Source organism: Hippoglossus hippoglossus, chromosome 16, assembly GCF_009819705.1.
Source record: "Hippoglossus hippoglossus isolate fHipHip1 chromosome 16, fHipHip1.pri, whole genome shotgun sequence".
NCBI lineage: Eukaryota > Metazoa > Chordata > Actinopteri > Pleuronectiformes > Pleuronectidae > Hippoglossus > Hippoglossus hippoglossus.
Window position 1 is genome coordinate 9,594,367 of NC_047166.1, and position 68,518 is coordinate 9,662,884.

General features: G+C 44.6%; 9 protein-coding genes and 1 long non-coding RNA gene across 10 annotated transcripts in view; 7 read left to right on the forward strand and 3 right to left on the reverse strand.

Moving 5' to 3' along the window:
• Positions 1-442: 442 nt before the first annotated feature.
• LOC117776844 (cytochrome c oxidase subunit 6B1) lies at positions 443-2,895 on the reverse strand. The gene is made up of 4 exons (XM_034611190.1): positions 2,772-2,895; positions 2,207-2,347; positions 1,666-1,766; positions 443-990 (listed from the first exon to the last, which is right to left on the reverse strand). Exons 2-4 carry the CDS (start codon positions 2,310-2,312, stop codon positions 937-939), a joined length of 261 nt encoding a protein of 86 aa, XP_034467081.1. The 5' UTR covers positions 2,313-2,347; positions 2,772-2,895; the 3' UTR covers positions 443-936.
• A 1,380-nt stretch (positions 2,896-4,275) lies between these two features.
• rasip1 (Ras interacting protein 1) lies at positions 4,276-13,138 on the forward strand. The gene is made up of 16 exons (XM_034611028.1): positions 4,276-4,561; positions 5,255-5,376; positions 5,693-6,144; positions 6,318-6,578; positions 6,663-6,904; positions 6,995-7,159; positions 7,702-7,906; positions 8,072-8,370; positions 8,452-8,613; positions 9,702-9,742; positions 10,047-10,201; positions 10,334-10,446; positions 10,947-11,241; positions 12,134-12,297; positions 12,384-12,525; positions 12,621-13,138. The coding sequence occupies exons 2-16, from the start codon at positions 5,255-5,257 to the stop codon at positions 12,797-12,799; spliced, it is 2,997 nt and encodes a 998-aa protein (XP_034466919.1). The 5' UTR covers positions 4,276-4,561; the 3' UTR covers positions 12,800-13,138.
• A 12,575-nt stretch (positions 13,139-25,713) lies between these two features.
• il11a (interleukin 11a) lies at positions 25,714-32,137 on the forward strand. The gene is made up of 5 exons (XM_034611181.1): positions 25,714-26,295; positions 27,054-27,211; positions 30,070-30,165; positions 30,309-30,470; positions 30,575-32,137. Exons 1-5 carry the CDS (start codon positions 26,289-26,291, stop codon positions 30,752-30,754), a joined length of 603 nt encoding a protein of 200 aa, XP_034467072.1. The 5' UTR covers positions 25,714-26,288; the 3' UTR covers positions 30,755-32,137.
• Positions 32,138-32,818: 681 nt separating this feature from the next.
• Positions 32,819-41,008, forward strand: znf628 (zinc finger protein 628). Its single transcript, XM_034611012.1, has 9 exons — positions 32,819-33,014; positions 33,410-33,958; positions 34,849-34,921; positions 35,011-35,943; positions 36,666-36,836; positions 36,937-37,270; positions 37,550-37,704; positions 38,229-38,471; positions 38,601-41,008. The coding sequence occupies exons 2-9, from the start codon at positions 33,573-33,575 to the stop codon at positions 40,635-40,637; spliced, it is 4,332 nt and encodes a 1,443-aa protein (XP_034466903.1). The 5' UTR covers positions 32,819-33,014; positions 33,410-33,572; the 3' UTR covers positions 40,638-41,008.
• A 998-nt stretch (positions 41,009-42,006) lies between these two features.
• On the forward strand, positions 42,007-44,481 carry nat14 (N-acetyltransferase 14 (GCN5-related, putative)). Its single transcript, XM_034611387.1, has 4 exons — positions 42,007-42,190; positions 42,643-42,797; positions 43,134-43,439; positions 43,547-44,481. Exons 1-4 carry the CDS (start codon positions 42,007-42,009, stop codon positions 44,006-44,008), a joined length of 1,107 nt encoding a protein of 368 aa, XP_034467278.1. The 3' UTR covers positions 44,009-44,481.
• A 6-nt stretch (positions 44,482-44,487) lies between these two features.
• On the forward strand, positions 44,488-49,135 carry aicda (activation-induced cytidine deaminase). Its single transcript, XM_034611389.1, has 5 exons — positions 44,488-47,373; positions 48,057-48,222; positions 48,353-48,635; positions 48,747-48,862; positions 48,954-49,135. The coding sequence occupies exons 1-5, from the start codon at positions 47,129-47,131 to the stop codon at positions 49,002-49,004; spliced, it is 861 nt and encodes a 286-aa protein (XP_034467280.1). The 5' UTR covers positions 44,488-47,128; the 3' UTR covers positions 49,005-49,135.
• A 723-nt stretch (positions 49,136-49,858) lies between these two features.
• Positions 49,859-55,507, forward strand: LOC117776957 (adaptin ear-binding coat-associated protein 1-like). The gene is made up of 7 exons (XM_034611390.1): positions 49,859-50,084; positions 51,145-51,245; positions 51,662-51,766; positions 51,996-52,077; positions 52,196-52,304; positions 52,555-52,702; positions 53,883-55,507. The coding sequence occupies exons 1-7, from the start codon at positions 49,984-49,986 to the stop codon at positions 54,002-54,004; spliced, it is 768 nt and encodes a 255-aa protein (XP_034467281.1). The 5' UTR covers positions 49,859-49,983; the 3' UTR covers positions 54,005-55,507.
• A 653-nt stretch (positions 55,508-56,160) lies between these two features.
• On the reverse strand, positions 56,161-59,411 carry mfap5 (microfibril associated protein 5). The gene is made up of 7 exons (XM_034611391.1): positions 59,291-59,411; positions 58,254-58,329; positions 58,109-58,141; positions 57,941-57,976; positions 57,728-57,815; positions 56,821-56,894; positions 56,161-56,728 (listed from the first exon to the last, which is right to left on the reverse strand). The coding sequence occupies exons 2-7, from the start codon at positions 58,294-58,296 to the stop codon at positions 56,550-56,552; spliced, it is 453 nt and encodes a 150-aa protein (XP_034467282.1). The 5' UTR covers positions 58,297-58,329; positions 59,291-59,411; the 3' UTR covers positions 56,161-56,549.
• A 4,488-nt stretch (positions 59,412-63,899) lies between these two features.
• sbk3 (SH3 domain binding kinase family, member 3) overlaps positions 63,900-68,518 on the reverse strand; it is a 5,545-nt gene continuing 926 nt past the window's right edge. Inside the window, exons 2-4 of the mRNA XM_034610906.1 lie at positions 66,865-67,012; positions 66,248-66,450; positions 63,900-65,073 (exon numbers count right to left, since the gene is read on the reverse strand). Of these exons, the coding sequence (XP_034466797.1) occupies positions 64,291-65,073; positions 66,248-66,450; positions 66,865-67,012 (1,134 nt within the window). The 3' untranslated portion in view covers positions 63,900-64,290. The remainder of the gene's footprint in view (positions 65,074-66,247; positions 66,451-66,864; positions 67,013-68,518) is intronic.
• LOC117776715 overlaps positions 66,812-68,518 on the forward strand; it is a 23,443-nt gene continuing 21,736 nt past the window's right edge. Inside the window, exon 1 of the long non-coding RNA XR_004616484.1 lies at positions 66,812-66,822. This is a non-coding gene — a long non-coding RNA (uncharacterized LOC117776715). The remainder of the gene's footprint in view (positions 66,823-68,518) is intronic.

Genomic DNA, 68,518 nt, shown 5'->3' on the forward strand with positions numbered 1-68,518 from the left:
ACAAAACAGGCATGTGAAGTTACCTTAGGTGACTTTGGTGTCGGGTGTTACTTCTAGGCTACTGTTTACTGTCATCTGTGGTTTGATGCAGGAAGTATGAGAGTGAAAAGTAAAGACAGCTGAAGGCTCAGATGAGTGATCCAGGAGGGCTACAGTTCAACTTAGGACATAACTGCAATATTTAATTATATAACAAATTCAGGAGCTATATATACACACACACACACATCTGTAAACTATGGGAAATTAATGTTATAAAAGTAGTAAAAAGTCAGATATTTCAGGCCTCTCTTTCAACCTGCAGACACCCAACTGACATACCTGCTCATTCACAGAAATATTTCCAACCGGTGAAGCTGCCACAGAGAGAAGTCTATTGGATTTTTGTCATTATTTCTTAATCATTAGTAATGGCAAAGGATGAGACCGTACAGCTCACTGATTCATGTTATAGTGTTATCAAGAGTTTATTGGACAGTCCCAGGGTGAGTTGACAGATGAACTTAATTCATGGTGTGATATTGCCCTGAGACATTTCCACTTCACCTGGCCCTAAACAGTACATAACAATATTAACGTCACTGGTGGACATCCCGGCCTATTTCTTGACATAAGTCACAAATTTAAGGACAATTTTTGGTTTACAGAAAAGATCAATAATTAAATTCAGTACAACGAAACATTCAAATTTGATGAACATCATCTTTTTAATTAAATCAGTGTAATATTTATTGATGTTATCGACGCTGGAGTAGGGATTGAAAACAAACGTCAGACCTTGGACTTGCAGGGTAAAAACTTGTGCGTGTTTATAGTTTAAGTTACATCAATGACGTTGATAACCGGTTGAATATATCATTACACTCCAGAGGTAAAAGTGTAGGTAACAGAATGTCCTGCAGGTGACTGTCCTGATCCATCAACAGTTTGGAGAGTTCAGATCTTCCCAGGGAAAGATCCATTTTCTATCTGGTCGTCCCATCTAGCAACCTGAAGGAGACGAGAGGAAAATATCAGCCGCATGACAGGAAATCTCCAGCTACAGCAGAAGCGTTGAATTATATTCACAGTGGTTTCAGGTCATTACAGCCTTTCAATAATGGAGATCTGAGCATGGAAGGTTATTCTTGCCCCCAGGAACAGTATGTGAGACAAAATTGTGTCACAGCTGTTGCACGTGATGGAACAGCGAGAAGTTTTCAGTGCAGCGGTGACACTATTTGGTCTCAGTGAAGATGTGATCAGGAACATTTATCAGTGTATTTATCTCAGGGTCCTTTATCACAGGCAAGTTAATGTACATCTCAAATGACCAAGACCCGACCTTGGGAGAGCAATAAGTAACACAAAAACTAGATATACAATACAATTATAAACAGGGCACTGAACAGCAAGAAGCCAAACAGTACAAAGGACAATGTGGGCTACATAAGATGGGATTGGCTATCCAGTGCCAGCACTCAGTGTGTGCAGAGGAAAGTGTTATATTCCCTGGAAGGTCACCTGTTCCACCCAATGCAATGCTGACATATTTAACACATCAAAACATTTTAACAACGCTGTAATAGTTACAGGGAGACCTAATTTTTCTAAAAGCAGTTTCAGAAGTTTTTTTTTTTACACTAGATTGGCTTTTTAAGACAGAACTATCTGAGGTAATCTTACCCAGCTCATGGGACAGATGCTCTTGTAAACCCTCATGTACCACTGACAGGGAGTCAGATCCTGGCCTTTGGCATCCAGGGCCTTGTTGCACCTGTGGTAGTCTGGAGGAAAACAAAAAGCATGCAACAGTATGAATCCCATGATGTTCACACTAATAAAACAATGGCTTTATTACAACAAATGGTGCTGATATCTAAGGACAGCAGCATAGGAACACTAAGTCCTGCCAGAAAAAGTGCAACTCAGATTTGTGAACTTGATTGGCAAGATCTATTTGGATGAGATCAAACCTCTATTTGGAAGTTGTCTTAAATGATCTGACCTTGTGAGGACAACTGGGATGTAATGTGGAGATCATGTTTCAAAATGTTAACAATGATTTCAACATCAAATAGCACCAAAATAACACCAAATGACTATTATGAACATTAAAGATGTTGCAAAGGTTTATATTTATGTAGGTCAGAGCAGAGCAGGTCAAACAAAGCCCAGTTTTCAACACATTATATCTGATGTTGTATTAAAAGTGTGTGGTCCTCACCCACGTAGTTCTGGAAGCAGTTGCGGGTCTGGTTGGTGTTGGGGAATCTTGCGTCAAAGGGAGCGGTCCTGTAGTTCTTCAGCTTCTCTTCGATGGTCTCAGACATTTTTAAATCAGCCTCACACACACGTCTATACGAGACTGTGAAGAAATGAACAGGGTCAATCAACGAGGAGCTGCTTAGTAGACTGTAAACGTCAAGTGTAACACAAGGCTCCACGTTAGCTAGCTAAGCTACATTCAGCGTTGTTAGCATCAAATGTATCACTGTTTTTTAACGCAACTCATTATTGACTTGACAACGTGGCTACGTATAAATCTGTGCTGACGGAATCACACTTTTAAACAGCAATACAGCCATGTTGTTAGCTTTGATTACAGGTTAGCTATTAGCTCCAAGCTAACATGCTAACACAGCTTGAGTCCCTTTTTGGCTACCATGCTAAAAACCGCCGGGATATTCTAACATTTTCTTGGATTACAACACAGGCGAGTTTACATGAAAGCAGAGTTAATGGTCGCCAGCACAATACGAGCAGAGGTGTGGGAGCAGCGGGCAGCTAACCTTGGGACGCTGGTAGCCGTGTCCTCTTCGGGATTGTCCTTCTTCGCGCAGAGGATGCTGGGATATCTTCTGCGTGACGTTTCGTTGACCGGAAACACGGACGGTCCGTCGTTTAACCTCTGTTTTCTTATTGATAACACAAATGATAAATGATGACTCTTAGAAATATTTTAATTAATGCATAAAAATAAAAATATTCACTTATGATGATGAGCAATTGGTAGGTTATTAAAATATCTTATCCTTTAGTATTTTCTCCTTAATACTATTTTACTGAGGTTCAATAGTAGTTTCCCTCCTCAGCATCACATTGTGGACAGTAACAATTTGTTTTCTCTTGACCAAACAAATAAAATAACAAATAACTATCATCTTTATTATGACACAATATCAATAATCATCTCAATATAATTTCTATTAATAGCATCAGGCTTACAGCAAAAGTCCAATATACATCAATGTCAGAGGATGTTTCTGCTTCAGGAGACTTCATTTGTTCTTTCATACTTCCACTATCACATATAGACAATCACGTGTAGGATTGTTCAGCCTTGGCTGAGGTATTACTTCTATTGTTATTATGTTAACTAATGTTTATTGTACTAATCTTAATTTCACTTAATCAAACATTTATTGTTAACATTTTACAACACCACAGAGTAGACCTGCATTCTGTATTTGACTTTTGAGGCTATGTTACATTATTACATAACAGCATCTATTAGGTTTGCTGGATATATCAGTCAGTCTGTTGTTACTGGGGGATTAATTGCTCAAAAAATATAATTGATACACCTAATTTAATGCACTTATATAGTTCTGACAATGAGCACTAACGATAATGTAGGGCTAATGTTATTTTTAACATTTGAATGGACTGTTTATTTCTCTTTCAGGAAACAGCCCACCGAAAATTTGAAATAGTGGAGGAGCCTTTAAAATGAGACAAACCTATTGGTGTGTTATGACACACTCAGTCTAGCAATGTGAGAATCGACTCACCTAACTGGGACACGGTGACAGTCCCCTTTCTCTTTCCATCACCATTTTCCTGTTGAAGTCCAGGTCAAAGATCGCAGGTGCGTCCTCGAGTTTCCTGTCTCGCTGTGTGCACTTCCTTCATCCTCTTTCCAGCAAAACTTCTCGCTGGGCAGTTTAATGTGTGATGTCTGATGCACTGTGACTGTAAAACACAACACAGCACTGGATTTAAATGTTCTCGATTGATGTAATTAAACTTTATTATGATGAAAATGTGATGCCACATTTCTGTTTATCCACCCAGGCCACAAACAGATATACAGATTGCTTTGTGGTGTTCAGTACTGTATATAATATTCCCAACATGGTCAAATATGTGTGTAAATTTACCCTTCACTTGCTTTCCACCAATGTCTCCCTCTCTTTCTCTCTCTCGCTCTCTCTCTCTCTCGCTCAGCCAGGATATAGGTGTTGTCCACTGCAAAGGAAGGAAATTCTGTCACTTAGAACAATGGGCCTGTTTCTCTATCTATAGACCCAGGGAGCCTGAGAGCCAGGGAGAGCGAGAGCAACACAACTTGTCCCGTTGGAAAGAAAAGAAAAAGGGAATTTACTCAAGAGAAATGGACAATTAGAAACAGGCATGTGTGTGTAGATGGGTGAGACGGGTTTCGGCCTTTGAAAAATGGACTTTCATCGAGAGGAGAAGGAAACACATCAGGGTACTGGATTACTGTGAGCTGCGTATTAGCATTCAGGTAACGAAGACTAATCATAACACGCCATAGAGGGATCAGAAGTATCTGTGGGTAAGTGAAATTTATAGCCTCATACCTATAAGCACTTGAATTTCCTATTTGTATCATTTTAATTTCATGGTTTATCAAATTATGTTTCGGAACAACATTGAGGACAGGATGCACAATAAGAATCATACACTTTCCCGTGTTGAGATTTTAGGTGTGGACTAGTACGTCAAGATATGAATGGCTTTTCAGTCTTGTCAGAGATTAAGTTAGAAAAGGTGATATTTTACGAAAGGAATACAACGATTCCCTTTAGATTCCACTTTTTAAAGGCAAAAACAAAGTGTGATCCTCAGGTATTGGTTGTAATAAATGTAGAAGGAACTGTGAGAAAGGGAACGGCACTGACCTGTGCAGTGGGTTTTTCCCTGTCACTGCGACAGCTGGACTCAAGTCCCACTAAACATGCTTCCTGTTTGAGAACGGGGGGAATACACACTTTTTTCAGCGGCTGATTGGGCGGGAGGTCGGGCTGATTTGTTTACTGTTTGTTTTCGTGTGGACAACCTGCTGTAGGCATCCTGTTGATATTATTGATGGTGACTTCATTCTATTGTTTTATTGTTTCGATGCTGGCATTGCTGCAACACATTCCTGAGAGGCAGATTCGAGGAACACAACATTCACTGTATATGTTGACATACCGCAGGTGATTGAATTGAAAAACCAAATTGCTCCTTCATCTCTATGTGTCAGATGGAGGGGCCTGGCAGTCCTCGCTTCAGAAAGCTCCATTTCCCAGTGGGTCTGTGGATCAACTCGCCCAGGAAACACTTCGCCAAGCTAGGTGGTCGCTGGCCCAGCGCTATCTCTGTCAAGTCAGTCTGAAGTTCTCACATTTGTGTTCCTGTTTTCTTCTACATCTCACATACTCGGTGTCAGGTTAAGCGACTCTCATGCCAGCTATTGTTTAGTTAGAATTCGGTGCCTGATACGTATTGTTGAATGAACAGTTTATGCTCTGATGCCATCTTATCTTACTTCCACTGTCATTAGTATCCTTTCAACCTTGTAACCTTTCCCTGTTTTATTTTAGTCCTTGTTGTTTGTCAGTCATAATTCACAGCTGACTGGTCCCTTCCTTTCTCCTTCCTCTCCCCTGCATCTGTCTTCCCCCTCCTCTGTTGTTACCAGGTCGACCACCAGCTCTGACGCAGCCTCCCTCCACGAGGCCACCTCTGCCCCTTCCTCTTCCCTTTCTAACTCCACCCTCTCGCTGGCTTCCCCTACCCCATCCCCGTCTCCCTCCCCGGCCTTCCTCAGGCCGCGGCCTGCTGGGACCCAGTCTCGCACAAAACGCCTTTCCCATCTCTTTCTGCGGGGGCGCTCCAACAGCGACCGGGACCGAGCAGTGGGGGAGAGGGAGAGAGAGGTCTGGGCACATTCGGCTGCCCCGTCCTCCCACCACTACTTGCCCCCTGCTTCCTCCTCTGCCCCTGGTCTGATCAAGATTTATGGGGATGCCCTGTCCAGTGGAGCCAACTATCGCTCCCTGCTGGCCAACATCCACTCTACAGCCAGGCAACTCATAGCCCAGGTCATCACTCGCTACACTGAGAGAGAGAGGGAGGAAACAGATGATGCAGGTATGACAAGGATGTTTCTTCTCATTTGGACCTCTGCTGTAATCCATTCTTTAGACCTGTTTGATGAAGAATCTTAGAGCCAATTGAAAATGACTTATTCTAATCATAAACAGGAGTGTTACAGAAAAATAATTACCCTTCCCCTCTTCCTCACTTCCTGCATTACCTTCTAGTTCTCCAGAAACACATCCCCGAGGACTTCCTATTGAGTGATGTCATTGGAAAGCCCATCCAGCAGCCAGATGGAGCTATCAAATGGGAGACAGAGTGCCGGAGAAATGTTGCCCCATGGGAATGTCCCTTGTTGTTAGTGGACATGTGGCGACCTAAGGACGGATTTGAGCGGCGCTTTGAAATCCAGAGGAGGGAAGACTATGAGAGGGAAGAGAAGGAGAGAGAAAAGGAACGGGAGAGGGAGGGAGAGAACTACCAAGGTATGTGCAAGACTCAACACACAGGTATGTGACTCTTCATGGGGTCAAACTTACCAAAGCGCTGCTTGTGTGCCTGGACAACAGGTGTGCGCTGGCGGCGGACCAGGATGTCATCAGGAGGCGGGCCGGAGGAGAGTGAGCGTGGTCACCGCGGAAGGAACTCGGAGCTCAGGAGAAGCATCAGCGACATGAACCTGAGTCTGCGGCGACGCCAGGGCAACCATGTCAGCAATGAGCCACGTGGCTCTGGCAACCAGCCTAATAACAATGGTGCAGTGCAGGACAGGAAGAACATTGTTAGCATGATCAACCCACAGCCGGGAGAGGTAAAGACGATGATGTGGTAAGGAAGCTCTGAATTAATAGAGTATTCCACCCCCCCCTTCTAATCATCACCTCTTAACCTGCTATTTCAGAATAGGGCGTCAAAAGTTCAAGCAAAGGTTGGATGGACGAACCAGACAGTGGAGGATGAGAAAGATTACTCCAGTTCCGACCTGGAAGTGATGTCACAGAGTTTGATCCTTCCACCCACAGACCAGCCCTACTTCCTGTTGCTGCAGGGTTATGATCAGTGCAAGGTAAGACATGCCGACAGATGATATCACACACACAAATACTCAACAAACAACCCCCACGCACACGTACACTATGTAAACACATGAACACAGGGGGAAACACACTGATGTGCACATATTGCAAGGTGCACCCTCTAAGTGGCACAGATGCAAACAGAGAGGCATGTTGTGGAGGATTTGTGAGGAGATACACGCGTGCACACGAAGTGAACATGACATCATACCTGCATGTCTGTAATCGCAGCATACCATCAGGGTTTCCATCTCTCTACGAGCCTCTCCCATTCAGCAGCCAGCACAAAACAGCCTCAGATCAACACAATGCCCCAACAACCTCTCCATCGAAGGCACAAATAGCCCCTGTGTGCATCACTCCATCTCACACAATGACCTCACACAGGTTTCCATTGTAGCAACCTGTGACACACTTCATTCCTTATCAACATCATTAACATCTGATGGAAGATTGATATAAGTCGTACCACTGCAAAGATAACAGACCTCCCTGACTTTCTGCTACTCTCCACTGTGTGTGTTTTGTTAAGGATTTTGTTTTGTACATCATGGCGGGACATACGCATGTGTTTGGAAGAAAGCCCACAATGAGAGAGAGAGAGAAGGATAGAGAGAGGGAGAGGAAAGGGAAGAGGCCTCTGAAGGTGGACACATTCCTCTCTGCTCCTGACCTTTTGGCTAGACATTTACTAGTGAGGAGAGACTCAGCTGTTCCTGAGACGCCCACCGGACAAGGTACTAACAATGTCAGCTCAGAGGTCTCCTCGGACTTTGTGTCTGACAAAATTCCAAACCAAGCAGTTATACTATTCTTCCACATGATGTGTGAAACTGAAAATGAAGATCATTTCTAGCAGTGATTGATGTAGTCGATCCTGAATTTTTCCCATTTTATTCCAGCTTTGATGCGGCCCTTCAGGGGAGGTGCAGTTACACACAACGGAGTGGCCCTTTATAGGGAGGCCGTCCTAAAGCCTGGGGATGTGATTGGTCTTGGGAACCACTTCCTCTTCCTGTACCGTGACCCCCGTGTCACCCCAGCTCCGCCGCTGGCACTGACCCTGCCGTGGCAGGCGGACGCCTCCACCACCTGCTGCCCCTCAGGGCTGGTGGACAGACAGGAAGCGCTGCGGCAGTACCTGGGATCAACTGAGGCAGTGTTGAAATTTCATCCCCGTCATATAGACACCTTGTTACAGGTGAGACGAGCAGAAAATGAACTAATATAAACTAATGACTTGATGACATACTCCATGTTTATCCCTCCCATTCTCTTCCAGGAGATAATCTCCAAAAACTCGTCTCCAGACTCTGGTGGTGGGCCACTGGCTCCTGCTTTCCTCCTGTCAATCATGATAGATCACGCCTCTAAACACCTGGATCCTGCTCTCACGCCACAGATATTACTCAAGTCAGCCAATCTAATTAAAGAAATTGTCTGGGTAAGTTCAATGAAACCATCCAACCATGAAGTGTAATGATTCCGGTCATAGACCTTTGTTTTATGTCATGTCCGCTCGCTCTCTCTCATTTCCTGTCATCTCTCTATGGTTAGCTCTGTAATAAAGGCATAAAAAATATTTTATTATAATAAGAGTCGACAGCCCTACAGCTCTCTGAGGCTCTTTTCATTTACTACTTAGACACAGCTAAATGAGGTAAATGCTAACACAAGCATGCTATAATCCTCACATTGTTAATGTAAGCATGCTATCATGATTAACACAATTAACACCAACGACCACAAGTATTTGGTCATAAACCAAAGTTTGTCAAACTTTGACCTGATGATGGTGTTATAGTATAGGTGTTAGTCAAATGATCACAGAGGTATATTTGAAGTTGTCAAGATGCTCCATTTTCCACCTAGCAAAGCCATGCCAGTTGAATGTGAGGGGAAAACAATGTCTGTACTTAATTTCACAGCAGTTCAATGGTTGTGGAAATATTTAACTATAAGCCAAAAATGTCAACCTGCTGCTGGCGCTAGAGGAAAATTCAGGGGATGACCACAGTCAGTAGGATTGAATATCTGTACCAAGTGTCACACAGTTCATCCAATAGTTTTTTGTAAATAATTCAGTCTGGGACGATCAGACAGACTTTAAACATCCAAAGAGTCGTGTCGTTAAAATGACCAAGAGTCAGTATATAGAAAATGACATGTTTGTAAATTGATAAAAACAACAAAAAAGTTCAAGACTAGACAAGAACAAGTGAACCGTGAACCTTTTCTGGATAGTATTGCGTGGCCCTAACCACATTTAAACAAGCTTGGCAGGAAACATCAGGTAGGCAGATTGAGATTGCCACATTCAGTCAGACAGAAAAACCAGCAGACAGACATATGCCCTTCATTGTGGCCTGCAAGGTTGTGGACATGAGCGAGGATGAACTGATGTCACTTCCCTCCTGCTGGAAAATGTGCTGTAATTGTCCTGGCTGCAGGGCGAGACACTGCTCCCCCTGCTCCACCCCCACACTAAGCCCAAACGTCTCTCCTCTCTTCTGTCTCCAACTCTCTTTACAGGATAACATTAAGGAATTCGGGGATAAGCATCCCACGCAAAAGTAAGAGCATTTTTGTTCTACGTCATGTTTCCTCTGTTTAGAGATCTCCCGCGGAGTGATTCATGATGCATTTGTCCTTGTGCTGTTATGTCTTTGGTGAATTTTTGTGGTATGCTGAAAGCATTGCAACAAAGTAATGTTGAAAAATGGCTCAAACACTGTTGAGTAATAATAACTTGAGTCTATTTTTACTCGCAGTATGGCACTTTTCTCTTTTAAAACCATAACAAAACACAGACAGGAGAATGCTCACAATCATTTCAGAGCTAACAAAACTTTGACACGACATAAATGTTATGTCCAGTTCCACAGAGCAAGAGGGTGAGATCAGCACACCCAATGTTCAGAAACTCTCGTCTGACCTTCGACCCCTGATGTTCTGGATGTCAAACGCCACGGAGCTCCTTAACTTCTTCCAGGTCAGAGTTGAAACCATGGAGAAAGAGTGGGAGTTTGAAGGTGAGAGTGATTGCAAAAAACAACAGAAATAGACTTTTGTCAAATAAACCACTTTGGTGATGTCAGACATAAATCAAATCTGACGCAAAGTCTTAAATTGTTGTGATTATCTTTATGATGGTTTCCTTAAAGCCCCTGGGGACCCAGTTTTGACAGCTGACATGGACACCTGCTCAGAAGCCCTGGCACAGCTGGATGATGTCATTATGCACACTTTCCAGCAGTGTGTGTATCACCTCACCAAGGTACAACCAGACAAAAGCCCAAATACAAACTAATTCTATCCAGTGTATCACATTATCCCTAGATACTACAACCATTAGCTTTCATCGAGAGACAGCTACATATTTGTAATTTGCTACGTTTTTTCCTTTGCCGTCAAACCACCTGGTATAGATTGGTGTAGATTTGGATCATGCCTATAGTCATGATAGAGGCTGATATGTTCAAACTGATAATGCTAACACGCTGATTTACAGCATACTGCCGGTATAATGTTCACCATCTTAACATACGAGCATTTGCAAAATACCAGTACACAAAGTACAGCTGAGGTCAAATATTTCCATCTTGACCAAAAATGTGAATCGACTGGCACTGCCAACTGCTAGCGTGGTTCAAACTTAAAAAACAACTCTCTATCCTAACTCCATCTGTCTCTTTCCCGATCCATCATTCATACAACGTAATATTTACCATATTATTACTTTATTAACTCAAGTTTCTGTCCTTTCTGTCCACAAAGACCCTGTACTCATTGCTTCCAGCTCTCCTGGACACCAACCCATTCTCTCGTGAGTACAAGGAGAAAGAGAAGGATGGAGCTGTGGGAGCAGAGGGAGAAGACAAAACAAACGAGGAAGGAGAGGTGGATGACGTGTCTGCCTTACCACTCAAGGTTGCCGGGCTGGTGGAGGTGTATCGCTGTTCCCTCATGCTGTCGAGGGAAGCGTGTCTGTCCCCTCCTCTGACCTCCCAAACCTTTGGCTACCTCTTCTTCTTCACCAACACCTCCCTGCTCAACACGCTGCTGGAGAGAGGTGACAAGACACATCTTAAAGCCAAGCTATGTCACCATGTCACATCTAAATAAGAGATAAAAGTAAATAATACCATGACAACAGCAAAAACTTTATTTATACAGCACCTTTGCAAGGTGTTTTACAAGTTAAAAATTAAGAATTGAGGGCAAACAATACGGAACCATATGGCACTCAGTAGGGCGCATAACTCCGCCAAGGTCCAACAACCAACTATCACACACACTTATAGATATCCATTTTTTTATAGAGATTCATGAATTACTTCCAGCGAAAACTGTGAAAATGCCCAATTTTGTCCAAAGAAAACAAATTCCTGGACCTGATGGTGGAACGGATCTTCATCAAAATTTTGTGGCTTCTTCACTGACTCATACTGCATACTTTACCAAGTTCTGTGGAAATCGTTAAAGTTGTTTGTGTGTTGCCTTGCACACAAACCAACCAATAAGCAAACAGACATAACCTCGCTGGTAACGATGATTAAAAGCAAATTGCTAACCAAATGCTAACAGTAACAGTGATTTGTAATCTGTATTTCTGTCAAAATATTGATCTAATATCATCTGTACAATCTGTATTTCAGTCAAACAGCAATGTCTGTTTTCAGTTTGCTAAGGTCACATCAGACCAAATAAAGTTGTGGTTGCAAAATCCCTGAATGCTTTGATATATACAGGGGTCTTTTTTTTATTTTTAATGAGTTAACGTTTTCCTTACGAGTTATTTCTTCTCTTCATACAGACTCAATGTGATAAGATGATTTAAACTGTTTGCTTAGATAACACAACAATCTAACGCAAATATTTTTTAAACAAAGTTTTTCTTTCAATTCATGATTTTCACAAATTTTCTTCGCTGTTCCCTCCACTTTTTAATTTTGTTTTTCCAGATGGCCTGTTCTCCTGGTCCAGAGCGGTCCAGATCAGGACAAACTTGGACCTAGTTCTGGATTGGCTACAGGGGGCGGGATTAGGAGACATTGCCTCGGAGTTTATGAAGAAACTGTCAATCACCGTCAACTTCCTGTGTATTCCCAAGACTCGACTGATCCAGGTAATACACTTAGTGTTCAATGAGCCTCCACAGCCCTCTGATAGAAAATCAACTAACATGTGTTCCATTAACCTCTCATCTTCCAGTCGTCCTGGACCAGTCTAATGGAGGACTATGTCTTGTTAAGCCCCGCCCAGCTGCACCACCTGCTCACTCATTACAGGCTGGGGCCTACAAGAGCCCCTCCAGCGTCCTGGGCCCCTCCGCCAGGCACAGAGCTGAGTGGAGGTAGGACAAACAGTAATAATAATATGACATGAATAATAAAATCATCGAGATTTTCTGCCAAGTCAGTCGTTTGTAAACCTTTCCTCATCTTTTAGACATCTTTGAGAGCTTCCTGGACCATCCTCCTCTCATCCTGCCAAACGAGACTCCACGCCTCGACCTGTCCCAGCCAATCCCAAGCCCTGAGCTCCAAAAGGAAGTGACACGTCTCCGCACCTTCTTGTGGGGACTCGACCAGGATGAGCTCCCAGCCAATCAGAGGACTCGGCTTTGAGGAAGCCCTTATTTGTCTCATAGAAGTAGAAAGGGAAATCACCAGAAAAGGCAAACTGCAGACCACATTAAATCCAAATCTGGATATGCTCTCCTCATTTTGGTGCCCTGGCTGTTTTTTTTCATGACATTGCCATATCAGTTCATTTATTCACTCAAATATTTAGAGGTATGACACATGTATTGGCTTTGGTATGTCTTTATAGAACTTATTTTAAAGCAGGGATTACACCCTGTATCTGTTGGGCTGCGTAGTGTTATGCTTTACGTGACTGTTTGTCTTGGCTTCCATGTATGTTTTCAAAGTCCATGTTTTTAAATAAAAAGCTGAATTCTAGTCGAAAAGACCTACAGTTTCCATATAATCTTTGACAAGTTCGTTGCCCTCAGCAGGGCCCCTGGGGTTTGGCACTCATCTCAAGCTTCAACACCAAAGAAACATTCCACAAGGTGGCGATGCAGGACTCATTCCTCTTTGACGTGAAATGATGAGTCTGCAGGTAGAACGGCTTGAATGAGGAGGCGATCATGCAACTACACTATCAACTGTTCCGAAGACACATTCTCATTTCCTGTAAGACTGGTAGCATTTTACCCAGGGTCATGACTCAAGCAAGTAAATGAGACCATGACGACCACACACAAAGGTCACCTTTACCTTGGTAATCTCTCGTAAAGGTCAAAGCTGGTGACTTAAGAGCTGGGGGGGATTTTAATTTCCCTTTGGTTATTGTGACACACTCAAGCGGTCTGTTGCTGTGGGTATCCCATTTCACTTATGTGGTATAATGCCCCGGCTCTTTAAAAAAAGTCCAACTCATTTAGCATAAACTAGTAAGTGGTTGTCATAAACAGAAGGCAGACAGGTGATATCATTATTTGGAGTGAGTAACAGCTCAACTAGAACTGTCACAATTTTGTAATATCCAGTCAATTTCACTGTCTAGTCAGCCAGACGTCTGCATCACCGCTTTCTTTGTTTTGAGAGTGAATCTCTGTGGTGTCTCAGCAAACGCAAGTTATGATGCTCCCCCTTTGGCGAACGGCCAAATGGCTTCCTTTCTTCCGGTCAGCTTCTCAGATGAATTCCTTTACGGTAAAAAGCTCAAAAAAACAAAACACACACACGCACACGCACACACATCAATCCCGTGAGAGACCCCGGCTTACATCATCACTGTTGCCTCAAGTCCTGTCTTCCCAACTTCTCACTGTGCTGACATTCAAAAAAGCACAGCATTGAGAAAGAGCAGTTATAGATTGTGAATCACGAGAAGAGGCTCCCTGTGGTCACATTTATCAATTAAGTGATTGTAATCACTCTCATTTGAAATTCAATGCGGTGCATGAGTGAGAGTGAGACTGTGTTTGTGTGCTAATTTCAACTTTCCCGTAATGTGATACAGATGTAGCCTGTAGCTTTATAATTAAACACAGATGGGGCTCAGACTGGTATAGGTCCGTGCCGATTGTGTGACATTACAGTAGTGTGTGATACAATACGGTGACCAATGTCTGAGAGCTATTAAGTAACATGTAAGATTTAGTAATCATATGACACACACATGGTTTTCTGTGATCTCAATCACTGACACAGACCGAATGTCACACACACTTTCACCCAGCATTGCGTAGTCATACACACACACACACACACACACACACACACCAAACACTTTTCTCTGTCTCACTCACACACACACACACACACACACACACACACACACACACACACCAAATAGACTTCTGTACCCAGGTGCAGAGTCCCACACCTGTTGTAGCGGCTCTCTGTAATTAGCCCGACACAATTATCACTGGTGGACGGAGGGAGGAGGCCGGGGACAATGGGCCAGTTATTCTCTCCCTATCATCTCCTTCTCTCTCCCTGCTGTCGAGTAATGAAAGATTCTTCCCTTCTTCAAAGAGACGGAGTTTCCTACAAAACAGCTGAGTCAGAGGAGAAAAGAGAGGAGGATGAAAAGAAAAGGGGAACAGTAGGGAGGCAGAGCGCGGTAATGCAATGCTGCCGGTGTGAGGCCCAGTGGACCACAGTGATTGTGCTCATTGTTGCTGCACACAGGAGCCATTTTCAGGAACCAGAAAAAAGGCCCGTGGCTCTCACACTTACAGCACTAACAGCTACAACCTGGCGCTGCCCCAGTATCTATTTGTGATCTGGTAACACTTTACCTGAGCCCTGCGTCATCAAGCCCGCAGTATAAGGAGGTTTTTCAAAACATACGTAAGGGGAAAGGACAGAATAGGATGACTGTGTGGCCACTGATGGAGGCTGTGAGACACGTTTTATCGGGAACTTGGAGGGGAAAGTGTGAGGGTTAAGTGCAACGTAGTCATCGCACCAGATATATGCAGAATCTGTTTTCCTGTACAAGTTGGGACAGGAATTGTATTTATCCAGATCACCCATGTGCAAAAGAAGTAATATTAGTTATATGACTGTGACTCAGTAGAAACAAAGACAGATTTCTCATGTTGGTTCCCAGACTGAAAATATGTAAGAACCTGGCCGTATGAGGCACAGTCATCAGAGAGCCCGAGGAACCGCGTCAGAGGGAACAACTCTGCGTGGCTCCAGGCTAAAGCCTGTGTTCAGGCCAAGGAGGAAACAAGGGAGCAAGGGATTCTCTGTTAGGTCACAGACAAAAAGTCAGACTGGGGGTGTAGGAATCTGTGTGAGGTTTGAGACAACTGGAGAGAAGGTCAGAGGTGCCGGGAGGGAAATCAGTGAGATGCAGACAGACGGCAGACTGTGGCCGAGGCTGGAGATGGGGACTCTCGGGGATGAAATGGACAGCAGGGCCTCAGTGAGGTGACTAAAAGGCCAAGAGAAAAACGTTGGTCTTCCTCAAGGGACAGATCTGTTTTCCCCCCAATTACGTCACCCAAATGTGAAATACACACATAAACAAACAAACTTTTCCCTCTCTTTTTTTGGTGCACACATGCATGCCCCTACACACAAATGCACACAGGCACACGCGGGGATATAAAGAACCCCTGTGAGGTCAGATCCTCTGGGCTGAGGGTGTCCAGTGTTAGTGGACCAGCCAGCTAAGCCTCACAGTCTCACTGGCAGCTACAACCACCACCACCAACCGCTGTACCCTGCCTTGCCCTGCCCTGCCCTGCCCTGCCCCGGCTCCCTCTCCACTGGTGGCTGTCTGTCCTGCTAATGCTGAGCAGCAGTGCGTTTATGTGGGTGCCTTTCAATTTAGGACATGACCAGTGCCACCAACATGGGGCTGGTGGTCTTTTCCTCTTTTACAAAATGTCCTCATCCACCTTTCCTTTTTCCTTTCCGTCTCTTTTCTCCTGTTTTCCTGTCTCTCTCGCTTTCTCGTTCTTGCTCAGTACGTTTCTCTCGGGCCGGGGGGCCTGTGGGCCTGTGGGTAGGGGCCTTATTCCATCAGCCTGGGGCTTCTGTCAGAGGCTTGTTCCATTTTGCGTCATGGTGTTGACTGAGCAGACCCCACACTTAACTCCCATAGAGCAATGGGGTTGGGCGGCAGGGCGGCCAGCTCAGGCTAACGCGGCCCGTGTTCAGCGTGGTAATCTGATGGCCGTGTTTATTTTATGTAGCTCTCCTTTGATGGAGCAGAAAAAGTCTTTGGGCTTTTTGTTTCAGCACTTTCACTGCCAGGTCAGAGGTGCTCGCCGTGGTTACGCTCAGGAAGAATAATATTTGCCCTTATATTCGCTCCAAACAGGCTTTTTTCCATATTAGTGTCAGGGATACTCTCTGAGTTTCTGCCTTCCACTGATTCGGCACATTGAAGGTGAAGGGTGGCGGGGGACAGCACCTCAAAGGCATTGCTCCCTCAAGGATAATGGGGGTGTTCCACAGGTTATCCCAGAGGCCTGTTCCTATACCCTGAGTGAACCCCCCGTCACTCTCAATGACGATCTGAGAGAGGACCCTGCAGCTAAATACAGTACATAAGACCCATTAGTGAAGGGAAACACACACATAAACACATAAAAAACACTCTCCCTCCTGCCCGGGTGCCCCAGGCTCCACCTCAGCTGTCAGTGTTCCAAACTTCCCAGGGGTTCTTTTTTAATGGAGTTACCAAGAAGAAAGTTACCTCTCCTTCTTGTCTGCCTGTGCGTTTTCACTGGCTCGCTTCAGAACTCACACACCCACCTTTTTCTGCCTTGTGTCAGCTGTTTCAGATGGGTCAAAAAGCCAGGGAACCGCACAAAGGGCGTTTTCACACCTGAAAGTCCGGATAAAGGATTCGAAACAGGGTTGATGTTTTTGTTCCATTGTGCGTATTTGATCCGGTTAGTTTTGGTTTCACTGCAATTTTGCGAGTGCACAGCAGAACTTTCTCTATACACACCTACATCCTGTCGTCACCACCTACGTGTGCCGCGTCTCCCCGGACTTGACATTGATTGGTTTACAGGGCGGGCGTCCTTTCTCATCTCTCCTCAACTTCCTGTAACTCGTCCAAAGGTTCACACCGTCCAAAAAAGTGTTGGAACTTATGTCTGTGGCACCTTTAGCATCTTCTAGGGTTGGTTTCTTCGAGTGTGAGAGCACCCTGAATAATTATTTGAGGTTTTGACCTTAACACACAAGTGAGAGGTTGTTTGGTTCATGTTCCCTGGATCAAATCCTGACCCCAATTGGTTCTGCAGAACCACACCATAAAGTACAAATCGGGTCTCATATATTGCCCCTCATCAGACTGCACTTACTGTATCTCTATTAAGCTTTACAATGTTGATCTGACCCGGCAAAGTGCTCTGATTCGATCTGCGTGGCGACTTACAAGACTCGCTTTGTCATGCAAGAATGCTTTTTACTTTGAAGATTAATTAGTACGTGGCTTTTGAGAGAAAGAAGCCCAGATTGTGGCGGGGAATATTGTTTATCTATCTCCATTTTGTTATTGTAATTGGCTGAAGTCTACGCTGTCATATTACAGGAATGAATCATTGTCATACAAGATAAGACACCCTGGGGAGTTATATGGATAATGTTTCATTTCCTTCCAGGTTGTTCGTTATTTATGATCTGAATTCAGAAAAGACTGGGTCCTGGCCAGATAGGAACGCATAAACAGAAACTAGATCACCGGGCTCAACCGGCCTCTGTATCTCTTATCTTTCCGTTGCAGATGAATACAAGACCATGCACAGCAAACATTGTTTATACTTCCTGCCCTCCTTCATATATCCCATTATCCCCTTTCTGTTCTAACACATTAGACATGTTTCTGACCTCCCCCGTGACTGTGAGGTATGTGCTTACTCACAGATGAAGGAGCCTACACTCTGATGTAATCCAAGAGAAACAGGCAACCGAGAAGGGGGGGGGGGGGGGGACAACCCTGGCGGTAGGTAATCCAATCCCCACTGGTGCAATTTAGCAGCTCAAAACAATTCTGGCCGCCCTGAAAATCAGCATCAGCAGCCAGACAAGAGGGGATGTAGACTTGTTAGTGGACACTCATGTAACGTGATGTAAGTCTGTAGTAGGGAAGCTAATCTGGATTAGGGTTTGGCAAAGTTGTGTTCGCTGATCAAACTGAACTTGAAAGCCTCTGCAGATGTCACCGTGTTAGACACTGTCGAAAAGCCGGGTCGGTGATTCATTAATAGGGGCCGTCAGTCAAACCTGGGGACTCACCAGTCAGAAATCTGCCTGCGAGGTGTGTCTCTGTCGTCCTCTTCCCACTCACTGTCACCGAATCAGGGGCTGATTAACAGGGGTTAACCGTTCCTGTGGCGAGCCCCTATCGCTGTGCTCTCTTCCTGTCCCACTCTTGTCCCTTGCTCTCGTCCAACACCCTTTATATGGGTGATAGTCTGTTTTACGTCTTCGCAGTTGCTATCTTTGCTTCGGTCATTCTCTTCCATGGCATCACTTTGTTTTTTCCTCATCCCACCTTTATCGCAGGACATTAGCTCTTTTCTCCCTGACCCTCTCACCTATCTCTATCCAGTCATCCCATCCCAATCCTTACCCTTCCTTTCTTTTCATCATGTGTCACCTCTCCATCCTTGTCATCACTCTCAGCTCCCTAGGACAGCCACTGTCAGTGTTTATTGTCTTAATGTCCAACATAGACCTGCGTCTGTCCAGGCATCCTGTCCCATCCCTCCCCGTCCCACTCTTTGTCGTCATCCCTTTCATTTCTCCCTGGTGATTGTCCATGTGCCTGTTGTTTCTGGGCTTTTAGTCCAGTCGCCTGCGGGGAATTTCCTTCTTATCGCTCACTGGGCCATACCGTGCATTCCTGGCATGCTTCCTGGCACTACCAGGGGTCCAGCCAGATGTGAGGGCGTCTGTAATACAAGGCAGACGCAGAGGCCGACGACACCATTCATTCATCCACTGTTGACCCCTGTGATGATGATGGACAATGTGATTGATGAAAAGAAAGACGATGAGGAGCCAGGGAGGGAAGGGAGGAGACATAAAAAGACAGTGGCGGCGGGGGTGTAATAGTTAGGCGTGTGAACTCAGTGCCAAAAATAGAAAATTCGGGATAGCTTTCATTTCTAAGTCCTTGACTCACAGACTGTTATTGATGGAAGATGACATGTAAGCATTTAAATACCTCCCAACAGAGCAATTTATGGCTAATTGGGAACAGCAGAGGGTCAGAGTGCACATAAACATTGGGAACAAGAATAGAGAGATTAAAATAACTTCCATATCATTCCTCTTAGTCACAGCCTTCCAATGATAAAGGTGGTAGTTTAACCAAAGCTTTTGTGAGTTCCCACAATGAACAAAGGTCAAAAAAATAAAACTGAAGAGACCATGGGGCTGTGACGGGTCGTGCAGATCAACAACAATGATGCCCATCAGACTTGGAGATAATGATAATGGCGGTTGAGAAGAATGCAACAACATAACTTCCATATCTTACTTTCACTATTCCAGAGATAAGATGTCCAAGAAGTATGAGGGATAGATAATTCCGTTTATGTAAACATTCACTGTAAATGTTTTCTTTCCGCACGAGAGCGCAAAAAGAACAAACTGCATTACGATGACAGCAGCAGAAATTTGAATCTAAAAAAGCGAGACAGTGTATCTTCTGTGCCGTGTTTGCACCGCTTTAAGTCAAAGTGACTTCAAACCAAAGCTGACATTTCAGTGAACTTGAGGTCCACCCCCCCTCCCTGTGCGGTCAAAGCACAGCCTACTGAATGTGGAGAGAAGTCTTTTTTGATTTCCAAACATTTTCTAATGCACTCTGCTTCCCAACTGTTGCGCTGAGCTCCCTGATCCCCCGTCAGTGCGCGTCTTCAAAACATAAACAGTGACAACATGCGGATATGAAATTTCCTTTCCTGTGTTTGCTCTTATTTATGATGAAATTTACACACTGTTGCTGACGCAAAGGAAGTGGTTGGCAAAACAACAGTAGAATCATTACAGCTGGCTGTGTGCTGTGTTATAAGTTGTGTTATCTGCTATCATTGTTGTGGGAGGTTGATTTATGATTGTCAGCGTGTAATGAGCGTTAATATAATGAATAGCCTGGAATGAAGGGGCCTGAAGTGCGTCAGCATTCAAAGAAACAGCCAGGCCTTGTCAGGTTAAAGGGGCTAGTGGGTTATAAATTGTTTTAAATGCTGGGGGGGAACTGTCTCACAGACGTAAGCATATGTGTGTTTGTGCAAGTTTGTTTGTGTGTATGTGTGTCCATCCGACTGCAAAAGGGCATCGTCCCCCCCCCTCCATGTGACTGAGGTCACGTCACGTTGACAAAGTCAGTCTGTAGGGCAAACTGCGACGTCACACCAGTCCTCTTCCTTTTGTCTTCCCGCTCCCCTCACTCTTTCCCGTCGTGTCTCCAGGCCCCCTTACACACACACACACTCACTCACACACACACACACCCTCCTTCCCGTTTCCCCTGACTGTTTGTCAGCATCTCTCAGCTTCCGTAGAATAACATGACAACGGACTCAGTGTGTGGCTGACGCAGACGCACGGAGAGTAGTGGTCAGATCTAATACAGTGTGCATCACTCAGGCAAACACGTAGTAACTCACCACAAAAAATGGTGTGAGACAAAGAAAGAACGACAATGCACAAGTAATGTCTCCGAGGGAACTATTCTGCATGCTGAGGAATGCACCAAATATAGGTTCTGCACTTTCACTCTCCTCTTTTTATTCTTTTTTGAACAGAAGTTTTATATAGAGGGTCAGTGGAGCAGAGATGTTGCAGCCAAGTGATACAAGTGGTTCACACTTTGCACATCATGTTCGATTACACATGCTCTGATTGTTTAAAGCTTGTACTGTTTATATTTCATTGATCCCTCTGCACACCAGACAGCGGCAGAGAAAACAGAGAGAGAGACCGGCAGGAGACAGGGGTGTGAAGTGGAAGCGAGCGAGCGGGTGAGGGAGTGCGTGAAAGAGCAAGGGGAAGCACTTTGAAAGGAGGATGAGGAGAGGAGAGGGAGAGAGGGATGCAGACAGGACACGCAATGACAGGGGAGGAAAGAATGTTTAGGGCGACTGAGAATGGCAGAGAGAGGAGCGGGAGGGAGCTCTGAGACAGGCCCGGGCTCTCGCATTAACACCAGTCTGAGATGGAGGGAGCAAGCATGGGTAGATGGAAAGTGTGTTTGCACAGTAAAAAGTTCCTTTTGCGTGGGTAGCTTGCTTCCCGCTGTACTCCCCCCCTGACCGACACCCCCCCCCCCCTTTCCTCTTCTCCTTCTCACACACTGTCTGTGAACTATTGCTTCAACAAGTTCATTCAGAGATTTCCTCACTGGCAGACACAAAGCTGCTTGGACGCAGTGAGAGTGTCGAGGGGAACGTGAGCAGGTGAGCAAACGCCGAGTCAGAGAGGGGAGATGCTTCTGGGACTCGCAGTCACTGTTGCACGTGCACACACGCACGCACACACATACGCTGCGTTCTGTCACATACTGTGGACCCTGGCCTCAAAACTAAATAAGCCTCGTAAAATGTGTGTTTAATAGAGAGCTGATTCAAACGTTTTGCTCCCCTCGTTTCTGCTGGGAGAGCCTCGTGCTCTCCCTTTCATCCCTGCATCCTGCCCTTTGCATGGCTCTGTGAGCTGAGCCAGTGGAGGAAACCTGCAATAATGATGCTAGTTAATGTCCTCCTTTAATGGTCTAATAAAAAAGGCAAAGCAACAGATGCACAACAGCCATATCTGTCTGAAGTGGGCCGCTTCCATGGAAAAGGAAGCGAGCAATTGACACGCATAATTTGCAAATCATGTCCATGGGGAGTTTTCTCAAGTAAAGACTCTCTGGTGGGAGCGGAGATGGAGATGAAGAGGAGGGGGGGGTGAAGTTAGTGAAGTTGGGGGGGGGGGGGGGGGGGGGGGGGGACTCGAGAGGAGGGTCTGTTGTCATAAATCCATTTAAAGAGGACAAAGGCGGATTAACAGTGATCTCTGACACTGAGGAAGAGAAAGTCAGAAACGTCACTTTATTGTCCAATGACTGCCGCCCCCCTCCTGTGTCACTATTTCTCCATTCCCCCCCCCCCCCACTGAACTATTAACGTACTCACTCTCTGACGCAGGTTGAAGTATAAGGGGGGTAAACTGAGGGGAAAAAGTGGGATGAGCGGACGATGGCGGTGGGCAGAGAGTTGGGGTTAAGTTACCATGACAAACCCCACAGATAGCATACCCCACTAGAGTCACGCACTTGGCAGGAAAGGGGAGAGAATGAATGGGAGACAGAATGACGAAGTACGGAGGAAGAGGAGGGGAAGAGGTCGTGGGGAAACTTGAAAGTGTCATGTTATAGGAGAGTAAATATTAACAGTAATTGGTCGGACCTTTGGTTTTTCCTGTTGAGCGTAATCTCCTCGTTTGTTTACTTGGGACCTGCTGGAATTCCCTGGAGGAAATGAGGGTGCAACATAAAATGATGAATTCATTACCACTCCTTGTCCCATAATCCTTTTTACCATCGCAGCGGTGTTGCGTCACGGCCAACACGCGCACTGTTTACATATGACACTCTGAGGTAAGCAGAACATGAGACGTAACCCTAAAATCCACATGACTGCTTTATCATCCACCTGGACATGGAAATGAACCCACAGTAATAAACATTTATGGGAAAACCAACACGATCAGAATGGGCTGATTTGGTATTTGTTCTCCCGATCAGACCGCGACCTTAATCACACTAAAGAAACACTGAACAAAAAATCCCCGACATAAAAAACACAATTCTTGCTCAATCACTTCCTGTCAGTTAAATAAACCATGAAGACTATTAAGCTAATACTCGAAGTTTTTAAAGTGACTTTGGCGAATGGTGAATGAATCGAGCGATTGTGCGGATTAACGGCCCGGCACAAGGTGAGCGACAGAGTGTGAAGGCATTCAAATGATTTGAAGGCTACGTAATAATGTGTGAATACATGCCATGGCGCACAGGAAACCCAGTGTAAAGCATGACTGAATTGAGTGAAGCTTGTGTGAGTAAAGTTTGTCTGGCAGCGAGGCCCGGCTGGCAGGCCCTGTCACAGGTTCCCCTTCCTCTTCTGATGTCTTTGGAGGTCGTCGTCTGAGTGTCTCACTCTGTTTCTCCTCCTAGATTGGTGATGTAATGGGAAGCATATGAAGGCCACACACAAACACACACAGACAGACGCACACACAAACACTGATGCTCATGCACGTTACGCAGACACCGCACTTATACCACCACATACCCATAATTACACACATATACTGTATGCGCACCCATTTACACAAACCCTGGATTCCCCTTTTCCAACAGGCATGTGCCAATGTGTGCTCCCTCTCAAACACACAAAAACAAAAGTCTAAACAAAGATACATAACTTCTTCTACTTTGCACACTAACATCTACGCAAGTGCACGCACACTCCCACACACACCCAACCCGGGTCACAAGTGTGTGAGTGATCAGCGCTGGCGGACGGCCTGTAACACAGGCTGTGTGCCTCAGAACCACCCAGGAGACCCCCATCATGAGAGGCAGCCCAGAGAGGGAATGAGGGAGAGTGACTAACTTCACTCTTTCTTTTCTTCTCTCCCCAGCTGTGTCTTCAAACGGCCCTTTGATGTGGGAAATTAAAAAGAGCGAGTGTGTCAATATCTCCCTATACGTCCAACCACAATCATCTATTTCCTCTCCTTCTTCTTCTTCTCTGGCTCACCTCCTGTCCTTGCTTTTCTTCTCCACTGTTGAACCCAGAAAACAGAGCATGACCCTCTTCCACCACAACAACGCTGCCACCCACTCGCTGCCACCAGGCCTGCATCATTTGGAGGGTGTTTGTTTGTCCGTGTAGGCCCACCGCTGGACTGGCAACTCTGTGTGTGTATATGCGTATGAGTGTGCGCATATACAAGGCCCACCACTAATTATTTTCTAACCACACCATGAGTGTGTGTCTGTGAATGAGGGTCCCCTAATCTCACACTCAGACTCCAAAATGCTTTCTTCCTTTTCCCTGGTCTCTCTCTCTCTCCCTTTGTGTGTGTGTGTGTGTGTGTGTGTGTGTGTGTGTGTGTGTGTGTGTGTGTGTGTGTGTGTGCGTGTGTGTGCCTGCGTGTTTGAGACTATGTATACAGTATGATGATCTAACTGTCCCACTGTGACGACTTGAAACTCATTTTTGCCCTTCGCAACAGTAGGCCATGCTTTACTGCACCTGACTGAGTGCTTCCACGGTGCCATGTGTGTGTGTGTGTGTGTGTGTGTGTGTGTGTGTGTGTGTGTGTGTGTGTGTGAGAGAGAGAAACACAGAGAGTGTGACAAATCCTGCTACAGTGTGTGTGTGTGTGATTCTGCATGTAGCGTGTGTGTGTTTCTGTGCTAGTGTTTCTCTGTGTGTGTTTTGGTTTGTTGGAGCATCAAGTCTTCCCAACCCTGTATGTGTGTGTGTGTGTGTGTGTGTGTGTGTGTGTGTGTGTGTGTGTGTGTGTGTGTGTGTGGGTGTGTGTGTGTGTGTGTGTGGGTGTGTGTGTGTGTGTGTGTGTGTGTGTGTGTGGGTGTGTACATCCATTGACTTACAGTATTTTGTATGTGTGTATCTAATGTTTTGACCCCATCACCTATACCCCACCACTCCAACCGCTCAGTGTGTGTCTGTAAGTAAATGTCCTGTAGTGTACAAAGTGTGTGTGTGTTTGTGTGTGTGTGTACAAGTATATATGTGTGTGTACAGTATGTGTGTGTGTGTGTGTCTCTGCTCACTGTTTCTATGCAACACTTTCAGAGGCCCCTTCTGGTCTGGACAACACCTCTCCCCTGCTCCTATCCGTCTCTCACTCCTCACTCTTTCCTTCACCCTGTAGAGGGAGAGAAGGAGTGAAGAAAAAAAGGGAGAGAGAGCGAGAAGAAGGGTGGGGGGGCAGTGGAAATAACAGGCTGCTGTCTCAGGAGGGGCTCTGAAAGAAAAAAGAGAGCAAGGGGTGAGAGAAATATGGGAGAGAAAAGGTGTTTGCGACGCGTATGAGCCATGATTGTGTAGAAAAAAAATCTGGAAAATAAAAATTTGAACAACGACATTGTTTTCAGTGACATCTCCCTTTGAAGAAAGAGCAACACAAACAAAAGACAGGCAAGGTAAAAGTAGAGCCCTGAAAGATACATGGTTACAGAGATGTGCTGATACACATGAAAACAATGGGCTTTTTTAAAACGTCTGCAGGGATAGATAGACACACACAGAGAGAGAGGTAGGAAGAGATTTGGAGATGGAGAGATAAAAAAAAAGGGAGGTATAGATGGGGCTGATTGGCGCAGGTAGCGGATGCGACGGAGGAAGTGCTGGAGATAGGGACCAGGAGAAAGTGATAGAGGAAAGGAAAGAAGAAAAAAAAAAAAAAACAAACGAGAACATTTTTTAGACAGGCAGCAGGGAGGGGAGGAGAGAGAGAAAGAGAGAGAGGAGAGAGCGAGAGAGAGGAGAGGAGAGGAGAGGGGAGCGCGCGCGTGTGCGTGTGTGTGTGTGTGTTTTTATGAATGAAGTGAGTCACTGCCGATGTGTCATAGGCCCGACGTCTTTATAAAGGAAGTTTTAAACAAGCCTAAACACTTCACTGCGCGCAAAAAATTGGACTTACCACACTCGCATCCTCTCTCTCTCTCCTCTGCACTCCTGTTGCCTCTCTCTCTCCCTCTCTCTCCACGCTGTCTGTAAGTGTCTCTCAGCCTCCTCCATAAAGACCACAGGGGCTCATCTCAAAACTCTGCTTTTTAGAGACAGAAAGTTGACTTTGGACATTTCTCTCTCTCCGGTGGGAGCTCCAGCCATCACTGTGCTCTCTCTCTCTCTCCCTCTCACTCCCTCTCATTCATTCTGTCCTGACAACTGTCTGAAGAAGAAGAGGAAGAAGAAGAAGAAGAAGAAACCGGAGCACGTGACAACATCCGGAGCTCAATTTATTTATCATATTTCTATTTATTTATTTATCCACGCCTGTCTGCTGGTTTTGAAAACCATTGGAGACCAATATGAAATGTAAGTGATTTTTTATTATTTTATTTTATTTTATTCTCCAATGTGTCCAGTTATGTCTTTAATATGATTAGATAGTGGTTTTATGATATTCATGTAACTTTTAGTGGCAGCTATGCTATCTTACCTGTACAAGCACTTATCATTTATTAATTTCTAAACAAGTGATGACTTTGCTGATAATGCTGATGATCCTTGGAGCGCGGGCAGCTTTATTCCCCACAAGCTGTTAAAGTTGCACAGGGACAGGGCGCTCGGATGCTCCTGCTGTGTTATTTTGGCTGCGATTCTTGTGGTTCACCTGTAATTATCGAGCATTCATCATTTCAACACCGCTGTGGTTCCCTTTTAATACTTTACCTTGTATTTGAACTTGAAAGGGGGCAGAATGAATGAGCTTACTGTTAAGAGTTGACTCGGCCTGGTCTATATAATTTATACCACCAACTCGCGCACACCTATCCAGTTGCAGGTGTGACAATCCGCAGCATTCATCGCATTGCTTATGGTGAAGGAGCGATGGTGATATTCAGTGTCAGGGACCGGCTTTTAATGATTTAATTATTTGCATTCAGCCTGTGAAAACATGACTCTGACACTGAAGCTCTTCAGGACTCCTCTGCCAAGTCTGGAGCTATTGTTTATATTATGGTGCAATATCTTCCCCCTAGAACTGACAGCCGTGGCCTGAGGTCATTATCATTATGGCGAGATGACAGCGCCTTTCCACTAATTGCTTCCGTTTTGCTCTGCTCCTACAGTGCTGCTCGACTCCTCCTCATCTCTCCTCTTCTCGCTGCTATTGGCCCAGCTGCCTGTGTTTACGTCTGCCTTTCCAGCACCACATCGGCGGCCCACTGACATGGATAAGCTGTCCAATCAGACCAAAAACCTAATGAAGCTCACCCAGGAACTGCTGGTAAGTGAAGATGATGCTGTCCTAATGATAACCAGCCTCAGCATCCGATTGGTCGAGAGACTAATGAGGCCCACAGGTCATTCTGTGCTAATTGAATTGTTAATGTGAGGGCGGGAGAGGATGCTGGTCATGGCACCACAGCCTGCCATGACAGATCTCTCCCTAATTGGATTTTGGTGGTGATGCTACTTTGCAGTTTAGTTAACCCCCAAACTACTTTAACTTTGCATCATGCAATGTAGTGGAAACTCTGTTTTGCTAAATTACACAAGGTTTGCTCAGGACTTCAGTCAGACTTAAGCTGCTTTCATTAATGACACAGTGGCAGGAGTCCATCTGCATGCTTGGATCAGGGCAGCAAAAGCCCCAGGGCTGATTTTGACAGAGTGATCTCACTTTTAATCCACACTGGACTCCAAAAGGGAGGGGAAGTCTGCTCAGCAACCTCCTGGTCTGTTCGGTCACCTGACTGACGGCAGTAGCATGAAGATTGGCCAATCAAGACTCACGGAATTAAGTAGAATTAACACCAATTTAAAGTGATGGTTGAGACATGACATGGTTAAAACAAAGTTCTAGGAATCAGTTCAATATCTCCAATGAATACAAACGTACAATTACATACATGTATCTATATTCAACTAAGGCTGAACTTCTGAGCATGTCATCTGCAAAGTGACAGCAGAGTGTACGACATGCCTGTTTACATAGAAACATGTTTGTGTTCTGTTGGTAGACTGCGGCAGTGTGGAGAGTGTTGAAGTAGTTTCTTTTCCTATGAAATGTGAATCACTTTCATGTACCGTGCGGACAATTCTGGACTGGAAATCTTAATTTGTGGACAGGGAGGCGATTGGGTATAAGAAAATCAGATTTGAGAACTCAGCCAAGATTTGGCTCCAGCTGGTGATTGTATATCAACACTGTTTTGACAGGTGAAAGAAAAAGCAGGATCATATCTCCGGATCTCTGGCTACACATGACTGATCTGGATTCTATTCTTGTTATATGCAAATCTTTTATCTCATTTGTTCAGGGGATTAAATCAAATTAAATATAGCCGTATACTCTCTCTAGTTTTAACAAGCAGATACTGTTCAGAAAGTGTTTTATAACAATGCCACAGCTCGTTGTGTAGCAGTCGTCTAACCTGGGGTCCAGATATGATGAACCAGCTTTAACTAAGGGTGTTGGGGACAGAAGCAGACAGTGTTCAGTAATGTGGAAGATTCATTTCCAATTCATTTTTCCTTATTGTGTGGAATTTCACTAAAAGGAGGACAGAGTTTGGAAAGATAAATAGGATGGGGATCCATGGAAAGTCCCTGCAAAAAAGCTACGAAACTGATGCTTTAAAGGAAGAAAAGTGCGTTTGTGTTTACACATGGGTCTATATAAGTTTTCCGAAGCGCCTGTGTATCTGTGTGAGTGAGTCTGTGTGTATTTGCATGCATACTGTATGAGTGCAAATGTGTCTCCATACGTTTGTGTGTATGCATTTTTGTGGCCGAGTGTGTGTGCGCACTGAGGGTTCTGTAAATAGCCACGGTTGTGTAGGTGCAGTGTTTAGTGTTTTGCTTTCGGTCACCACAGCAAAGTGACTTGATAAAAATCAAAAAAAGATTTATCACATTCCAGTATTTGCATTCAGGAAGAAAGAAGCTGGATGCTGACTTCTGTCAGGTGAGGTCATAATCTGCGATGGAGAGAGCAAGAAAAGGGAGGATAAGAGGGAGAATTAAAGGCTGAGAAAGATGGAGCAGAAACCACAAGAGATGAAGAGATCAGAGAGATGACAAGCCAGTGGTGTATGTGTGTGCATGCGTGCACTCGTGCATGTGATGTTGCATGTGCTTGTGCACCTGGTGTGTGACAGAGAGAGAGAGAGAGAAAGAGAGAGAGAGAGAGAGAGAGAGAGAGAGAGAGAGAGAGAGAGAGAGAGAGAGAGAGAGAGAGAGGGAGAGAGGGGAGCAGGGGAGAAGAAGCAAGGGATGGAAGAGGACAAAGGCAACAGAGACAAAACATTTGACCACAAACATAAGTGAGCTCTTACGAAAGGCTGATGGAGCGACATGAGAGACAAAGCAACACATTCATCTCTAAAAACATCAGCACAAACAACTGTGGAGCAAGGAAAAACAGCACAACAGGTTAAGGAAGCATTAAGCACACACGACCTGTTTATACAAATCATTTCTCAGCACTCGTCACCATCCTGATGTTGTTTTGTTCCTCTGCTGGTTGGAAATGACGCATGCCCATCGGTCATCGGCATCTCTGTTTATCTCCACTCATTAGTGAATCAGGCAAACATCTTTAAAGCCAAATTGTACGACCGATGAGCCTAACTGCCTAAGTGAAGTAGAATTACATAGCCCTGGACTCTCAGGTTGTTTATCCCCCCCTGCTGGCCACGACGGGGCCTACTTCTACTGTCTGGACGTAGTTTACGGCACAACTCAATCTGGGCAGCAGCACTGCGTCATTCCATCTTTTTATAGCTGTGACCCTGGAGTTTCCCTACAGTCCTGTGTTGTCTGTCCCACTTGGAGCTTTCTTAGTCACTGCATATGTTGTTATCCTCGCTCCCTGTAGAAAACATCCTGTGGGTTCAGGTCATTTTCTCTTATTGTTGACATTTGGGGAGGCTGAATGTGGGTGAACTCACACTGACCCGATCAACCACACTCCCAGCAGGGAAAGCTACTGTCTCTAAGCACAGAAAACAGTCCAATCCAATCCAATCGAGGTGCCACACTAATACTTTCCTCATGCTGCCGTGACTTGTCTCAGGATGAGTTAAATTGTGCTGCTGCAAATTACTAATGAGCTGCTCTGTGTCTCGTTTTCTCTTTCAGAGGGAGCATGCGTTTGACTCAGAAGTGGAGCCCCACAGGTTCAGGTCTCTGCCAGAAATGAGCAACAGATCAGCCAATGACCTCAACAATCTTGAGGTAATGCCCCAATAATGTGTGTGTGTGTGTGTGTGTGTGTGTGTGTGTGCGTGTGTCTGAAGGAAGAGCTGCTGGTCTGTTTCTCTCCAAACATCTTGCCACACCCTTGCTAAGTCTCTAAAGTATGTCTGTGTTGTTTCCAGCTGAAGCCCACACTCTCTCAGCTGCACGCTGACCTGAAGCTGTACGAGCACCACTTTGAGTGGCTGAACAAGGTTTCAAAGAAGCACCATCACCCTGCTGTGCCCAAGCTGGTGGAGATGATCAGAGAAATGAAATCTCTCATCAACCAGCTGCACCGCCAGGTAAAGAGCCCTATGACGCAATGTTAAAGAAAGTTTGGAGGAGCTTGCTCTCGCTTTTAAATTCCCCTGCGATAAATTAATCATGCCTGTCTTCTTGTCCACAGATGCTGAGAGTTGAAGCACCGAGGCTGACTCCAGCGACCCCCTCTCTCCCCCCTCACCTCCCCTATCAGTTCGATGTGCTACAGTCCAGCCACGAGCTCCTCCAACACTTCAAGCTCTTCTGTGATTGGGCGTACAGAGCGTTCATCAGCCTCAAGCCCAAAGTTACTGCAGTCCAATGATGATCTGAGAACTACTTGGCTGCAGAGCCATGAGGATACATGGAGTCCTTCCTCAGCCAAAAGGGGAAAAAGGACCATGTCAGTGCGCACTGCAGTCAACAGCGTCCCTCAAGAGGCCAAAACGTCAACCAGTGACATGAGTGTTGAAGAATGTGTCTTTCTACCAGAGCCAATGAGGATGCGCTACACTGCAGCCATTTACGACCATCGAGATTCCCCCGTTAAAGCAAACAGCCGGTTTAACTATGATGATCACTTCACCATTCCCCAAAGATTCTCCTAAAGGCCTTGTTCATGACCATGTTATTTATGTATTTATTTATTTATTGACTGTTGGTAATTTATTTAATTCTATTTATTTGACGTTGTAATGTGTCACTCTCTTCTTTATTTCTGTATTAACGTGAATTTATTTGCCCGCATCTTTGTCATCCATCTTTTTTTGTCGTGTGTCTCACTGATCCTCAAGACAAACACAGTAGCACTTCCTGAACCTGTAGCTCTGATCATTACTTTTGTTTTAAACTTAACTTAATTTAATTGTATTTCTTCAGCCAATACTTCTTCCAGTAGATGTAGCAAAGAGTTTTGCATAGCCAAAGTTTTAACAATCTAATCACTTACAGTGCCCTTAAAATAAACAGTTTAGATGATAAAAGTGTCATTGTCTAACAATGTTAAACGTGTCATGTACTAACGAACCAATTGGTGGCATGTGAAATTGTTTTAATTTGTTAATGTCAGGATGGTAGTCAAAAAGAAGTCAATACTTCTACCACAGGCAGAGTTTTTAGGCCTTTTTTCCCCATTCTGCATGAGGAGGCATATTTCACGTTGTGGTAAAGTTGTATGAATGTGCCCTGTTGCTGAGCACTGATGGACCTGATTAGATTCTTTGCACAAACTTGTTAGGATAAGCCTCTTGGATGAGAGAGATGGCTGATTTTGAACATGTGTTTTGGGGTAGAAAAGTTTGTTTGTTAGTTTTTTTTACTTTAACACCCAAAGCCTTAAAATACTATGTATTGTGACACTATGTTCTGTACAGGTGTACATGCATTTACAAGAATGTAAATTGTTGTATACAGTGCTTTGTGTATTATGTTGTTTTCTACAATATAATGTAGTCTGCTTTACCAATTTTATCACTATAATTTTCTGTTAATTCCTATTCTAGTATTTGTTACAGTATTGACTATTTATTTAAGTATCTTGGTGGAACTATTTATTTTGTGCTGCAGCGGAGCAAGACTCCTGTCTTTTGTACTTTTATACAGTTTTCAATTCTTATTTACTATTATTATACCATCATGTTTAAATTATTGTTGTAACATCAAGTTGCGTCTTCCACACACTGATTGGCCTCAATGTGAAATATGTGCCTTGGTGAAATAAATTCTAAAGAATGTGCACAATGGATCTGATTGTGTCTTTTTTCTGCATGCTCCACATAACCTGCACCAAATTATAGCATATTTACTTCAATCAATCAAGTTGGGATTCACAATTTGCCTTATAGGGCTTAATAAGGTGCGACATCCTCTGCCCTTAATCCTCGACAAGACAGAGGAAAAACTACATAAAAAACTTTTAGCAGTGGAAAAAAAGAGAGTCACAAGTAAGGGAACTCTGGAGGGACAGAGGTGCAAAAACAATATTTACAACATTCATCAGTCAGCAAGTTATTTTACTCTTAGTACTTAGTAAAGCAAGTAATTATTCACTTTTACTCAAGTAGAAAAAATACTTGAGTACATTTTTGTCTATTCATTTGAACTTTTAACCTAAATTATGTAAAACGTTTCAGTACTTCCTTCACCACATGTATAAACTTTGATAGGTGGACCTAAAAGACAGACACCTGAAGATACTACGTTACCCAGAAGTCTGTGCGCCGGAGTCATCGTGTGATGGACACTACGCAAAATGAATCACGTCTTATAAATTATTCTTGAGCCTCCCAAAGTGTTTATACATCATCTAAAAGCACTTTGCGTTAAATTCATGGCTTTGGAAATATTATTTGAAATTCATTGTAAAAACGTCAATCTGTCTGTTGAAGCTGCGGACCAATGGGAGCCTCGCATCTAATGGAGCATGCGGCCAATCGACGTCCCCGTTCTTAGGAGGCGGCATCGGGCGGAGAGCTGCTGTTAGTCTGCGCTGTGTTTATTGTTAAGGTTGTGTGGATCAGCACTGCGGAACCAGCGCGTCTCCACAACATCAACAATGTCGCTTCTGGACGAGCTGGAGACACGAGGTGAGCGGAGCCGCGGCCCGAACCCATGCACGTTCTCACCCGACTTCTACACGAAGCCATTCCGCATCGACGGCGGCTACATTAGCTTTTAAACACAGGCCGGTAACCGGTTGTGTTCACGCCGTTAAAATGTCCTATTTGTTTGTTGTTGCTTTGTAGCTCGCACAGCTAACTGCAAACACTTGAATGTATGGGAGCTTAATGTGTAGCTTAGCTTTAGCCTCTGTGTTTTTGTTGCTAGCAAGCACCGCACTGCGGGGACGGGCAGAAAGAGACTGACAGCCAGAGGAGAGACAGCAGGGAGGGAGGGAGGGGGAGGAATTTAAAGGGGACACGCTCACGAGGAGTCACCAAGTTCTAGTGCTTGTGTTTGTTTCCATCTCTCTCCATGTCAGACCTCCCCTGAGCTGCCTACTTGGGATGACAGCTGCTGTGTCCGGGGAAGGAGTTCATCAAAACACCCAGAAGAAAACATGAAAGCAGGACAAGTGGAAGGAGGAAACGCCATGACACCGCGCCACAAGTGATCCCACGCCACTCTTTCTCGGGAACACCCTCATGGCTAACTCAGTGGCCTTAGTGGTCCCATCAGAACTGCTGCCGCCCCAGTCCGCCGCCTCGCTCTCTCCCTTCCCGTCCCTGCTCGGCTCAGGAGAGGACGGCGAGGACGAGCAGGAGAGATGCGAGCTCGAGGAGGGGGACAAGGAGGTCCTGGAGGGCGGAGAAGAGGTGGTCCTGGACATGGTGACGTCGTCTGTGTCAGGTCCAGCCCAGCAGCCCAAGCAGTCGGAGCATCCCTTTCAGTGTCTGGACTGTGGCAAGAGCTTCAGGTGGTCGTCCAGGCTGACTCACCACCAGCGGAGCCACAACAATGAGAGACCCTACCGTTGTAACCTCTGTCCCAAGGCCTTCAAGGGCTCCTCTGCTCTGCTCTACCACGAACGGTATAGCTTGGCAATAATCAATCAATCACATTTTATTTGTATAGCCCATATTCACAAATCACAATTAGTCTCATAAGTGTCTTACGATCAGGAACCACCACCACAATCAGATGCCGCCACGATCAAAAATCCACCATCATAATCCACTACCAGCTGTCTGATCGACAATACTGTTACCTGCTTTTGGAGTATTTGTGTAATGAAAAAAATTACTTTATACCAAACACATATTGGATATTATAAAAGTGTTATAAAAGTGTTCTGAATGGGAGCTACCTCATCGATGGAGCATTTGTAACACACATTAACATGTAGATACAGTGTGTGTGGAATCTTTTAAGCAGCCATCATTTGGCCAGCCAAAGGCTTAAGATACAGATACTTATCTTTCAACAAATCCTCTAAATATTCAACACTGAGAAAGGATGTAAGGGTGGTCAGTGATTGAACATTGAGGAGAGTGATCATGAACTATAAATAGTGTATAGGAGTGATACTATATAGTGTGTAGCCTGGTTGTTTCCATTTTCCAGACACAGCACTTCTGTATTTGAAGGTTCTCGGACTTAAGTGAAGTGGATGGAATATTGGCAAGGCAGAAGTCTAATGTGAGCATATCTTTAACAGCCAGTGAGCAGTATATTATTTAAAGAAATACCTGAAACAAATACTGGATTCACCTCAGCCTTACTCATAATCTGTCCAATTTCAGTTTAACAGGAAACTGAGGGCAGAAGATTAATATCTAAAATCCATATTACATACCTTTTTGCTGCTAATGTATAAAATTATATTGCAGTAGAAATTATTGCCATGTATTTGTATCTTAATTATGTGTCACACATTTAATAATTGTACATAATCAATAGTACTGTCCTCTTCTTCTGCAGGTCTCACTCAGGGGAGAAGCCTTACAAATGTCAGGACTGTGGTAAAGCCTTCAAACGCTCCTCTCTGCTCCAGGTGAACTGTCAAACTAAGTCATGTTATACACAAGGAAAGACTTAACTTTCGAGAGGGATTTTTACATCTTTGTCTCTGTCTTTCTCCAGGTCCATCAGAGTGTCCACACTGGAGTTCGTACCTTCTTGTGCCCCTATTGCCCACTGACCTTTAAGTGGAGTTCTCACTACCAGTATCACCTGCGCCAGCACACTGGAGAATGCCCATATCCCTGTGACACTTGCCCCAAGGCCTTCAAGAACTCAAGCAGTCTGCGGCGACACAAGAATGTCCATCTTGGTCTCAAGCCTTACACCTGCACAGTGTGTAACAAATCCTTCACTCAGTCCACCAACCTAAGGCAGCACATGAGGATACACACAGGCGAGAGGCCATACATCTGTGGTGAGTGCGGACGCAGCTTCACACATTCATCGAACCTAGCTCTGCACAAGAACTCTCACGCACACCTCAACGCAGGAGGGAAGGAGGGAAAGAGAGGAGAGGATGCAAGGAAGGCAAATATGGAGGTGGTGGTAGGGGCAGAGGAAATGGCGTCATCCATGTTGACGGACATGGTGGGGTTTGTGAGCCAGGAAGGAACGGATGGAGTGGGGGTGGGGATGGAAGAAGTGTTCCTGTCAACCACCTCGTCCAGCCAGAATTCAACCCTGCTCCGCCAGCTCACCCTTACCTCCTCTGGGGAGGAGATCTGTTCATCCAGGGCCATTGGGACAGAGGTTCACCTGAGCACTGACACTGGGGCCAGTGTCCTGATTTACAGCTGTGGCAGCTGCCACCATAACTTTGGTACACAAACGGACCTGGAAGAGCACCAAGCCATCCACATGGCTCCAGAGGGGCACGGGGCCGGTGGAGACGGTGGGCCTGGGGGAGGGATGGAGGTTGGGGATGGGCTTGTTGGAGCTGGACACCTGCTGGCTGACTTTGAGGAGGTGGTGGAGACTACCACAGTGGTTGAAAATGGACACGCAACAGAGGTGCTCCTTGGACTGACAGAGGTCACAGATAACAGCAATACAGTAAGTGAAGTGGGATCAAATGGATGAATGCAGGAAGAGAAAAATAAAACAGTTTAACTTTTAATATAGGGAAACAATGAAATGGCTTACAGTATCTAGACAGGGAATCAGGCCACCGGGAGTTTGTTGCCTGGTTTCAGACCTCTGTGTGGGGCCCATTGATGGCTGTTTATCCAGCTTATGTTTTTGTCATGAATGTAGCCACCAAGCTTTATTCGTGAAAAATACAGACAGAAACATGGCAACAGGTGTGGATAAGATCAACACACATAAAGAAATTCTAAGTTGAATAGACCAATTATCAGCCATCATAAAATCAGGCAAAGTATTTGGCCAAAGTGTGAATTGGAACAGAGTGACAATACACACATCAGTCTATATAATATATCTTAATTCATATAAAACTAGAGGGGGGGCTTGGAGAATGCACAGCTCCGCCAAGGCTGACTCTCTATCTTGCCATGTTAAAGGAAGTGATGGATCCCCCATTTATCTGGATCCACTTCATAATGTAAAGGGTTCTTTCTTGGGTCACTCCGCACCCCTGGGGAGAAATGGGTTCAATATTCTTTGCATAATTCAGCTAACTAACGAACAGACAAGCACTTGTGGATGGAAAAAGTAACCTCCTCGGTGGGGATAAAAATCTATACTCTAAGATTAGTGCGTTTAAACTGCAGAAATGTTTCTGATATGTTTTACTTCCTTTGGTTTGTTGTCAGAATGTGGGCACCACCCAGGCCCAGTTTGACCTGCTGCAGAGCTTCACTGAGGTGACTCAGAGCTCTGAGACCATTCAGCCAGAGGACAGAACCACATGGGCAGGGCTGTCATGTGGCTACTGCAATAAGACCTTCAAGACCAGTGGAGGCCTCAATAGACACGTTTCACTGGTGAGAATGACTTGTAATTACTCCACCACTATCGCTGTTGTGCAGATTATCCGTCCTCACAACAACCTCTATCTTCTGTGTGCCCTTTTTGTTTGTCCAGATGCATGCACTTTCATCACAGTCCCGCTCACAGTTCAGCTGCTCCGCCTGCGACCGCTCCTTTCCCCTTCTCTCCTCACTCCTCACCCACCAGCACTCGCACACCCCTGAGCAGCGTCTCCTGGCTGAGGCAGAAGCGGAGATAGTGTGCCCTCCGTCCCTTTCCCTGTCTATCCCTCTGCCTTCCTCTCCCAGCCAAGCTGACAAGCACCAGGAGGGCCCGAGGGAGATCCACGTCGACATCATTACCGTCGGTGAGGAGCATGAAGAACAGCCAGCTAAACCAGCCAAAGCCCCCAAAAAGACAGGAGCCAGCAAGAGCACTCCTGCTGGAGGTAAAGGCATTTTGATAACGGAACAGACACAAACTGCATTTTGACATGAAGGCTATGGAGATTCATATTTAATACTTTCCATCTGTACTGGTAATTCTATTAATGAGAGACCATCCACACTGTATTCAGAATCAGAGTGGGTGAAACATTTCTGGCAACCAGGGAAGTTGATGTTTCTTTGTCCTTAAGATAGGTTAACACGTAAGAGGTTGCTTTTTACTGTGATAATTACTACACTGGTTTTCACAAATGTGTCACTGTTCCCACACGGTCATTCAGAGAGGCCGTACCGCTGTTCAGAGTGCGGAAAAGCCTTCAAAGGTTCATCTGGGCTAAAGTACCACATGAGGGATCACACTGGGGAAAGGCCCTACCGCTGCACTGAGTGTGGAAAGAGCTTCAAAAGGTCGTCACTACTTTCAATCCATCAGAGGGTAAGACTCAGTCTCACACAAGCTTAAGTTCCAAGTGAGAGATCCATGATTTGGGAGCTGACCTTCATGATTTAGTCATAGTGTAACTCCACATTTCTCCACTTTACTGGGGTTGTGGCTCTCCAGTATAGTGCACACCCCTGCAGATGAATGCAGTCTACAAAAGACAAATCCAAACAGCAATAAAAAAGAAAACTCTGCAATTACAGCACTCTTGTGGCTGTATTTTAATGTCCCCTTGCTGGCTGCCACTCATGGCCTGCATTTAGTTCCTATTGGAAGAAACAGAACTGAAGGCTTTTTCAGTTTCAAAGCATTCTTTGTGAATTGTGCTCATTAGAACACACACACACACAATATCATTCATATTAACAAATGTTAAAGTAACCCCATCATAGATTCGCTGCAGATATGTCCAGGTTATGTGCTGTGATTAAAGTTTGGCTTTCTTTTTGAACACTGAAATCTTCTAACATAATTCCAAATATAAAACAAAAAACAAATGTCCTTTACACTTTACCCAGGTCCACACCGGTGTGCGGGCTTTCCAGTGCCCTCACTGCCCTCTCACTTTCAAATGGAGCTCTCACTACCAGTACCATTTGCGGCAGCACACTGGTGAGAGGCCATATGTGTGTAAGGAGTGCGGCAAGTCCTTCAAGAACACCAGCTGTCTGCGTCGACACAGTCAGATGCACACTGGACTGCGGCCTCATATCTGCTCCATCTGCTCAAAGTCTTTCTCCCAAACATCAAACCTCAAACAGGTCAGTGCAGCCTCTAAAGATTCAGCTGTGAACTCTCATCTGTTTGTATTGAAGAGATTTGTCTTATCTTACAAACTGTTCTTTTAATGTCTCTTCCTTCTTCTCTTGTTGTTATTTCTCTGAGAGCAGCATGAACGCACCCATTCCGGGGAGAGACCCTTTCAGTGCACACACTGCAATAAAAGCTTTACACACTCCTCCAACCTTCAGCTCCACCTTCGCACACACTCCTCACGCAAGGACTTCAAATGCCCGTACTGCTCCAAAGAGTTTGTCATGCACTCCTACTTGCAGAGGCACATCCGCACCCATGGCAGCACCGTTCCCCTGCCCGGCCTTGGTGATGGAGGTCAAGACGGTGTGGCTGTGAAAGCCAGTGTCGGAGGAGTAACCACCACCACAACCCTGCTCAACCCCATCACCCTGGAAGCCTCAGGAAACAATAGCAGCTTGATTGTGTCCCAGCCAGCACTAAATATTCCCCCCAACACCTCCCAGCACTACTTTATGATTCAGACAGTCAGTGGGCTGCAGCTCATTCCTCTGTCATCTCCTGCACCTCCACCCCCTCCTCCTCCGCCACCACCTCCGTCCCAGCCCCAAAACTTCCTCCTCCTGCAGTGCCCCTCCAATAATGGCAGCCAGTCCAGCTTGATTCTTGTTCCCACAACAAACAACCCTCCACAGGCTCCGGAGCCTCAGACTCTGCCTGTACTCCAGACAATCCAAGCACTCCAGCCCGTCCTAAACCAAACACAGACTCAGATACCCCAGTATTCAAGTGTATCGCAGCAACAGCAGCAGACCAGGATCATAATCACCAACAACAATAACAATGCAAACACTCCTGTTGCCACGCCAACGCACACCCTGTCAACGAACTCCCTACTCACTAAGCCCATATTAGGGAAAAGCACACGGACAGCACGGAGCAGACGGGGACGCAAACCAAAAGTTATTCTTCAGAAGTCTGAAACAGCTCCTGTCAGTCAAACTACAGGTGGAGCTTTGTCAGCAACAAACTGTAACGTGACACAAAGTTTCACGCAGATATCTGCTGCTAACACTAGTACAGAGACTTCATCATCTGTAGCCACTGTTTCTTTGTCAACATCTTGCACTACAATCTCAACATTTCCATCCTCCACCTCTGTAGTCCACACAGTGGACACCTCAGGGCCCCCATCAGCTGTTACTGTGGTTACACCAGCCACCACATCAGCCACAGCATCAGTTTCTCCTCCTATCCCAGCCATGCTGGAACAGAAACCTCATACCACTGTTGGGCAAATGAGGACAAGGCAGACCGTGACAGGGAAACAGTTTGTGCTGTGTTTTGATAATGAAGAACAGGCAAAGGAGGGGCTGAACATTGAGGAGGGTGGGGAGTCTTACGTGTTACAGTTTGAAGGGGACGCATCAACTGAGGCAGTCGATGGGGGAATGGGTGGAGAGGGAAAGTCACTTGTGCTTCAGTTTAAGACAGATGGGCAAGGTGATGAAGAAAAGGGGGAGGATAAGGGAGGGATGATGTCACTTCTTCACAACTGGGGTGGAGAAAAGCATGGTACGAGACACACAGGAGAGGGGAGCAGCCAGGGAGAGTCTTATGTCCTTCACTTTCACACCGAGGCACAGGACAATGGTTCCAGTGCCACTTACAGCCAAGGGCAAGAAAACAGCCTGCAGCTTTCCTGCACACAAACCCAAGGTCTGGTGCCCCTTGACGGGCAGGAGATGGTGTTTGAACTTGGGGGTGAGACCAAAATGGAGCAGGAAAGTGAGGAGGGTATGCAGATGATAGCCCTGATCGAAGGTGAAGGGGGAATGATGGGGGAGGATGGGGCAGGTTGCAATGCTTCAAGCGGTAGGGTTACTGAGGATGGAGGGGCCATGGAAGGTATATTCCAGCTGGAAAATGGGGAGGAAATTGTCATCATCGAGGTCAGCACCAGTAGCTTGAGGGAAGGGAGAATCGAGAGAGGAAGGGACGGGGACATCTCACAAAGCAGTGAGGTCAAATATGAGGCCGCGACTGATGAAGCAAATGAAAATTCTATGAAGGAACACAACTCTGCTGCCAGCACAGAAGAACAGACACCCACCGATGACTCAATGAGAAATGGACCTATACCTAGTTCTGAAGAGATGCAGTTCTCTGACTAAAACCAGTGTGCATGTTGTGTGTGTGTGTGTGTGTGCGTGCATGGGTGCGTTAATAAATGCCTCACTTGTTTGTGAGCTCAGCGTGTTAGCACTTTAGTCAGTTTGAGTTCTCATGGAACTGAGAGGAGAACATGCAATGAGATGAGTACTCTGTTGTAATACCATGGTGCCACATATTAGAAATGTTATACATTCAAATAGGCTGTTCATGGTCCTCAGAATATTCCCCCCAAATATTAGTTTGAATGATACTGTCATTGGCAGTTTGTTTATTAAGTCAGTAACTTTGTGAATACATGTTGTAAATGGCCTTTTCTTCTCAACCTTAATAACTAATACTAAGTAATTATGAATAAATTTGTTTTGTCTTACCTCTTTGTCATGAGCCTTTTTTTACTTGGTTACGTATTAGTTTGAGTTTATTACTTCCGCTAAGGAGGTTATGTTTCCATCTGTTTGTTATTTTGCAGGATTCCCCATAAACTATTGGACTGATTAACACAAAACTTGGTGGAAGGATGTGAAATCGCTCTGGGAGTAACTCGGTACATTTTGGTGTGGTTCTTTTTTCATTATTTTGATTTCTCAGAGAATAATTCATGCATCCTGGTGATAAAACTCATCTTTAGGAGGTTGGAGTTGATCAGTGTATACATTTTGATGCAGGACCAAATGAAAATCTGGATCTAGTGGATTTAAAATATCTTCGTGGGGGTGGGGGGGGGGGGGTACTCTTTTTCTCCAGCTGTTGTATGATAATAAATGGGCCTCGAAACCTGCCACTACCTTCAATGACAAGCTGAGATAATGGAAATGCAGCAATGCAGCAAAACCTTAACTGTTTTAACAGATTAGACAAGATAAACCAAATGCATCCCACAGAATATCCGAATGAAGATGGAGGATTTGGATGTGTATTCAGATCTGTCAGTTACTTGCAAATTTATTCATGGGTCTTGAGGTCGTTGGGATGGATGAGTGAACATGTTGGTGCAGATCTGGATCTAGTGGATTTTAAGTAATTTCATGGGGGGGGGGGGGGGGGGTCGTGTTTTTCAAGCTGTTGTATGGTTACAAACAGAAACATGCAACTACCACCACTGAGAAGGGAGTCATAAAGTAAAGGTATAAATGACTGACATCTTTCACTGATTCAGATGAACATTGAGATGCTTCCAGATCTATCAGTTTTATTGACAAATAATTCATAATCCAACAAAAATCTGGCATATTTTAAATATAGAACTATTATCTATGTGTGCGTAGTACCATAATAATCCACCGTAGTTGGAGCGCTGTTGGCGATTCACTTAGGGTTTCCGCCGTACGGATTGTACGTACGCAAATGGCGTAGGTCGACACACTGAAAATGTATAACGTGACCACAAAGCGGAGCACCTTTGTTTGCAGAATCCCTCTTTCTACGCAAGAAACGACTCTGTGGTCATTTCACCAAAACGTGCTGAGGCTGCACGGACACAACCACCGACACAGACTCGTACAGTTTGGATTCACCATCTTTCAGCGCATTGTCAGCTGGGTTAACGCAGGAGGTAAGAGGGGCAAGGGGCGTTTTCAGCGTAGAAACGAGGGGTCCACATGTGTCAGGGGATCGCAGCACGTCGTGATCTTCTTACAAGGATCGGAACCAGGTCGTTGGCTTTTCGGACTTTAGCTCTGGTGATCGTCAGGATGGAAATCTAATTGTGCAAACACAGAAGCGAGGCGACACATGCATGCAACAAATCCTCCATAATCCCCATCTGTCTGTGTTGTTTTGTGGCCAGTGTGGGTGTGATGCCTCTGCACACTACTACTGACTCACTGGATGTGGAGTCCACTGCATTGCATAATAAGATTTGCCAATGTTGTAAAAACCCTGGCATCACAGTGTCACTTTATCTGCATGATTTTTTTGTATCAAACATCCCAGAGCTGTATTTTATACGTATAAATATAAACAATGGCATCCTCTTGTCCATTTACTTTTCTCCTGTGATTGCAGGTTCCCTGTGCACACGGTGTGGATGTTGGCGTTTGCACCACACTGTGTGTAGAGGACCACAGGCCGGTCTCAACATGGTGAGGCTGGAGCTGGATAAGATGGCGATGAGGAGGATGAAGGAGGACGACATTGAGACGATCAAGGCCCTCATCAAGGTTCGTACAACGTATTCAGATCAGGCTTTTGGGACACGTTCATTTCATCTGAATTGATTGGAAATGAACGTGTGTCCTTTGGGGCTTTGTGTACAGTGGCCGAGAGAGCTCAAATTAAGAAAACACAGGCAAATGGAAAAAAACAACTTCAATTTGACGACACATGCGCTGCAAAAAGTCACAACACATGCAAATACAGAAACGTGCTGCCAATTGCGAAAACGACACCTGAAATGTTTCCAGGGGAGCCAAAAAACTGGTGGAAGCTGGTTGTAGTTCAACGCTTTGTATTTTTATTTATTACATTTTTTAACTTGCGTCAATTTGTCTTTCCAGGAGGGCTGCGAGGGCACAGAAAACCGTCTCATCCTCCACGTCCTCACTCGTCCGCTCTGCCTCTTCGTCTTGGCCATTTTCTCCTCAATCCTGCGCTGCATCGTCCACTCCTTTATCCTGGCCCTCGCTATTCCCGTCTTCCTGCTAATTATCTTTCTCAAAATCAGCATGCCACGGTCCACAGGGGTTCTGGGCAGCAGCCGCCCCTCCTGGGACTATGTGGGCAGCAGCTACCGGGGGGTGCAGGACGAGACGCTGCAGAATCCCTATTGTAGGATCAGCGGCAAAACAACACTGACAAAAAAGGTGAGTGTGCTGGTTTGCCGGGGATGTTTTTTTTTTTTATGTTTAAGGTCACGCTTAATTGTTGTGAGCATTTGTTGCAGCCTTATAATAAAATTTCTGTTCTTCAGCCAAGATCCAGAATCGGATCCAAAGACAAGGACAAGGAAAAGGACAAGGACAAGGAGGTGTCAACAGAGAAGGTCACACCAGAGCGGGAGCAGGCAGCAGGACAGGTCTGGATGGCGGAATGCGATGGCGAGATCCTGGGCTGCATCTTCCGGGAGAGTGAGACGCGAGCAGGCATCAGGAGGATCTGCAGGGTGGTGACAGGCTGCTGGTACCGCAGGGAGGGCCTGGGTCGGCTGCTTGTCCAGAGTCTGGAGCAGAGAGAGAGGGCGACTGGAGCGCACAGAGTCTATACACATGTCCCCTACCCCTCTCAGCTGGGGGAGGTTTTCTTCAAGAAACTGGGTTATCACCAGCTCGGGGAGGGGGCTGATGAAGAAGACGAGGAGGAGATGAAGCTGGAGAAGCCGGAGAGAGGCTTTATGGGATACCCCCTCACTAAGGTGTTTTACAAAGACCTGTGATTGACTCATGAAGTGAAAGAAGAGGCCATGAGCGTGAAGACGAGAAAACATGAGCGCAAGCTGTGGATCTCTGCTGTGTCATGTTTGGATTTTTGTTTAAGTTAATAATTTATTGTGTATTTGTGTTATTTATGCCCGTATTTATTTACTGTTTGTGTTGCTGTTCTATTTGTGCGTTTGTTACAAGTATATTTGACCTTTTTTTGTTTTCATCATCGAAAGCACAATTTGTCCATTTTAACAAAACAAATTATTATTTAAGAATTCAAAGATGACATCGTGATGCCTCAGGTCTGCTGTTCTCCATCATGAAGTGAAATATTTATGTAAAATGTCGGCAGAGAAAATGTTTTATTGTCCAGCTCATGGTAAATGAACAGAATTGCAGGTGTTTCTTTGTGTGTGAAACCTGACAGATGTGTAGGAGGATGCACTGTTACTGTATAGGAAGTGTGTGTGTGTGTGTGTGTGTGGTTTTTAAGAACCTGCAGAATTTGTCTATGGCTGCCGCTGCTCTCCCTCATGTACAGTATATGACTCTGCAAAAACAGCTCCCTTTCATTTAGATTTTCTTTGTTATATTTTATCATTTAATTACCAGGAATATCAGTGACTGAGAATTTCAGATTCGGCATTCATTCATGCTGAACATGACAGTATATGTGTCAGCCGTTAAGAAAATATGTTATTGCTGAAACATTTGAATAACTGATTGGGTTTGAAATTTCCTTTAGCATTTTTATTTCCCTTATATTATTTGTCAAAATAAGAGACATTTTATGGTTCTCTCATGAATGTGTTTTTATATCACTGTAAACTTTATGGTTGGACGTGTTTCACACAGAATAAACAATCTTAGGGAATCATTTTGGGCTCTTCTGATAGATATTAAACTAACTGATTAACATCATAGATTAAATAAAATGACAGTAAATGTGTTTTGTGTTTTACAAAATCACACCTACTCAAATCCACTCTGCTATTAGTGTCTCAAAACTCATTTGCACAGCACTTAAAAGCTGTGCAGGGGTATTCTGACTCAAGAACGTGTGTGGTTTGCAGGTAAATGGCACTTTATGTATCTAAGTGGTGGGGAAATCCACACAGCCTGAGTCTGAGGCTAACCTTGATATGGTTAGCAGCCCTCGCGCCTGCATTACAAATCTACCCAGCTGCAAACCTCAGCCGATGTCAGTGTAGCGTCAACGTGCCGCAGATAAACACCACAGGATGTTTGTACACTGTTAAAGTGTTTGGGAATGGAGGCATATCTCACCTGATGTGAAGACAAATAGAAGCTTCTACTTTACTGCTGAAACTCCTGATCGTGCAAAGCTGTAGTGGAAAATCACTGTCCTCTAATTAACTTGGATGAAAAAGCTGAGCTGTAACACATCAGTGCTGTTACATGCACAACTAAGTGTGTGGTCAGGCCCTTTTCAACTTGTAAAAGCTGTATTTATACTTGTGACACTTCTTGGTCATCACCAGGTTGTTTCTTCATGAGCAGACACCTGTTAGCCTCGACCCGCCCGATCTGTGGCTATTATTGTTGTCAGGAAACAGATGTGAGTTCACACACTGGAAAGAAAGTCTGTTTGTGACTGTGGTCTTGTGTGTCTGCACGTTATGGCTGTGTGTGTGTGTGTGTGTGTGTGTGCGCGCGTGTGTGCAGGGTGTGGGCGGGTGGGTTTCGGAAAGTATGACTTGGCATTTCCTACACCCGGTTTCTGCCCCTGACTACGGGTTAAATGCACAGCCATGTCTGGCCATACCGAACTGCACCACACACGCACAGTGCACAAGAGGGCTGGTAGTGCACGTGAGTGTCCATGTGTGACTGTGAGATGACCTTGGTCAGCTGTGGTCAAACCCAGAGAGTTGGGTGGGAAGTGGTTTCATATAGTTTGGCATTTGATCAGCCTCTTGAAGTCGGGAAAAGACATGCACACGAGATCAAATGTGCAGAGACATTAGGCTCCGTGCACTGTCAGAGTAATGCAATATGATGTGAGGTTGTTCTGGGCATACAGACACACACACACAATCATAGGATGAATTAAATGAATTTGTTCCAGATGATGAACAACATATAGACTGTGTTAATGGCATGCTCGTACAGATGGCTAACGCACATGTAGCACAAACACGCACAGATGAGCTCCAAAAACAGCCACCCTGGGAAACGGTGAATTCCCCAAACCACAGAGTGCATGAGAGGGTGAGGGGAGTCATGGGAAAGCAGAGTGCCTGCATGCAGTACCACTGAGTGAGTAGACTGGGCCAGAGCTAAAACAGACAGAGAGAAGAAAAGGACAAGAGAAAAAGAATAGACATCCTCATTTGGCGAGGGCGGATGACAGCATCTGATGGTTCAAAGGCTCATGAGTGAGATTTATCCACACACTGTGGTCGGTCAGCTGGCCGGACAGCCGAACAGACACGTAAGGCGAGGGAGGTCGATGACAGTTCTACTCCCCGCCTGACACAGTTTGGGAAAACCCAGATCAGAGGACAAAGTAGGTGTCAGGGCCTCCGAGGTCTGGGAACGCCTATGGCTCCACCAGACCCTGAGGCCCGGAGAAGTGGGGAGCTTGATAGGTGAGGAGGGTGAATGAGCAGGAAGGTGCAGTGCTTCTCCCTCTACATCAATGTAAGGAGAAGAGCTGTGAGTTCATTCTTCATGATGTGGGAAAACTACAGTGACCAGTGACTGGATGAGACTCAAGTGTTTGGAAAGTTTCAGCCAGTTTGGTGACGTCTGTGAAAAACTCCAAAGGTTACAAATCACGTCAAGCGCTCCTCTAACGTGTGGTCACTCCGATTGTTGTGCAAAATCTGTGTTGTGCAACGTTTCTAACCAATAAAATTCCTTTAATGCCTTCAACCAAAAGAATGGTTTCACTTTAGCCATTATGTAAACGAATGGTAATTCAAAAAAGAAAGGACATTAAAAACCACAGCGTCCTTAAAAATAATCACTGAAAGATGAGTAATTCATTTGTAGCCTTAATTGTTTGCAGCGAGACGATGCAATCTATCATGTCTCTTCTATCACGCCCCTGAACTTACTTTTAAAAATCAATCTGTCCAACCAGAAGCTGCTCTTTTGTGTGCAGGATGTTTATGTTTAGAGGTATATGTTTTCAGTTCCCTCCTTTTAACCCCTCCATCACACACACACACACACACACACACACACACACACACACACACACACACACACACACACACACACACACACACACACACACACACACACACACACACACACACACACACACACATTCATTATTTTTCATTTACCTCCATTTACGACTGGGAGAGCGAGGCGCGTCTTTCAAAATGATTACAAAGTTAGACAGGTGAGTAATAATGACAACTTTCTATTTATACGTTGCATATGCATTTCTGTTTGATGCATGTTTATACAGACTGCACATGCATACTTATTTAAAAAATATAATTATATAGTGAATACGTTTTTATGAATACTTTTGCCTTTGATTCTAATATCAGGTAATCTGCAGTGGAAATATGTTTCTAAGAAATCACAGTAACTTATGGTACTACAAGTATTAATGAAGGTTTCCGTAGTAATTAACTGTCCCGGTTTCACTCCAAGTTGTGAAAGTGAGAGCGAGAGCAGTGAATGTGAATCGTCCTCTGACTGTCCATCACTTACGTCTGGTTAACCACAGGTTTTACATGTGTCTATTGTGCTAACTTACTGAATTAAAACTTGATTTCATGTGTGAGTCATCTGAATAGCAATGTGTTAGGGGGATAACTCAACGGGTTCCCTAATTACATTTGTCTCCGTGTTTCCTGGCACAAAATGACACGTCTCTGTTAAGTACAACTGAATTTATCTTCAGCTAAAGATGATGGCATTTTGATAATGGTTATTTTTTGTCAAATTTGACTTTAAATATATAATAAAGTAAGCTCTTCTATCTGTTTATATAACCAACACTTTCACTCTTAGAAATAGAAGTGCTAACTAACCACCATGCACTGCTGTGCACCATGTCTCTTTTTGTCTCAGTGTGCTTTTGCAGCCCAAAAAGTTCATCTTTCATTATAAGAATATGCGCTGGGCAAGGGGCCGGCATGAGACCTACCTCTGCTTCGTAGTGAAGAGGCGAGTGGGCCCAGACTCCATGACCTTTGACTTTGGACACCTCCGCAATCGCAGTGGCTGCCATGTAGAGGTAAATACTGTGGGTGAAAATCTGTGGAGCATATCCTGTAAAGTGGTCCTGTTACGGGGAGGGGCTGAAAATAACAAATGAAAGTAAAGAATAATTATACTCCCCATTATCTTCTCCGCTTTCTCCAAAGATGCTGTTTCTGCGCTACCTGGGAGTCCTGTGCCCTGGTCTGTGGGGGTGTGGAGCTGCTGGAGAGAAGAGGCTCAGTTACTCCATCACCTGGTTCTGCTCCTGGTCTCCCTGTGCCAACTGCTCCACCAGACTGGCCCAGTTACTCAGCCAGACGCCCAACCTCCGCCTCAGGATCTTCGTCTCACGCCTTTACTTCTGTGACTTGGAAGACAGTAAAGAAAGAGAGGGCCTGAGAATGCTGAAAAAAGCTGGAGTGCAGATCACAGTCATGACTTACAAAGGTGGAGGAATAAAGACAAACCAGATTGAACCAGCCAAATTCACTTAAAATGCAACTTTTCCTTCACTTTATGGATGTTGTCTGTGGCAATGTTTGTTTTCTTTCTCTCCAGACTACTTCTATTGCTGGCAAACCTTTGTGGCTCGTAGGCTGAGCAGCTTCAAGGCCTGGGACGAGCTGCACCAAAACTCTGTTCGCCTCACCAGAAAACTTCACCGCATCCTCGAGGTGGAAGAGTTACCATCCTGCATTTTTCTTTAGGTCAAATGAGTAATGATGCGCTTAAAATTCTAATGAGGTTTCTTATTTTCTTTCTCAGCCATTTGAAACAGAAGATTTCAGAGATGCCTTCAAACTGCTCGGCCTGTGAAACATACTTGACGTGACTTCCTGTTACCATGTGACCAAGTCTACTGTCGTGTCTATAGAGAAAACACATGGTCCATCACTACAACAACTAAACTGAGATTGTTTGTTTACTGAGAAAATTGTGGCAAGGCTTTTAACATTGGGCAGCTTCTGCTTGTAGTTTCTGTAGCATTATTGTCATGCGAAATAAAAAAATATACAATGAAATATTGTCTTGTGTTACTGTTGATGTTCCATCACCACTGACGAGTAGCAGACTTCAATAACTTCACAAAGCATTGAATTACAGCCAGGTCCATCCCTTCACTATTAGCAGCGCATTCCTGTATTTTCTAGTGTTTCTAGCTCTCCTGGCCACCATACCTAAGGGGTCATGTGGGGACAAAGAAAATCAAAAGCTTGCTGGAATATTTATATTTGAATGTTTTATCTCAAATCAAATGACTAATTTCATCTTTTGTAACAATTATAGCCAAAACATGCCATTTTTAACTGGTTTTAAAGCTGAATTTGATTCATGACTCGTGACCTCCCAATGGCTGCCTTCACCTCACCCTGTCCTTCCAAACATGAAAGAGAACCTTTGTAAACCTTCAGTTGTCATAAAAACTCAAAAGATGTTTAGTTTGTCCAGTCTGGGCTACTGTAAAAAAACATGGCGGCCTCCGTAGAGAGGACTCACTCCTGATGTAAATATAAAGTATTTAAATATTAAAGGGACCATTTTAGGGTAAAGAAACAATTTCTACAATTTTTTTTTACACACTAGTGAAAACAATGATTATTTTAGATCAATTTTCTGCCGATAGATCCTTTTCACCTAAATCTCACACACTGAACCAAGCGCATCACTGGATCTGCAGCCTGGTTGTGCGCGCGCACATCGAGTATTACGGTCTCGGGGCCGCTCACGCCGCACGGACGCGCCGCTCCCCGTCACCAGCAGCAGCAGCGGCCGCACACACACCGACTGAGTCAAGATGGCGACCGAGGGTCAGAGCGAGTACGAGTCCGTCCTCTGTGTCAAACCCGAAGTCAACGTCTACCGGATCCCACCGAGGGCATCGAACCGGGCCATCAGGTGAGGCTGCGGGCCGGGGGGTGCCGGTGGGAGGGCGGCGGCCTGATGGGGGGGGGGAGCGTCCTCGCCCAGCATCCGGGAGATGGGAGCCGTCATCCCGGCGACTTACCTCCCGAGCTCATCCCCTAATCACGCAGCCTCACGCGACGGGCTGCTAGTGAGCTGGAGGTTTTTACTGTGTTTACAAGGTCACGGTGGGAAACAGGCGAGTCACTGCGGGATGGGTGGGGGGGGGGGTGATGCACCTGCAGCTGCACCTGCACCACCGGGGCCGAGGATCCGCTGCATCCGCGTCACTGTCCCTGTGTTTACGTGCCTCCGTCCAATAGCACACGATATCCACGATATTTTACAGGGAATCTCCCTTTATTTTTTTAGCCGTAGAGTCTCATCGGCTGCAGGTAGAGATTCCCTTGCAGCTGCCTTGCTCAAGGGCCCTTCAGCAGGGTTGATGGTGCCTCGGGCCCAGAGGTGGACATGCACGCTCCAATTGGGAAAAACAGTATTGTTGTGGGTTATTTTTTTTTTGCTGCTGTGTGCTTTCCCCATTTTGTTTTGATGAAGTGACCATGATGCGGGAGATGTGTTTATTTGGCGTTGGGATTGTTTTGCCCTCCTCTCATTGGCTGCTCCGTCCTGCAGCTGCATGGGAGCGGACATCACTCAAACCAAACAGTAGCCCAGCCCCCCAGGACCAGACACACGATTGGTTAACCAGTGACCATATGTACAGTGGGTAAGGTCGATGATGTAATATTTCGGCCTCAGGTCTCGGTGGAAGGCCCGTCTGACGCGTTAGTCACGTTTTGTTCACCCAGGGGTAAGAGAACAGTGTGAGGACGAATCATAACAATCACACACACCGACACGCACATGCACGCAAACCATAAATTCCCCTTCCTGCTTCCTGTTTTTCTTGCCTCGCCATGTCCGCATCAATCCAAATAAGCTGCTGTCACCAACTCACCTACACCACACCGTCCCCCTGAATGCCATTGTGTGTGTGCGTGTGTGTGTGTGTGTGTGTGTGTTTATATGTGTGTGTTTACGTGTGTCCCAGGGCTGCCGATTGGAAGCTGGATGCCCCCGACTGGACGGGACGCATGCGTGTGACGGCCCGCGGCAAACTGGCCTTCGTGAAACTGGAAGACAAAATCTCTGGTGAGAGGCGCAGACAGGACAGGGCCGTTGTTTACTGGCACTGCCGCTGTTGTAAATCATTTCACTGTGTAGTCTCCTCTGGTCGCCATCGCTCCCTCTCTCTGTTACTCATCTCTTCCAAGGTGACCCAGCCCACATCCAAGCATGCGATTCCTTTTTAAAGCAAGCGGGACGATCATCTCTCTCTCTCTGTCTCTGTTGGAGCATCGGGGACTGAACATGCTTGTTTTCCTGCGTAACCCTTATTTTTAATGGGATTCTCATATCGGAAGATTGATCCATTTTGCAGAATCCACCAAAAAACACACCATTTCTGCTCCTATTTTAAATCTTAAGCTGCAAATGTTTCTTCAGGATCCCAATTCCCTCAAAATAGATCAATCAAATATTAGTCTGTCTTTTCATGTGTTCTCCAGGGGAATTGTTTGCCCAGGCACCAGTGGAGGAGTTCCCTGGGATCACAGTGGAAACAGTCAGTGACTCAAGTCGTTATTTCGTGCTCCGCATCCAAGATGACAATGGTGGGTGAAGTGTTTGTTGCTCAGCCATAAATATTTTGTAATCTTTAGAGGATAGCGTGTTTGAATGGTTTGGTCCAGGGGCAGAGAAGCACCATCGTTTTGCTGAGCACCAAATCATGGGAAATGTTTATTGTAGTGGACATACTATCGTGAGAAACTGTTAGGATTGGTTTCTTCTTGTTTGTGCCACCATGCAGCTCTAACCCCTTGTTTGTCGTCTTCCTTTCAGGCCGCAGTGCATTCATAGGCATCGGATTTGGAGACCGAGGCGACGCCTTTGACTTTAACGTTGCACTTCAGGACCACTTTAAGTACGCAGCTGCTCCACAGCGTGTCGTGAATCACAACTCCTTCAGCAGTGTCTATGTCTACTTTTATATCCATCTTTGATCTTTTTGCATGTCTGCACTTCTCCCTGGTTTCCTCCAGGTGGGTGAAACAGGAAGATGAGTTCACCAAGCAGGCGCAGGCTCCAGACACCACTCCCAAACTGGACCTGGGCTTCAAAGAGGGACAGACCATTACTCTCAATATTGGGGTGACTTTATTTGTATATAACCTAATGGTTGGACATTAGCGTGAAGTGTACCTTTGTTAAACTTTGTTGCTTTTGATGAGTGAACCTCCAAAGCTTTAACTAATACAACCATGCTTATTGACAGTTGAGAATGAATTGATAATAAGGTTCTAAATTTGACTTTAAAAAACATTTTAGCATCTGTTGTATTCTATCCTAAGTGCTAACCCCACACACGCTCACCCACTTGTGTTTCTTATACTTTCTTCAGCAATCCAAAAAGAGGGACAGGTCTCGTCCGCAGAGTTCAGGCGGCTTCGGGCTCCTTCCACCTCCACCCGGGGGAAAGCTAGCACCACCCCCTGCATCGAGATCCACCAATCACAACACACAAGAGTCTGCAGGCGTAAGTGACATGGGTAGGTAATTATATCCCAAGAGAATGGAAACATGAAGGGGTCACGCACCTAATCACACGCTGTCTAGTGCTCAGAAATAGTGAATCCAAATTAAACAGGAGCTTTTGCAGGGGAGGTAGGAAACCAAAAGATTCCTGATAGCTTGTGACAAATAATACATGCGTGTCAAGACCACAGATCATCATCAGGATCATGTCAAATTGAAGTCATAGTTTTGCCCACACATCCATCGGTAAAAGACCTGAGTGCACCGCTGGGAGTAGCTCAGCCCGGTCTTAACTCAGCGGTAAGCGTTAAACGTTATTACCCCAATATCTCACTGTTTTACTGCCATGTTTGAGCTGCAGGTTGTTGTAGCTTGAACCAACCGTGTCATTTACAGTGGGGCATGAAATGTGACCTGACTCTGGCACCTCAGAAGTCCTATTGAATGAAAGCTTGTTGACACGGTGAATATGAAGCAGAGGAAAAGTTACTTCTTTGATGAAACGTTTTATTTCCTTGGCCTCGTTGGGGTCAGTTGTAAAGCTGTTTCCGACGGAGCGATTGTAACCACAGTCTTTACAACAAAGGTGGTGAGTGCAGTGTTAGGAAGACCATGTCACATAGACTCCTGTTGTAAAACACAGTCCCAAACTTCCCTTTAAAAAGACTGTTACCTCGTTTCTCCCTGGTCCTGTGCAGTAGAGATACTTTTACACATCATGTTGATTTATCTTCTTAAACTAAAAATGGTCGTATCTCTACTTGTATCTAGCTGTGCACAGTGTTTCGGTTTTCTTTGCTGAGGTTTGTAGATGCATATCTGAGAGATTCCTGCAGCCATCTGAATACAAAGGAGGTGAATTTTGGTTCAATGCTCAAAGCATTGAAAAGCATTTATTAAATTCAGCAGTAATTTCTCTTTGCACGGATAACGTCCTGATTTCAGGATGTAACATGGGCTTTTTTTTAATGCCCAGCTAGATGTCGCAGAGGTAATATATAAGATCCACAGGTTTTATATTTGGATTTTTTTCCAAATACATTTCTGACTTCAAATGAGGTGTTAAAAAGAGACATTTCTTTATTAAACCTAAAAACGCTGCATTTGTTTATAAACGAATAGGAATAATAACTATTAACTACTACTAACTAGGTGGATTAATGTCTCTGTTTTGTTTTATTTTCTAACCACCAGGTTTCTTGCTAGACCTGGACTCCAGTAACTCCAACTCAACTTGGGTGGAGCCACCACCCAACCCGACCTCCACATCCAGCTCTGACTTGTGGGGAGACTTTGACTCCGTATCCCCGAAGTGAGGAGATATTCGCTCGTTCTTTTTCTCCCTCTAACTGTAACGCTCTGTAAATTTATGCAGCAGTTTTTGCAACTTCGTTTCCCCCCGTTATTTGGGGGCAACCCCTCTGTCCGTCTTTATTTCCATTCAGTTTCTCAAAGCCTTGGTTTAGCCTGAGATACACCCGGACCTCAAAGCACATTTAGACGATTGGTCACCTTGCAAACAACTTCCATCGTCCTTGTTGGGGCTCGTCTCTCCTCGCTCTGTCTGTGTATTCAGTCTCGCTCTCTAGTTTCATTTAGATTTCTGCCTTTGCCCTTTTCCTAACAGTGTTTTATTTGCTCATTTCTATGGTAAAGTATACACAATAGAAATAAGATGAAGGGAGACATAATCAGAAAAAGATCTGATAATGAATACTAATAAAATACAATAATGAATGAATTTTATGTACAGAGATAATTTATTTTAAATGTATATATTGTCAGTAGTTGTAAGTATTGCCATTTGTGTCGTCAACTGTCTGTAGTGTAGCTTCTCATCAAGTCTCCCGCAGTGGGACTGACTATATGCACTGACTGACAGTCCGGCCTGTCCCGGTAGTTACTAATGTATAGTCCATATTAAAGGCAGGGAATTATCTAATAATAGACTTAGCTTATTGTGAAGTTTACCACTAAATGATTTTACTTGAAGGAAACCTGAGTGGACGTGCTCTCTAGCACTCTCTGGTGGGCCTGTCTGGAGAAGATGCAGCTTCTGATCATTTCACTGGCGACGGGTTTTGTGTGAAAGGTTTTATCTGTAAAATCAGCACAGAGAGACGGGGAAGTGGAGATGTCGGCTGCGACAGGGTCTTAGCGAAGGAAAAGGAGGCATCAAGTGCTTTTATCTTTTGCCTCAAGCTGGAACAGAGATGATTTAGTCCATGTTATGTCATCTCCCCTCGGCACAGCTGTTAAAGCTGTGACTGGTGAGTCATCTGTGTCACGACCTCTTTCCTCCTCAATGAATAGGTCTGTGTTTCAGCACTGCCCCGAAGGGCTTTACCTCCTTCATTCTCCATGAGAAGGGGAGCAGGTTGTAGAGCTCAAGCGCAGCATGCTGCTCTGTACAAACAAGATTTAACTTCAGCCCCCGTGTTCAGATCTAATGCTATTAACGCTTCTCCGATGCAGACAAATGCAACGTGGGACCAAGTCAGTCGGTGTTCGATGCCGTGTTTTGCTGTGATATTGTTGTGTATCAAGAGATTGGATCATGTTACACTGATATCACACCCACACACACGTGTTGTGACAGGTGTGCAGTGACCAGTGGTGTGAAGATGGATGTTGACAGGAGCGCACAGAGAGTGTGTGAGTGCGAAGCCCTAACAGTGTTTGTCAGTGTTTGTTTACTGTTCAGATTATATGCATTTCTTCCAAACGTTATTTGTTATTCAAACTGTATATGTGTATGGAGATGTATATGGAATTGAATATGCAAAGAAAAACATAAAGGTATCACTTAATGACCATAACTTTTGTTTGTTGTTTTTATGTTTCCATGACGACCGGAGGCATTATGTTTGCTGGTCCGTGTGTCCCACTCTCATGAAACACGATATCTCAAGAACGCCTTGAGGGAATTTCTTCAAATTGGGTACAAACGTGCAGTAAGACTCAAAGATGATCAGATTAGAATTTGGAGACTGATCGTGAAAGATCGAGGTCACTCTGACCTTACAAACATGTGTTTGGTCTTGTGAATGCAACATTTCATCAACACCTTAAGGGAATTTCCTCAGTGGTGACCTGATTAGAGTTTGGTCAAGGTCAGTGTGACCCCAGAAAACCTGTTTCCCCTAATGAACACACTGATTTAAGTGCCTGGGACTCATGGGTTGAATTATTAGATTTGAGTGGTCAAAGGTCAAGGTCACTGTGTCCTCACAACATGTTTTTGTCCTCTTGAACATAAAATCTCACGTCTGCCTTTAAGGAATTTGTTCAAATCTTCACCAGCTGTCACTTGGACTCAAAGATGAACTGATGTCAGTGGCTCATGTGACTTTGGAAAAAAAATTATGTTGGCGGAAATTGCACTGGTGTACAGATGCACACAGTTGCAGGACAATACTTCTAATAATTTTTAAAATAGGAAAGAGTAATTAAACAAATAAACTAGTAAATCCAGTAGTAGTTATATTTTATTGGATACAACAGTGCACATAATACTTGATTGTCAACGAGTGCCCTACATTCCTCAACACAGTGGGTCTGTCTTTGTACCATGACTCAGTGCTGCTATAGGCCCATAACTACAGTACTTTAAATGGGTCGTAAACCATAGAAGACATGATCTGTGTCCAACAATACACAGATGAAACGAGCACACCTTCAATATTCACACACAATTAAAAGACTAATACATAAACATAGATGTGACTCAGCACGTGTGTGTTAGTTTGTGTGTGTGTGTGTGTGTGAGAGAGAGAGAGAGAGAGAGAGAGAGAGAGAGAGAGAGAGAGAGAGAGACCCCACAGGTGTTGAGCAGTGAATTTATGGTGTTATGGGCTGTTTTTATAACAACGCCCCTGGTTTGGGTCTCCAAGGGGCTCCATCCCCACCGGTGGTCACCTCGTCATCCCCCGCCTTGTTTGCCCAGGTTTTGGGGTTGCTACGGCGATTGCGACAGCGTTTCCTATGAGATGACCTCTCAAAGCGTCTGGGCCATCCGGACAACTCTCGGCACAGTTCAGCTGTAGAGTGCAAAAGACACGGAGAGATTTCTTATGAATGTACGATCGTGCACCCTGAGGCCACAGTGCTCGTCACGCATGGTGAGTCTCACCTTTCAGATACTCGTCCTGCTGGCACACGGTCCTCATGCAGATCTCTTTGTTGATGACGTACACACGAGGGAGGCTGCGTCACAAACAGGATAAAACATGAGTATTCTGCGTCTGACCTGGTGTCAAGTACACTGACTGTAAACTTGTATGATTGATCTTTCCTTGTGGTTAAGTACTTTTACACAAGTACTGTACACAGTTACAATTGAGAGGCACTTGTACTCAAAGTGTTAATACATTTTCAACTTGTGATTTTGTATAAGAAACCGCATCATCCTATAAAATACGACATTTTTAAACTGACCAGCAATAGAGAGAGTAGATTCAACAATAACATTCCGATAGTGTATGTACAGTATGCATCAGTTACATGTGTCCCAGGAGAAAGAGAGGGTCGTCCACTAATTAGAAGGTCGGTGGTTCGATCCCTGGCACCTCCAAGTGTCCTTTGACAAGATACTCAGCCTTAAATTGCCTCTAATGCCTGTTTCTATAGTGAATGAATGATGTGTGTGTGAATGGGTGAATGTGACTTGTACTGTAAAGCAGTTTGAGTGATCGATAAGACTGAGAAAGCTCAATTTAAAAACAATAGCATCTGTATTAATAAAACGCTGGCAGGATCCATTTTTTTCTGCATATTGAATCGTTCTATTATTAACACATTAATACTAATATATTTGACATGAATACAATTGTATGCAATGGAGCATTTTCACATTCTGGTGCAGTATCTCCACATAATTTGAGCGAAGGGTCTGAGAATCAGAGAAATAGTCCCTGGTACGTAAGTGTCAGCACAGTGGGACAACACAGTCTTTATTGTGCTCTTATAAAAACAGCTGGAAACACCTTGATTAAATAAGAGTATACTGTATTTGTGTAAACGGAAAATCTGCAGATCACCTGTTGAAACAAAGACCACCAATGCATCTCTTGACGGGCTTGTGAACCGAGTACATCCTGGTGCATGGATACATCTCCTCCCTACAATCTGCAGAAACAGGAGATCCGTTAAAAATCATAACAGCAACACAAACCACAGCAAAATCCTGCACTGGAGTGTTTGTGCCAGAAGCTGGTGAGGGCCTCCTGAGAGGCAGCGCAGAGGTCACTCACTGGCTGGCAGGACGCCACTGGGGGCCTCAGGGGGCACTAGAAACAAGCAGAGAAAACACACATGTTACCAGTGGCCCACGTCAATGACTCACAGACTGACACATGTCATATGCACCACAACTCGTCCCCCCGTCTAAACGTGCGACTGGTGCAGGAGCGGAGCATTACCAGACTGCTGGGCTCGGGCTACAGCTGTGAGCACTGTGGAACAGAAACCACATGAGGGGAGTGTTTCGCAGCACAAAAACAAACACGCAGCGACTCAACCGTAATTAAACAAGATGATTTGTGTGTTCTGTTTGGCGGCCGTTACCATGGAAACTGCAGAGGAGCAGGACCACTGGATGGCTGCCCATTCCTTCAACTTGTAAGGGGTGCGCTTTTACGAGCTGGAGGAAAGCGAGGAGGGAAAAGAGTCAGGATGATTTCACAGAGTGGAACTGTTCAATATTCTCTCGTTTGCTGTTTATGTTTCCTCTAATCCTCATGCATGTATAAATGCTCCCAACATTCCAGGTCACTGTAATGTTTTCCCTGCAGTTCTGCTCCAGCTAAGCACACAGAGAGCGCTGCTGTGTTTTGGGACAAGTTGTCATCGTGTATATAGAAGAGTGGCTGATGTCATGTAGCTGTGGAATAATATTTTCAACTGTACATTCTGGTAATTAGAGGTTTACATGGAGCGACTGGATTTAAAGTTTGCGACAAATCAGACACTTTGAAAACATTTGACTTTCTGCTCCTGGAAATGTGTTTTTCTTCCTCTCTCTCTCTCTCTCTCTCTCTCTCTCTCTCTCTCTCTCTCCTTCCCTCTCTCCACTCCCACCCTGCATCATTCCTCTTGTGATGTGTCAGTGTAACTTTGGAGTCCAAGACGTGAGTTCTCCGAAAAGAATGTGTTTTTTTTTTGTGTGCCCTGTTTGAGCAGCCCCTCAAACCCCTCCTCTGTTACAGACGCACATTCTTCTCCAGCTTTCCTTTCATAGAACACATTACTGCAATCCAAGCGTACGATCATCACCAGCCAGTGCAAGCATGACAGCTTTGTCACAAGCAGCAATAATCCCAGAGTCATGCATTTGCAATTAGTGGGAAATGAAATGCTGGATTGTCCTGGTTTGGCTCTGTTGGTTTGTTTGTGAGAGTGGCATATTTCCCACTGCTCACTGAACTGGCTGAACTCTGCATACCACCACACATCACATCAGAATAAAAATTAAAAGTGACTGAAGTGCGTTCACGCTTACAATTCATTTTTGCATCTAATCTGTAGATAATTACCAGTAAAACAACTAGTCCCTCATGTCAAAATCAGGTGAAAACGAAATATAATATATAACTTGTACTCACAACTTGTGGTGTCGTCCACAACTCGTTTAGTTTTATGAATCTTTTGTCTTTTCCTCTTTCCCCTCCTTCCCTCTCTTCCTCCCTCCTCCTCCTCCTCCTCCTCTTTCCCAGTACAAGTCCTCCTTCCGATCATCGTTTATTTGCTTTTTTTTTTTTTTCTTCTGACCATGTCTGCTGAAACAACCTGATGTCCTTTAATCTGAATTTTTCTTTTCTCTTCACATGCACCTTTATATTTGAGCCGACATTTTATTTGACACCAGTTTCAGTGCATGTTAGTGTTTCAAAACATCATCCACAAAGAAGCATCATCCATTCTAAACCTTACAGGACTCTGCAAACACGTTTCAGTCAATGTAATCTTCAGTTCCATATATTAAGATAACAGCAACATCAGCAACAAAAAAGGTCAGAAAATCTGATATTGTATGAATATATTATTATAGTGTGTGAGTGTGTAATTTATAACCCTCACCAATTTAATCTTATATCCAACCACTCAACAGTGGGCCTCAAATGTGACTTCTGCACTACTTAATATAACCAGCAGGTGGGGCAGTGCACACAGAGACTGATCCGTATCCCCAACAGACACAGAGAAATTGACGGACTTTATCAATTCAATCAATATTAATCAATTGACTTGATTGGCTTTGGTTTGCTCTCAGGCTCCTGTAAGGTGAGTTAGACAAATATGAATCATTTCAGTGCTAATACAAATACATTGGCCCAGGATTGATCTGCAGTAAGAGTTGTGGGTTTCACCTGGTTTCACCTCCCTCAGGCGTGTGTTGCACATCCTGAACATGAATGATTTGCATTCTTTACAGCGACTGTAGCTTTCTTTTGTCAAAATTGTTTCAAACTTTAAGCTATCAATTAAACGTTAGGTCATTAATTAAGCACAAAACATTATTTGGTTTCAGCAGCAAAGATATGAGGATTAACTTAATTGTTTTACTGATTATATTATGAACGATATATTATTTGACCTTAACAATTAATCAATTTAAGGAAAAAACACAAACATTAAAAAGAAAATCATCATTAGTTGCAACTGACGTTTAATTTATTGCTGAAGGAAAAAACGTTGTGTGGTCTATTGTGATTCTGAGAATGCATGTAATTGAGGTCATTGGTCAAAACACTAAAAAAAGATGAAGTATTCTTCTTGTGTCAGTGATTTTAGACTATTTCATATTAGTAGGTGCCCCCTTCAGTAAGATATTTGAATCTAACTTACGAAATAATCAACTTTAAACCGTTGAGTATTTGTCATCTACTACCCACAATTCCTTGATGATGACTTAACGTAAATGTCCTTCAAATATCCCAAGTATCCAATCTGTCTTGGATTGAAAGATGAAAGTGACCATCGGGGTCACAGGTCCCGACCCCTTGTTTCAGAGACTCTTTTTATTGGGCCTGTTGTAGATGACCTGGGGGGAACTTGACTCTTCATCGTCTTCCATGAACTTGACTAATATAAATATTGCAACACGTGCCCCTGAAGTCACACACAACAAAACTCTCACGGGCTCTCACCCTATGGTAAGCCTGGTCCGTTCAAGAGGGAGCCACTCATCATCCCCTTGACATATTGGGGCTACAGGGACACCGGTGTGAGTGTCTGCGGGGGGGCTCTAACAAGGTCGACTGGGCGAGGCCGATGACAGCTTGACAGATGGAGGCAATGCAAGCAAATGGGAGGAGGAAGAGGAGCCAAGAGGGCCGATCAATGCGGAGACATCAACCTGCCACTCTGCCCACACTGCAGTGGCATGAAGGGAAAGGGGAGATGACGGGGAAAGAGAAGGAGAACAAGAGTAAAGGGGGGATCAGGTGTTGGGGGAGACGGAAAGCGACGCAGAATCGTAACAAACATGCCAGATAGTAAACACATGATAATCTCTCAAGTTGTTTATTAGTTGGAAGGCTGTGCATGAGGCATTCCAACTGTGCACACACACTGTCTCCGACCTCCTTCTCACCCCATCGCATTCCTCCCTCCTTCGACTTCTCCGCATTTCAACCAGCTGATACATTTTGTCGTGTGCTGCCATGTTTCCTGTGCGCGAAAACCACACACACTCGCGCACACACACAGCACTAAACCAAACTCTCACATTAACACTTTGCAAATCCCAGAAAATGCCGTCTAATGACATATTTATAAATCAGATTCGGGGTCGGTCATCGGTGCTTCCTGCTGCGCAATAGCGATAATTCAAGTAGCTGAGCTTTAACAAGCTGCGGTGTGACAGAGGGAATTGGGGGTGCGGAGGAAATATTAGGCCAAGATGACCCAAGTGTTTGGCTTCTCTCTGGGGATACATTTCAGACATCAATCCAGCTCTCATATCAGTGTCTGCGTTTGCAGCCATCGTTCTCCTGACCCGTGAAATCTTTTACCAGATATCAGGCTTAATATCTGATATCGTTTTCCAGCTTCGTTTTTTTACCTGTTGTAGAAGATTAAGCTTTCAATCATGTCATGTCATGAAGAAATAAATAAAAGGTAACTGTGAGGCATCATATAGGATTTCAACTCAGAAGATGTTTGAAAGAAGGAAAGGGGCGATCCTTACAAAGTTTGACCTTTTGGGCTAAAGTGAGTTTCATTCAATGCTGGTAGCATGAAATCTGAATCTTGCTGACGAATCTAAATCTAAGCTCCTCGAGTTGCAAGATCAGAGGGTGTTTATTAATCTTCGCAAATGCTCAAAGGCCCAAGCATCGTTGATTTGAAAGTAGTTTCTAAACCCATGATGATAAGTGTGAAAAGGACGATCAGTGCACATGTATAGCTGTCCTCGTTTCTCCTGTTTTCATCATCCCCGCTCTCTGTCCTCATGGACCTTCAGCAGATTTGCACCTCAACCAGCAACTTTGTGTTGGCACTCTATTGTCTGTGGTCCGCACCATGTGTTTCCATTTGTCAGGCTGTGGTCCTCCATTAACTCCCTGTCCGAATGTCACATGAGCCCCGTTCCCTCTGTTGCCCGGAAAATAGCCTCTCACGTGGTCGTTACTACAGGAGATATGACATGTTTTAATGTAAACACACTGAAGACGACTGGTGATTCCTGCTTTGTGGTGGCGTTGACCTCCAGAGGAAAGAGGTCCTGAGATTGAGGGAATGAAAGATAGACATCACAAAGCAGATGTAAGGTGAAAGGGAACAGCAAAGGCTCAAGTGGCATGACCAGAGAAAGGGAAAAGTCATCAGCAAAGGGCCACAGATAAAAAGAGGGAGCAGAGACGAGGTAAGATGGGTCACAGTGTTCCATCCGACTGCGGCAGGCGCCAAGGCAGCCTGACTTTTGCATTTGGAGGCCTGTGGAGTGCAGATAGTCCCGGAGAGGTGATGATGTGCGTGGTTTGCAAATAGATGGACCTGGGCTCTATTTATAAGTCCATCTGGAGTGGTCCTTAGCAGGGGTTAGCAAAGACCCCACTGACATATACACACACTCACACTGAGCATTAGCAGCTCGCTACCAACAGGGATCCCCTCCAAATTGAAACTTAGACATTGTGCATGCTGTGAAAGTTAATCTGAGGATTCATTTTTGTGTCAGGCCTTTTTTGCATTAATTTATGATGGTGGAACTGGGCTCAACCAGATGCTACCGTAGCATGAAGTGGCCATTGGGTCATACCAGTGCATTCTTCTGGGGACACTGCGCATGGGAACGCAGGTGATTTTTCATACAGGTATTGTCCTCGGAGACAGATGTAGGACGACTGACGCCCTGAGCCGTATTGAGGTCACTGCGCTGAGTGTAGATTTCACGTGAGGTTTGTGTCACTGTCAACACGTCAATCACTCATGTTTAAATACAGTGTCGTGTGTTTTAATACAGTTTGTTGAGCTGCACAAGCATCCACAGGAAGTAGAGGAGAATATCACGTCTCCTGCAGCTGCAGGTAAAACACCTGAGCCCTGCATCGTGCAGATGTGTCAGCAGGGCACGATGGCACAGTATCACTGACAGGATGTATTGTTCAGTCCAATTATAGATGTGCTTCGTCTGTTCTGCTGCACCTGTTGCTTCACCGCGTCAGAGATGTCCCTTCTTTCCACAGCTAGAGCTTCCCAAGGTCTCTATTTAAAGGTTTTATAAGTTGTTATTATCTATACGTAATTGATTTTTGATTTAATTATCTAGTGTCTGGTTTAGAACCCATAAGTTTATCCTTAATTGAGGCACATGGTTTTTACAATTAACAATGTTTGTATGTGACTGATTAAGTTTGTCGGCACGTGTCCTTCCATTTTACAAATGTTAAATAAAAAGACATAAACATTAACCTAAAGTATTTCATTCAGATGTGGCCTCTCCAACCACTACTTTACTTTATCTTTAAATATAATCCCTTTAGAGGTTCAATTTTTCGGTATATTTAAATACTGTAACTTCTGATCCCTGTATCAGTACTACTATTGTTTTCCATCAGTAATAACAAACAGATTTCTTCACATTGTCGTACATTTTGCACTCATTTGTGTGGAATGAAACAACTTTGTAGTTTTGTGTTCAATGAATAAAACCTCCTTAACTTATTCACTAATTGGTAAATGTGTAAATGTCACAAGAAGCTAATGTTAAGTTAATGTAAGTTTCACTTTATTCAGATCAACAATACCAAAACATATTCTATAGATAATATAATACATCTCAGAGTTTCTTCTATGATTTATAGACTCATTAAGACACACATTAATACAGACACACACACACACACACACACACACACACACACACACACACTCACACACACACACACACACACACACACACACACACACACACACAGAGAGACACTGGAATATATACAACAAACAAAGTTGTAACTTAAACAAAGATATTTATAAAAATATGAAAAATACCGAACCTTATCATGTACAAATTCGACTGGAGTAAAATGTATATTTACACACAGAAATACTCATTGTAAGAAAAGTTACATCCATTATACATTTGTCTTTATAAAGTTTATCTCTCCCCTTTTCCCTCCCTCAGCAGTTCTTCCTCCACTCCACCTGCCTCTTGGATTCTTCTGGCCTCCTTCTCTGCCTCCTCTGCTTTCGTCCTCTCCGCCCTCTCTGTCTCTTTCAGCCACGGCCCTCCCAGGTAGCTCAGGATCTCCTCCGGGCTGCCGCGCTGTTTGGGCTCGGGGTGGAGCAGCTCCTTGAAAAGAGTCATCACAAGTGGACTGAGGCCCCCAAACTGTGACGGAGGAGGGTTGTCTCTTTGGTTTTTCTCCATGATGATGTAACTGTCTTTTTCCTCCTCGCCCCTCCACTCAACGTCTCTGACCGCCTCATTTTCCGCCTCACGGACAAACCACTCCTTGTACCTGCGGTAGCCACGGTCATCGTGCGTGCTCTCCTCCCAGGGGAAGCAGCCGGTTAAGAGGCAGTAGACTAGGATGCCGAGGGCCCAGCTGTCGATGCAGGGCTCCACTGTTACCCAAATGTCCTCCATCTCGTCCTCAGTCCCTTCGCTCAGCCGCCTCTCCATCTCCTTCTCGGCCTCCTTACCTTGCTCCACCTCAGGAGTGCAGAAGGGCGAGTCGTACCAGACAGCTCGAACTGTGGTCCCGATGGCCCGGGCCAGGCCGAAGTCGCCCAGTTTGACCCAGCGACAGGAACTGTCACACAGAAAGATGTTCTCGGGTTTGATGTCCCGGTGGACGAAGCCCAGGGAGTGGAGGTGTGTAACAGCACCGCTCAGCTGGGCCATCACCCTCTGGACACACTCTTCATCCACTCCGAGCTAGAACAGAGACAGTCTGGATCAGCCAAGAACCGAAAACGTGCTTTTCATCACTTAGTACAACTTGGTGGAGTCTGGTTTGCACACTTCATCGTTGGCACAAAGACAAATCAACTGTGCGTCACCACACTTGTTGGTGATGCTTATTTCCCATGCTCCCTCTTCATTCAGTGAGACCAGGGTGGCCTTACTCTTATCACTGCTCTATTATGTTACTGGCAGGGACACAAACGCAGAAGAGGGCTGAGTTGGAAACTGTTATCAAGCACGTCTCAGGTTTTTTGCTGACGGAAACGAAAGCTCAAAACGACTGGATCAGCAGTTACAGTTTCCACGAACATTCTGCCGATGAAAGCCACACTGAAGACGAAGCCTCAGACGGTCGCGGCTCCATATTTGGTCTGTCAATCTACAACCTGGACGTCTATGTTACTTATGTCTTTAGCGGCCTTTTTATTTTCAAAGGGAACATTTCAGAGAAGGAATCGTTATGTTTTTAAAAGTACATAGGGTCAAAGTTAGGGACTATTTGTGGTTTTGGTTAAAGGATGATTACGTAAACAACTCCTTCCTCCAAAAAACAGCAGGACTTTACAAAATTTCAGTGCTGTGATGTAACACTTGAAAAGATTTCACATGCTTTAGAGGCCACAGGAGGATGTTGTCTCTGAAAGTACACTTGACTTCATGTATTTAAATTACACATGAAATTTGCATGTAACTTTATGACATTACTTCAATGTAAATGGTTACATTAATGAAGTGTTTTCTATCATGTTTATGTATATATTTATGTATAAGTTATATGTCAAGTTATTTGATTTAATAAATAACATTCAATCTATGTAAAAATATATGTCATTGAAATAAAGTCACAGTTTTTGGCTTAATCATTTTTTTGAGGGTATCGTTGGAAAAATAAATGATTTAAGTTCTCATTGAACATTTTGCTGAAACATAAAATGTGACTGGCAGCACATTTCCTTACAAACATATCTGCCGTTGTGCATTAGGATCTAAATGTGAACTTCTAGGAGACAGTGCTGCGACCCAACCTACGTTGTAACATTATTCAAACTTTTGTTCGCTGAAACTCGAGGAAATATCCTCTATGACCTCGTCATGCAGGGAGTCAACAACTCATTTCACGCCACAAACCAGCGGCTTAACTGACCTCTGACACGATCACACTGTAGAGGTCACCGTACAGTCCGGCTTGCTGAGCAAACACGTAGTAGGTCGGCGTGGAGAAGAAGATCCCAAGAGCCCGGGTCAGAGAAGGATGGGTGCAGTAAGAGAGCGAGAGGTTGTATTCACGCAGGAAAGAGTAGAGGGTGGTGGACTGACGAGGGAAGAACTTCAGAGCCATAGGAGTTCCTGAGAGGAGTGAAGAAGAACAAGATGTGGTGAGTGAAAGAATATCGAATACGCTTCAGTCAACGAAAAGGAAAGAAAAAGAAAAGCTGTCATCGCTAGAGGAATGCGAGTGTTGTCCATCATTGACACTGTGAACAAATATAACTTCCCCTTTGGGAAAGACTGTTTCACAGCTATACCCCAGTCGCAGAAACTCTATCCCGGAGAATGTACTAAAGCCCTTCATTACAGCCACAGGAGTGTAAAAGGTTAAGAGTTTGAAATTTCACTTATTAAGGCCGTGTGAGTTGAGGGGTCGTAATCAAGGAATTATCATCAGGAGGTTTGAAAGGAAATCTCTCAACATGCTCACAGGCTCGAGACGTAGAAAGAGTTTAACCTGTCACGACCTTTGACCTTGACTCTTGCACTGACCTCTCTTTTTGTGTACCGCCAAAATGACCTTTCCATAGGATCCCTCTCCCAGGAGCTTGACCACCTTGTAGTGTTCTGATACTTTCAGACTGGCAATGGACTGCGCCGACAGGAAGCAAAGTTCATCAAGTTCCTGAGCTGCTGCACTCTGAGGAGCAAACACACACACACACACACACACATTCATATTCAGTGTCTACCCAAGATGATTGGTTGAGTGGCGTCAAGAGAAAGAAGATCCACAGCTCGAGCGACATGTGATGATGTTATGATCGATACCTTCACAGAATGAATCTGAATCCAAGGCTCCACTTACTGATGTGTTATCTGAACCTGCACCATGGCTCATTGCCTAATGAGAACCTTTCAGCAAAATATCTCTTATGTCTCATTAGTTGGAATAGTGATGTGCAACAAACTCTCTTGAGGCTCTGTGGGATTTCATTGTCTTCTGAAAGCTAAATAATTTGTGCTAACATAGAATGAAATAATCTATCTCAACCTGCATTTAGCAGAAATTCGTGGAACATCCTGGGTGACGCTATCACCTGACCTTTTTCCTGTGGACAGGACAAACCTCAGATGTCAACATGATGTGTGATGAGAACATTTGGTGCTGTCATTCATTCTTCACCGTCAATCTCTGTTTTGTGAAATCACATCCATGAAGACTCGCTTTGAAGTATATCCCCCCCTCCACATGCCCCGGCAAATTAAGAAGGGTGTAAACAGTTACGACACGCGGCTTTACGCAAAACCTAAAGCAATTTGCAGGAGGATGATATATTTTTACTTTTGACCTTACACGGTTGCATAACTGAGCTTAATTAGATTACCTCTGTTACGCTCTTGCAAACAATTGTGACACCTCTTATCATTCCACTAATCAAATTATGGATGATAAACGCGACTATGGTCATCAACATTTGTTCCTATGGCGTAGAAGTTACTTTAAATCATTTCTTTCGTGCACCGTTTGACTGATGCCTATTTTAAACACAGCTCCTTCAACATCCATGGTGAATAAAGTGATGCTGCAGGTGCAACAATACGCCCCAGTTCTTTCTCTATCTGCAAAAGGGTAATTTTACAATCTGCAGATGAAGTGAAACTAAAACTGAAGACATGAAATGAAATGAATTAACTTACGCACATTGATAAAAGTCTGATACATTATTAATAATTTACTTTATAACATTTCATACAAACCACTACAGTGAAAAGTGCATATAATGTACATACTCTGCATTTTTTATCTTTTATTCTATTGCCTCTTTTATTTTATTTTCACCTCATTCTGACCTGCCTGTTGCTGAAACAACCGAATTTCCCTGGTGTGTGGATCAGTAAAGTTTTATCTTATCTTATCTTATCTTATCTTATAATGATACACTAGAACAGAAACTAGATATAAACTATGGAATAGAGATATGTTGTGTGTTTTAGCTCAAAGCACAGAGTTAAAATGCTGCATTTAAATCTGACCCACAGAGTAGTTTCATGGCTTGTGGTTATCATATCACTACATTCTCCAGCTGCCATTCATTCCATATAAATATAATTTATGACATTCTGCACATTTCCCGCAGCTGGAGATTTGATATAGGTCACAGTTAAGGTTTGATTTAGTTGCTCTAACTCATAAATCATCACA

Coding starts and splice junctions, on each gene's coding strand:
- rasip1 (XM_034611028.1), top strand. CDS start 5,255: ATGGAGGGGCCTGGCAGTCCTCGCTTCAGAAAGCTCCATTTCCCAGTG. Junction 5,377..5,692: donor CCCAGCGCTATCTCTGTCAA/GTCAGTCTGAAG, acceptor TGTTGTTACCAG/GTCGACCACCAGCTCTGACG. Junction 7,160..7,701: donor AGGGTTATGATCAGTGCAAG/GTAAGACATGCC, acceptor TGTTTTGTTAAG/GATTTTGTTTTGTACATCAT.
- aicda (XM_034611389.1), top strand. CDS start 47,129: ATGTTTATGTTTAGAGGTATATGTTTTCAGTTCCCTCCTTTTAACCCC. Junction 47,374..48,056: donor ATGATTACAAAGTTAGACAG/GTGAGTAATAAT, acceptor TTTTTGTCTCAG/TGTGCTTTTGCAGCCCAAAA. Junction 48,863..48,953: donor AACTTCACCGCATCCTCGAG/GTGGAAGAGTTA, acceptor TTTCTTTCTCAG/CCATTTGAAACAGAAGATTT.
- LOC117776844 (XM_034611190.1), bottom strand. CDS start 2,312: ATGTCTGAGACCATCGAAGAGAAGCTGAAGAACTACAGGACCGCTCCC. Junction 1,767..2,206: donor CTGCTTCCAGAACTACGTGG/GTGAGGACCACA, acceptor GTTTTCCTCCAG/ACTACCACAGGTGCAACAAG. Junction 991..1,665: donor GCATCTGTCCCATGAGCTGG/GTAAGATTACCT, acceptor CGTCTCCTTCAG/GTTGCTAGATGGGACGACCA.
- mfap5 (XM_034611391.1), bottom strand. CDS start 58,296: ATGGGCAGCCATCCAGTGGTCCTGCTCCTCTGCAGTTTCCATG. Junction 56,895..57,727: donor GGTGGTCTTTGTTTCAACAG/GTGATCTGCAGA, acceptor TTTGTGACGCAG/CCTCCCTCGTGTGTACGTCA. Junction 56,729..56,820: donor GCAGGACGAGTATCTGAAAG/GTGAGACTCACC, acceptor TGCACTCTACAG/CTGAACTGTGCCGAGAGTTG.
- nat14 (XM_034611387.1), top strand. CDS start 42,007: ATGTATAACGTGACCACAAAGCGGAGCACCTTTGTTTGCAGAATCCCT. Junction 42,798..43,133: donor CGATCAAGGCCCTCATCAAG/GTTCGTACAACG, acceptor TTGTCTTTCCAG/GAGGGCTGCGAGGGCACAGA. Junction 43,440..43,546: donor AAACAACACTGACAAAAAAG/GTGAGTGTGCTG, acceptor TCTGTTCTTCAG/CCAAGATCCAGAATCGGATC.
- znf628 (XM_034611012.1), top strand. CDS start 33,573: ATGGCTAACTCAGTGGCCTTAGTGGTCCCATCAGAACTGCTGCCGCCC. Junction 37,705..38,228: donor TACTTTCAATCCATCAGAGG/GTAAGACTCAGT, acceptor CACTTTACCCAG/GTCCACACCGGTGTGCGGGC. Junction 38,472..38,600: donor AAACATCAAACCTCAAACAG/GTCAGTGCAGCC, acceptor CTCTGAGAGCAG/CATGAACGCACCCATTCCGG.
- il11a (XM_034611181.1), top strand. Junction 27,212..30,069: donor AGCTCACCCAGGAACTGCTG/GTAAGTGAAGAT, acceptor TTTCTCTTTCAG/AGGGAGCATGCGTTTGACTC. Junction 30,471..30,574: donor TCAACCAGCTGCACCGCCAG/GTAAAGAGCCCT, acceptor TCTTGTCCACAG/ATGCTGAGAGTTGAAGCACC.
- LOC117776957 (XM_034611390.1), top strand. CDS start 49,984: ATGGCGACCGAGGGTCAGAGCGAGTACGAGTCCGTCCTCTGTGTCAAA. Junction 51,767..51,995: donor CCGCATCCAAGATGACAATG/GTGGGTGAAGTG, acceptor TCTTCCTTTCAG/GCCGCAGTGCATTCATAGGC. Junction 52,703..53,882: donor TGCAGGCGTAAGTGACATGG/GTAGGTAATTAT, acceptor TCTAACCACCAG/GTTTCTTGCTAGACCTGGAC.